The sequence below is a fragment of the Peromyscus eremicus genome, chromosome 7 (assembly GCF_949786415.1).
Source record: "Peromyscus eremicus chromosome 7, PerEre_H2_v1, whole genome shotgun sequence".
Taxonomy (NCBI): Eukaryota; Metazoa; Chordata; class Mammalia; order Rodentia; family Cricetidae; genus Peromyscus; species Peromyscus eremicus.
In genome coordinates this window covers 32370604-32440673 of record NC_081422.1, presented here as the reverse complement: position 1 = coordinate 32440673, position 70070 = coordinate 32370604, and the positions used below count along the sequence as shown (strand labels likewise).

Genomic DNA, 70070 nt, shown 5'->3' with positions numbered 1-70070 from the left:
TGATGTCAATGTCTTGTTAACTAATTGAAAGGATTGGTCTGGAGACCAAAGGCTCAGCAGCTACAAGCACTTGCTCTTGCAGGAGACTGGAGTTCAAATCCCCAGTACTCTCATGATGGCTCACAGCTGTCCATAACTCCAGTTCCAGGGGATCTAATGCCCTCTTCTGACCTCCTCCGGCACCAGGCATGCATGTGGCAGCCAGACACGCATGCAAGAGTAACAAACACATAAAATAAATAAACAATCAAAAGAAGATGCAGCCAACTGAATATATGCATATGCTAACAAGAGTTGAAATTTTCAGTGGAAAAAAAATAAACTTATGACATCTCCTTACATTTATAAATCAAATTCAAAGGCCATCTGTTGGCTTGAATGAGTCTGTTTTTACATCGGTCAAGAAAAGCAGACTTTTTTCAAGCCTAGTTTTCTGGCATGAAGGCATGAAGGTATGACATTCCATGACTGTTATAGATGTGAACAGCTTTATTTACTGGGGTCATTAATAGCTTCTAACCTTCTGGGTAAACATTTAACTTTGAAGCATTAGCATGTGATGATTCACTGGCTTGAAATCCGTCTTTCCTTATATGTACATGTTAGAACCATTAGGGCTTCATCCTGTAAGTCCATACGCCTAGACACAGGAACAAAGTCACATGTATTATCTGCAGTGTGCCATGGTTTATGTAAGACCTGCCTATAGTTCACATGAGATTGTTAGTTTTATATCCCAAATTAGTTCCTGCCAACCCAGCAACTAAGAAAATTCCTTTGCAAAACAAAACTTCCCAAGCATGACCTGGTAATTGTTTTAATGGATTTTCAATGAAGGGTGAAGTGTTATGTAGCCTGCAGGCATTCCATAAATATATTTAGACAGACTCTTTCAGCAGCCTGCATAGAAAAAAAAAATCCAAATAGGTACAGTTTCAGTCTTCTTATATTGTTTCTTCTGGGCCCTGGTAGCATGTCTTTAAGATTCACAAGGACCTGCTGCGGTGAGTGTGGACCACCCACAGCACAGCGACACTTTGTACTGGAGCCACTGTTGGGCAGAGAGCAATGGGCTGCTTTAAAAGAAAGAGAGAGGAGGGGCACGCTACAGAGTGAGTTCAAGGCCAGCCTGGGAAACTAGTGAGACCCTGCCTCAAAATAAAAAGTGACAACAGCAAAAGAGGTCCAGAAATAACTGGGCGGTGGTGGCGCATGCCTTTAAACCTAGCACTCGGGAGGCAGAGGCAGGCAGATCTTTGTGAGTTCAAGGCTAGCCTGGTCTACAAAGCGAGTTCCAGGACAGCCGGGGCTACACAGGGAGACCCTGTCTCAAACAAACAAACAAACAAATTTAACACAGCTATTAGTCTTGAGAAGTCTGTACCCACCTTGCCTTGGGTGTGTGCAACTATCCTTGTCTTAAACCCACCAAACTCTCCTGCTCCCTCCTCCCGTTCCTAAATCCATATTAAATCTTTTTCTTAGTAAACTGCAATTCTGCTTCACACTGGTATTTGTCCTGAAGTTCTTTTCTGGAGCACAAGAGTCCCAGCCTCACCTGAGCAGAGGTCGCTGAAGGGGGTCCCTCAAACTGCACAGCTATAGAGAGGCTGGCAACAGTAGAAAGGCTCCATAGGGAGCTCCGGAGCTAGATGAAAGCTCTGCTTCTCGGTCGGAAGCTAGGCAACAGAACATGTAAGAAATAAGAGAGTGACTGGCAGACCAGGACTGGAAGCAAGAGAAGCCAAGCTCTGTGCTCACTGAGTTGTGCAGAGATACCACATTTGTGTGGCTCCCGGGTCTGCTAATTTGAAACTAGATTCTTTGCATTGTTCTTAGTGAAGAAGCTCCTTTTCTTAGGCATTTACAAGAGAGTTTGTCCCTTTCCAGAAGGAAAATCTAGCAAGTGTATGTCATCCCACTCTCACAGATGAGGAATCACAGGATGCCTTAGGTACCTTGGCAGCAGATACAACAGCATTTTCAACTACCCACTCTCCATGCCTCAGTTGCCAACTAAGTACAGAAACAGCCCTTTTTGCCCTGGCTCTGAGTTGAGTTTAGGCTAGGGTTTAGCTCTGGGGGAATGATTCTCATTCATGAGGCAAGGTCTGCCACCTGGTGGCAAGAAATAAAACACCACTTGCTTTCTCATCCAATGCTTCTTTTGAATAATTTTTTAAATTTAGTTTTTAATTTACTTTTGTTAATTCTCGAGTTACTTGCCACAAGCCAAATATCCTTACTGGTGATAATAATGCTGACGCCTTAGGGGAAATTTTCAGCAGAGAGCTGAAACTCAATCTCTTAAGTCACCTTCGAAGTGTTTCAGGACTGCCAGAAGCAGCAGATGGCATGTAAGTGTCAGGGTTGTCCGACGTTCATTCATACACTGAGTTGCTCTTATGTACTGTAACCTGTATTAGTCAATTTACAAGCAAAAATGTGACGGCCACATTCCTTTCCCCTGCTTCACTAACAAAATGGTTAGATGACCGAGCTCACAAAAGAAATCGGGTAGTTCATGCTTCCTTTTGTCCCTTTGAAAGGCTGTGGTTCTTTTGTTTGTTGTTTGGGGTTATGTTTTTGTGTTTGTGTTTTGAGATAGGGTATCTCTATGTAGTCCTGCTGACTGGGACCAGGCTGCCTCAAAGTTACAGAGATATTCCCGTCTCTGCCTCCTGAGCGCAGTGATTAAAGTCGTACACCACCATGGCCAGCTTTGAAAGGCTATGGACAACAGAGAATCATGAGTCCATTAAAAGGAGTGCTGACTCTCCAAATACAGACATACACAGAGACACAGACACACAGTCACACACACAGACACACACAGACACACACAGACACACACACACAGACACACACACACAGACACACACACACAGACACACACACACACACACACACACACACATCTTCCAGGCCTTAGCCTGTGGATTCTTCCTGAGAGTGGGGATACCCCAGCTTCTCCAGGACTGAGTAAGTACTTCAGATCCCATCTATTTCAGCAGCCAGGTTCTTCCCTTTTAGCTACATTAAGCTCCTACAGTGAGGATGCTATTACCACAGCATTACCATAGCAGTCACTGGGCAGCTTTTAGAAATGCAAATCGCCTGGCCCCATCCCAGATGAAAAGAATCGGGAACTGTGGGTGTGCAGACCTCCAAGTGATTTTGATGCAAACTAAATTTTGACCCCTGCTGGCAGAAACCCGCAGACCTGGAGACCGATGGGAAGTAGGAGGCAAGGACTGAGCCAATGAGCCCACTAGCCAACCTAGAGTGGTAGATGGAACAAAACAGCCCCAAACAGAAAAACACAGGATCATCACAGAGGGTTTTTTGTCAACTCCACCATTGCCGTGAACATAACCTCCAAATTAGCCTAGGTGAGAACGTTATGGTACCAAGAGCTTTATGCAAGAAGCCATAGCCTCAGACTTCATTTCACACTGCTTTATAGAGAGGCTCCTACAGTGTCCAGAACAAGCAACTAAGACTGTTTCCACCCCAGTGTCCTTAGCTCCAACACTCCCCATCCCTTCAAGACCCATGAAGACTCACTTCACTTCCCTAGTAGTGTGGAAGGAAGGCTGGAAAGTGTGCCGACTCCCAGAGGCAACCCCTTTGCTTTGTTAGATGGAGACAATGCTATGTTATTTAAATACACGGTATCACAGTACATTAATATGATGCAGCAAGTATTATTCCTTGGTACTTTTCCTCGGCCCTCCTTGCCCACGCTCACCCCATCCTGTTTGTTCTGTGCCTCCCCACTTGGCGTTTCTGGCTTAAAATGGGCGTTACACATCGAAACGTGCGTCTTCTATTTTCCCTAGCCCTCTCCAGCTGCTGCCAAAAAGTGACAGCCCAGGACCAGGGTGGCAGACTTTCTCACACTCTCATCTGAAGAAATCACTCCTTTTGAGAAAGAAAGAAGCGAATGTAGGCATCTCCCCTCCCTCCATTCCTTCTCCCAGCAGTCAGGACACAAAAAAAGCTCAGGACAGATGCGGGGGAGTGGGGGACAGGCTCCATATGTCCTAGGTCCCCGGTCACCTAGGTGTGGAGTCCGCGGGACTCAGCTGCTGAGTAGAAGAGGGGCGTGGGCGCGGAGCGGAGCCCTCCCCCGCAGCCCAGAGCTGGGTGACTGACTGTCTGTCAGGCCGCATCTGCTCCAAATTTACGGCGCCTCCTCCGGCCGCGGGCGTCCTCTCCACGGCCTCTTTACCAAGTGCCGCCCCAGCTGGGGCCCCTCCCGCGGGGAGGGGGAGGCCACGCCCGCGCCCGCCGGCCGGGGGCGGGGAGCAGGTGTGAAGCGAGGGTCGCAGCGGCGCGCGCGGTCACCCTCCACCGCACCGCGGAGACCCGGCCTCGCCCCGGCGCGCACACAATGGCGTGGGGCCAGTCGCGGGGCGGCTCATTACCCCGGCCCGCCGGGGAGTAGCTGATGGAGAAGGTGGGAGCCTGGAGCGCCGCCACCCGATCGCTGGAGAGACGTCGAGGTCCAAGGCGCGCGCGGGGTGGAGGGACAGGTCCGCCGCACCGGGGTGCAAACCCGAGGCCAACCCGAGGAACCGGTCCGGGGCACCGCGCAGGACGGCGGGGCTGGGGAGGGACCGACGGACGCGTGCCCCTCGCGGTGCCCTGCATCCGCAGTGGCCCATTGTGTGTCGCCACGCCACGCGGCGTCAGCCTGCGCCGCGCCACTCCTCGCGCCGCAAGTCATTCTTCCACCAAGTGAGCAACCAGCTCTGCAGATGCGGGGCTGGGCGAAGGGATTCTCCTTTGATGAAGGAGGGATGCCACGAGGAAAGAGACTACGGAAATCTAACGCACCGTGCCCGGGTCTAACTCGGTCTCTCACGCGACTTCCCTTTTCCTCCCCAGCTGCTCTGTCTCCCCAGCTTTACACCCCCTTTCTACCTGCTGGGCGGCGTGTGGGGCGTTTACCTAACCACCCCCACAGTTCCCCAGAGTTTTCTTGAGTGCGAGCAGCAGGAAATATTAGATAGAAGGATTTATTGCGGAGAATATCGCGGAGATAGACAGATAGAAAATAAAGGATAGCCTCGAGAGGGCCTGGAACCTATTCCAACGGGCCCCGACTGCCTCTGCCCCAGGGTTTTTATAGAGACGCCAAGGGGTGGAGCAAAAGACCTCCTCCCCCAGCACAGCCAAGTGCAGACCATCTCAGACACCTGCACTCAGGCCCGTGGTCTAATCATCCTCTATGTGGACCTGCTGGGTAAAGCCACGAGGAACCCGAGAACGGGCTCCCACAGGTCCCCCTTTCTTAATATATAAAAAATAACTATTAATGGCTTACAGCAATCTCCATAGTTGTTACACCTCCTAATATGGGAGTAGAGGATGATAAAGATGGCATTTCTCTTTTGAATTAGGTCCAAGGTGACTACAGCAGTCTTAGCTGCCTCAAACCCTTTCTAAGCCAAAAACTCTTAAGGCGACTACAAACTTAAAGAATCCCTTAGCTTCATCATTACCATTAACAAGTTAACATAAATATTGTTATACATAGTCACAATTCTCTCAATCTTACAACTCAAAGCAAACTCTTAACAGAACCATTTGAATTAGCATATATGGTGCTAAATATAGTTAACAATTTTCTCCGTCTTATAACTTTAACTCAATCATTTGAATTTTCTTGCTAACAGAACATAGGAAAAACTTCGATGTATTCACATCAAACTTAATATTTCCTTAACTCCACAAAACCAGGGTGCATTAATATCAATAGGGTAAATATAATTTCTGCAAACATAATTCAACCTCATAACTCCTCCTTTTCTTTATAATTTTTTAAACAAAATCTAAAACCTAGTTAGAAGAACCCAAACTCATACAATTCCTACAAACCCATATTGAAAAGCAATCTTCTCAATCTAACCATTAACACTTTGAAAACTTAGCAAAACATCCAAAAGCAGTTTCTTAATAAAACTCTTTACACTTTAAAAGTAGTCTCTTAATATACCCCATTTGCATTTCTTACTAACAAAAACATGACATTAATCCCTCAAACAACTTTTGAAATTAGACTAAGGAATATTAACTCTCCCCCTTTTCTTTATAATTTAAGCAAAATCTCAAGCCTAGTTAGAAAACCCAAACTTCTGTTTAAACAGTTCCGTTTGTAACACAAACCAGTTCCATAAGTAATTCCATTTTACATAAACAGTTCCAAAAAACAATTCATGAATCACCAATTAATAAAGCATATATGCATACACAAAACTGCATCTTGACTCTAGGTAGAAATAAATTTCTTCATTTAAACAGTTCCATTTTAACCCAATTCCAGCAAACAGTTCTAGGTCATTACTATGAATAAACTCAAAACTGTCCCATTGCAATGAAATCTCTACTGTTCATTTCATTTCTTAAGTCCCAAAATTCACATGATAAATTCTGGTACGAGCCTTCCAAATATGAAGAAATCCATAACCAAAATCTTTGTAGTTTTATCTCATTTTAAGTTCAAAAAGTTCAAACAAGAAATAAATTCTAGTATCAGGCTTTCACTTCCAAATATGAAGAGATGGTTTTCAACCAAAACTTTTTGCCGTTAACAATTTTACTTCAAACAAGCGTCTCTGCAACTTTTGTTCTCACAGACAGAGACCTTTTTAGGTACAGTAGTAGTCTAAACCGCACCGTTTTTGATGTTAGCTCAGGTTTTTCTGTGTTGCGTTGATTTTCCATGAATCTCAGCTGCGGATGCCTTGTGCTGGTTCTGGCGTCCGCCATTCTTAGCTTCTTAGCAGCTTCTGGAGCTTTTGAAAAACCGCTCAGACTGCCTGCTTTGCAGTCTGCTAGGACACTAACTTCTGTATGTCTCAGGTTCTTTCACCATATACATTAAGAATAGACTCACACTTAACATTTACACTTTACAAACTCACATATAACCTTTTGCCTTGCAAAGCATTTAGACTCACATTCAACATCTACATTTTACAAACTCACATATAACGTATTAACATCTACTTATTTATACTCCTTAAGGAAACTATAGAACTACTTTAGCAAATATATTTCTTATTACTTATATATTTCTTATATTCATTCCATCTTATTCTTATTTAAACTTACATTTACAGCTAACATCTTTACTTCTTACAAGCTTATCACTACATGTCTTAAGACTACCTTAGATACTTCTTGCAAGCTTATATTCTTAAAGGATCTATAGATCTATTTTACAAACTTATATAGGGCTACCATTAGCATATATTTAACTTAGCAAACATCTAAAGATTTCTTAACACAGATCTAACAAGAGAATTTTTATAAACTTACATATCTTATTTTCATCTTTTTCTATTTCTTACTCTTAATTATTATCACTATCTCTATTAGAAAGATTTTCTTAACTAGACAGGAAGTACGTACATCATTTCTAAAGTTTACAGTGTATAGTCAGCTTTGCTATAAAGCACTGGGATTTAGTGAGTGTTGTTATAGAATTGTGATAGTTGTTGCTAGGGGACTGTAACCTTCCCAGGATGATGCCACACTCCAAAGTTGCCAGTTCTCTCAGCCATTCCAGACCGGCAGAGATGCACTGTCAGCGGTAGACAGTTTTTAACTAGAGGCTGTCCCTTCACCCAAATTCATAGTAGTTCCCCTAAGTGCTTCAATTCAGACAAACGTTTCTATTACAGCAGTGCTTTTGGTTTGTTCTACGGAAAAACTTCACTTTACACTGAGGGTGAAATTACCATATTTAGCTGCTGTAAGGTCTTTGCCAAATACTGCACAGCTATTAGGTGATATAAAGTATTTTTCTAAAGGAGCTAGTAAAGCCACAAGTGGCACAGCTCCGAACTGTATTAAGTATTTTCACTTCATTAGCTTTAACTCCTGATGTTATTAGCAGCTGTAATATTTAGCATTGATTTCTTATAAGGAACTTTCAGGTGAAGCAACTCTTTTGTAAGACAGCTTTTCTGAAGTTTGTTTCCCATCTATAAAGCAGTCATTTTTTTGAATGCCTGTTTCTTATCCCCTTAATTAGATTTGCAAAGGAATTACTCATTGCAGGCAGTTTGTTCAAAAGGTAAATAACTTTTAATTTCACATAAGTTTCTTCATATCTAAGACAACGTTCAGTGTATAAACTGCTCTCTCTTGCTGTCTTAAGGATTTTTAAAGTGGCTTGTTTGCTCTTAAAGGTAGCCTTTTGTCATCCAACTACCGTAAAAACTTAGCACAGCTATTAGGGTAAATAAGGCATTTTACCAAGGAGCCCCAAACCGCGAAGCACCTAGTTCCGTATCCTTTCAATTTTTCATTGGAACTGACACTTAAACTCTTAGATGATTTTCCTCCTTATTCTTTTAAAAGCTGTATTTTAAGTTTACCATGAACGTATTTTCGAGCTGACAAAACTATTTCAGGGCAATGTCACCATCTTTAGCGGAAAAACTACCTTTCCCAGAATGCATTTCCCTTATATCAGTCCATAATAATATCAGTCTCTTATATCAGTCTTTTATATCATTCCCTTATATCATTTCCCATCAGTCATTTCCCATAGTTCTTTTCGGGTCCGAGAGTCAACTGGTTCTCTTTTACCAGACTTGCTTACAAATTCTTGCCTGGGAGGCCTGAACAAAGTTTTTTGCTTTTGCAACGGGAGATTTGAACAGGCATTTTACATTTTCAATTATGGGACATTGGGAGGTTTCTGGTCTCTCCTCAGCTGGCTTTAACAGGTGTCTCTCCTTTAATTGACACTGGCCCCCAAATCAGAACTGCACCTGCCTCATTAGCGCGCATTGAGGTGGGCAATTTCTGATAGCAACTTTCCTCGGGGCTTGTGTTTGTCTTAGCCAGTCAGTGAAAAACATTAACAGTTTTTTCATAGCTCTTTCAGATTTTCTCCCACTGATCTATCTCATTTTGCTTGTTCCTTCCTTCCCCAGATGCAGAGCTTCAAGTATCTGCGGCTCTGTACCTCTGCTAGCTGCCCTTGGAAGTAGGGGCTTTTTTCTCTCCTCCCGAATCTGCCTCAAATTCTAGCAGCTTTTTCAGGTCATATTTTTCTGGGGAGGAATCGGTCCCTTCTGTTTCTTTAGAGTCTTTCTCCCAGACAGTTCCCAGTTTGGTCTCAGTTTATCCCCTCTACCCCAGAAACAGTTTCCGACACTACAGTGGCGGCTTTCCCTGCTACTGAAGGTAGGGCTTTTTGTCCATTTGTTTTCTGGGTCTGTGTGGTTTGCGTACAGACTGAAAAATCTAACAAGGGAGGTTTTTGCCATTTCTAAACTCCCATTAGGACAGGTTTTTTGCCTCATTAGGCCTTCACCTGGCCCAGTCCCCCAGTGGGTTGCATTTGCTTATCTGGGTGCTGCTCAAGGACAGAGCTTATACCAGAGGCAATCAATCGTCCCTCAGGGCTACACTCCCTCATCTCGCCAGGAGTTAGTTGAAACGAAGCTTTTCTCAAAGAGATGTTTTCTCTGACAGAAAAGAAAGCTTTACTCCAGGATAGTTCTGTTCTGCCCTGGCTGGGCTCTTTCCCCAGACAGCGTTCTGACTCAGCAGCACGACTGCTTCAGACACAGTTCAGCTTTACTGTTTTCCCAGAAAGGTCCTTACTCTGATAGGAAAGCTTTTACTCAGATTTCTTTTTGCAGCTGTGGACCTATCAACCCAGGACTTGTAGGAAAGTGGACAACTGGGCCATTCCCACTGGCTTTAGTTTTGTTCATTGGCAATCTTCCCCTGGGTCCTGCACCTTCCTGCCTCAGCTCTGTGCCCCAGGAAGTTTACCACTGCAGGAACCCTAGTATCCCCAAAATGCATTCCAACTCAGAGACGCTGGCCAGTCGCCTCTGGGTTTTTGGTCAGAAGCGAGGATACAATGCTAACAGTTTGCATGCTTCAGGGGATCTTTGCATTAGGACAATTAGGAGCACCTTTTCAAAGACGCTCACTCAAACAAAACCCTTGATGCCTCAGTTCGGCTGTAACTGAAAAGCTTGGCTTTTTTGCTTTTCTCAGGTAAAGTTTCCTGCCCTTTTGGGCTCTCCGTAGCTCTTTACCCACACTCTGACCCACTGTCTTTTACTAGCTTGAAGAGACAGAGCTTAGAAGAGGTTTTTAGGAACTTGTCCCTGCCTCCTGCATTGCAGTGAGGATTTTTAAAGCTTGAAAGAACTTAGGTTTTGCTGTCTTCAGAGGTTTGTTGTTTTCCCTTAGAGCTAATCACAGGTGGTCCCCATACTAATATCTTCAGGTGATTCTAATTTTTGCCCTTTTGAGAGAAAGTTAAAGGCTTTAGTTTTTAAGTTTAAGATTAAGGCTTTTTAGAGAGATTTTTTCCCCCCAAATTTTCCAAGAAAAGCTTTATAGTTTAAGATTTTTTTTTCCCCAAGAGAAAGACCAACTTTTCCCAAAACTTCCCAACTTTAAACTTTTTGGCTTTTTACACCCCCATTTTTGCCTCAGGGAGAAATCACTTTCTCCTGCCGCTTGGACTTAGCATTTCAGCTGTCCCCAGGTCAAAAGCTTCCATAGGAAACTTTTTCTTCCCCATAAGCTCAAAGAAGAGCTTTTTTACTACCCAAAAAGCCCAAAGATTTTTTTCCCAGTTTGCGTTTATAGCCCCCAAAGTTAGAAAATTGAAGAGTTTTTCTGTCTAGTTGCCTATTTTTTTCTACACAATCTTACACTTCTAAGTTTTTCCTAAACTATATTACTACCCTATGCCTTATACTTATTTTTCACAGATAGAAATTGAGAAAGGGATAGAAGATAGAAAATTTTGACAGAAGAGAATTTCGCTGCAGCATCGGACATCCTTCCAGTCCGCTTTCCTTTTCTCTCGAGGATAAAACCCCTGCCTCTCAATAATATAAAAAATATATATTTTCCATAACACCGGCATGCCTCATCCACTGGCAGGGCTGAACTCAGCACTTTCGCCAAAAACTCTGTAATAAAACTATTATTTTCCTTTATCTTTAGTCCCTATTACTTTGTCTTTAGTCCCTGTTCTTTTGTCTTTAGTCCCCCCTTTTTTTTAGTCCCCCCTTTTTTCTTTAGTTCCTTTTTTTTTCTTTAGTCCCTGTTCATGGCGCCATTCTGTGGGGCGTTTACCCAACCACCCCCACAGTTCCCCAGAGTTTTCTTGAGTGCGAGCAGCAGGAAATATTAGATAGAAGGATTTATTGCGGAGAATATCGCGGAGATAGACAGATAGAAAATAAAGGATAGCCTCGAGAGGGCCTGGAACCTATTCCAACGGGCCCCGACTGCCTCTGCCCCAGGGTTTTTATAGAGACGCCAAGGGGTGGAGCAAAAGACCTCCTCCCCCAGCACAGCCAAGTGCAGACCATCTCAGACACCTGCACTCAGGCCCGTGGTCTAATCATCCTCTATGTGGACCTGCTGGGTAAAGCCACGAGGAACCCGAGAACGGGCTCCCACAGCGGCGGGGGTGGGGGTGGGGTGTCTAGCCATTCCTTCATTTGTTTATTCTCCTCGGTAGTAGATGCCTTTGGGCTACCTGCACTGTCCACACCTCTAACGCTAGGGTGAGAGGATTGCTTGGAGGGAAATGGGTAAAGAACTTAGGGACAGGTTCTTAAGTGGTGACACCAAGCTCCCAAGGTCCTTATCCTGTGGTATCCCGAGGCCAGGAACTCACACGGTTTTATCTAACTTCTCTTCTCCAGAAAAGCAACTAAAAAATGGACCAGAAAAAGGTTCGTGAGATCGAAGTCTGGTGACCTAGGACTTGAGCTCAGTGGTGGATCGGATGAGAATAAACTTTGATCAGATCCTGAAGTCACAATCTATCACAGTCCATGGGCCAAATCCACAGCACAGACACGTTTTGCCCATAAATGTATTCTGTATACACTTATTAGCCAAACTGTTTTTATGGCTAATACAAATACACACAAGTAAGACCCCCAAGCGTCCAACTTCAGCACTCCTGCACCCAACATCAATCTATTTTCCCAGCGTCTGCTCATGGTTTTGGAGCAAATACCAGAAATCTTACAATTTCCTTTGTAAATATTTCAATGTAGTCCTAAAAGAGACAAGGAATCTTTTAAATAGTATTAATGGGCCAATGAGTGGGTAAAGGCACTTGCTGTCAAACCTAACAGATGGTATGAATTTGATCCCCCAGGCCCCCAGAACCAACTCTCACAAGTTGTCCCCTAGCCTCTACATATGAATTGTGACATATGCTCAACTCCACACATACACAGGCAAATACATAGATTGCAATAAAACCTGTTAAATAAAGATAAAGAGCAGTAGGATTACCATCTCTAAAATAACAATTCTATCATCAAATCCACAGCTGATGACGGATTGCCTTTAGAAAAGACCCCAGCTCATAAATGAAGAGCGAGTCATCGAAACAGAAAGTCTCAATGTATCAGCCTCCAGTGAAATAGTGCATCTACTCCAACCCTGTTCCCAACTGTCTTATTCCCTTCATCGTTCAAATTTGGACTCAAGTGAATCTGTATGGTGTGGTGTCTCTTTTAATCTGCTGTCATTCCCACCCCTTAATTATTTTTTTCTCCTTACAATTCATTTGTTGAGGAAACCAGGTCATTTGTTCTGTGGGGTTTCCAGTCTGGATTTTGTTGAATGTATCCCTGTGGTGTCATTTAACATGTTTTTCTGCCCCTATTATTCCCTGTAAATTGGCTGTTAGATATAGAGGCGTGATCAATTAACGCTTGATTTTTTTTCCCCCAGAATACCTCATAGGCAATGTTTCTTCGTCTATCAGGAGTAATGTCTGCTGGTCTGTTTTGTTGTTATATGAGCATCCAGTGACAATGATTACCTAGGTTCATTATTCATTGGAGACAGCTAATTCATTTCCATTCTATTTCTATGATATCCTCATTCTGAGATAAGGTACTTCTTTAAGATGAACTTGTCTTCAGCTATTTGTTTATCCTGAGGTTAATTTTAAATAAGAAAGGCAAGATAAATGTTTGATTTCTCCTTCTTCTTCTTCTTCTTCTTCTTCTTCTTCTTCTTCTTCTTCTCCTTCTTCTTCTTCTCCTTCTCCTTCTCCTTCTCCTTCTCCTCCTCCTCCTCCTCCTCCTCCTCCTCCTCCTCCTCCTCCTCCTTCTCTCTCTCTCTCTCTCTCTCTCTCTCTCTCTCTCTCTCTCTCTTTATTGTTGTTTTGTTTTTAAAGACAGGGTTTCTCTGTGTCACCCTGGCTGTCCTGGAACTTGATCTTTAGATCAGGCTGACCTTGAATTCAGAGATCCACCTGCCTCTGCCTCCCAAGTCCTGGGATTAAAGATGTGTACCACCATGCCTTGCTTACTTATTGTTTTTCAAATAATCAAGTTGATTCGTTGGCATCCTCTAAAGGTAACTGATGGTTTTAAATCCAAGTCAAATCAAACCAAAACCCACAGTAACAGAGGGCCTGGGTGTAGCTCAGTGGTAGATCATTTGCCTGGTATTTGGTAGACCCTGGGTTTTGTCCCCATCTGTGGAGTCAAGGTATTAGTGTTAGAGCCTGCTCCCTAGAGTAGCTGGGAAGAGTAGATGAGGATTAAACCAAGCGCTTTTTGTCCATTCTGGATAACAGCGAGCCATGTTTAGGTGGCTAGAGAGTGACGCCGCTTTACAGGTACAGAAGCCTCTCACGGGACTAAACCTGCCTGAAGTCGCTGGGTTGAGGACAGCAGAGCTGCTTCTTAGTTCTGGCTGGGAGTGAAATCTGCAGGTGGTCTGAGATCCAGGTTCAAAGTTTCCCTCGTGGAGCAAAGTAAAGCGGGCTCTCCTGAAGTCCTTTGCTGCTAATTTAGGCGCAGGGTCAGATTCTCTCTGGTCAGCGTCCGCAGAGGAGGGACAAAACGACTTGTACATTGTGGCCGGCTGTGGTAAGGCCACCCCCCTTCCCCTGAGTCCAAAGCTGAGAGTAGAGCCAGGGGCACCATGTGGCTGGCGCTACTGCCGCCCTCCACTAAGAAGAGGGCGGGAGATGCCTTCGGAGGGCCCCCTCCAGGGCCGCAGAGAGGCCGTCCGCTGCTCAGCTCCACCGTTTAGCTTTCTCCTCATTAACTCCCCGGCCTCATTAATCAGCCCCGATGAAATGCGCCCCCGGGAACACTGCCCGCCCCGCTCCGCCGTTTGGCGCTTTAATTATCCTCCCAGCGGGAGGAAGGAGGGGTTGGCGGGCGCAGAGCTGCACCGGCACGGAGACACACAGATCCACACACTGAAGGATGGCTGAGCCCAGGTAGGGCCAGGAGTGACCCCGCCACGAGGCAAACTCTGTTGGGCTGGTTCCCGGAGGCCGCATCAGCCATAAGCAATCCTAGCATCTCTTGGGCTGCTGTCCATGAGCCACTGTGGAGTCCCGTCTCCTCTGCGAGAGAAGAACTGGTTCTCCACAAACGCCACCAACCCATTTCTCTCATCTGACTTCATTTAATCGCCAAATCTTCATGGGCCAGCCTATTGTGTGCTCCTGGGACAGGGTCCAGGTATTGGACATACAGACATAGCTCTGGTTAGGAGGAATACATAAATACAGTTTCTTAAGTTGAAGTGTTGAAGTGGGTCTTAACCTATAAACAGGAGTTAGCTGGCAGACTGGATGTGTAAGAAGCAAAGGCCTCATACAAAGGGCAAAACCACACAGAGTCAGTGTGTATAGAGCCCGAACATAAACCAATCTAGCTGGGAGACAGATCATGTCAAGGGGACAGCATAAAGTAGAAGGCAGCCAGGTCTTTTGGACAGTACTAAGTTTGATGTAGATGAACTATAAAGGCCATGACGAGATAATGGTGGGTTGTAAAACCATCAGACTCGTGTTTTGGAAAACCACTGTGCAAAGGAGGAGGATGAGTGGCAGGAGCCTGAAATGAAAGCAGGGAGGCTAATCAGCAAGCCAGGAGACTGACTGGGCGTGGGAGGGAAAAGGGAGGCACTTGGAATACTCCCAAGTTTCTTCTGCAAAGCTTGCTGAGAATCAAGGAGACCTCTTGAGGTGTTCCTAGGCCTCTGGCTCATCTCAAAGAGGAGGTAAGGCACAGACCCCTTGACTACCCCCAGTCTCTGCTTTCTCCTCCTGGTAGGTAGCCAGGACACGTCCTATCCATCTGGGGTGGGAAAATGACTGCACCAGTTTGATCATCTGTAAGAGGAGAACATTGGAATGTGTCTAGCTTACAAACACACAGAAAGGACCAAGGCAAGACTAAGTGCTTACTGGAGGGACGATGCATCTCAGGCAGAGCGTGCTCCAATCTTCTGGGAAAGGGATCCAGAAGAACAGACACCAGAGCTCAGTGTTTTCAATATAAAAATCTTATTTTAAGGTATCAGTCAACACATAAGGAGTTTAAAACACATCAACTATATTTAAGTCTGAATTATAATCATGTTTTTATTTTGATTTGTTTTTGTTTTGCACTGAAACAGGGAACCATGCGTACATAGCCTGTGGTCACTCAACTTAGCTACCTGTCTGCTGTGATCCAGTGTCCCAGCACTTAAGCACTGGAGCTGGGAAATGAGTGTACACGGGCTATGGGCACTAGAGTCTGCATTCTTAGCATCAAGCTGTAGTGCTGTTCTCAAGGTGATTGCTGGAGGTGGAGCCCTCAAACAGAAAGAGAATAGAGTGATGGCTGTTCTAAGCTTCTGTGTCCTTGTGTCCTTGGCCCTTAACCTGTGAGGTAGGGCTGAGCAGGCTTGACCAATCTCTGTCACCTCTTGATACCACCTCTAGACAAACCATAGACACGAATTGTCCCTGCCTCCCATAAATGACTGCAGTTGACCAGGTTTGGAAAGAAGAGAGCGTGGGCAGGGTGAGTTGGGGGCGGGGGCACTGCTTTGTTTACTCTGGGTTCCAATCAAAGTGCCCACAATATTTAGAATAGTGGCTTCTCAGCCAGCCATGGCAATGGAAGCTTCCAGTCTCAGCACGAGGGAGATAGAGGCAAGAAAATCAGGAGCTTAAGATCAGAAGCAGCTACGTGGTGAGTTCAAGGCCAGACTGGGCTCCGTAAGACCTTGTCTCAATGTATTTATATATTCCCATGTGAATCTGCGTGGGATGGTTAGTAATTAAGAGTGTCTGTTGTTCTTGCAGAGGACTGGAATTTGATTTCTAGCATCCACACTGGGCAGTTCATAACCTTACCTGACAATTCCAGGGGATCCAATGAACTCCTCTGGCTTCTGTGGATCCCCCACAGGCACGCACACACACTCACACACAGAATAAATGTCACTTGAGGCCAGAAGCCAATCAGCCTCCAACAAAGGGTGAATGAAGACCGCGTGAGCAGGGATTGGCTGATTTCTTCTGGACAGGTATCCTCTGCCGGGTCAAGGGCACTGAGGCTGCTTGGGTTCACTGAAAACAGACCTGTCTATCTGCCCTCTCTTGTCAGACACTAACACCTTTGCCACTAAGCCAACCCTGAAAAAAAAAAAAAAAAACATCCTTACTAATGCTATGCACTGGCTCCCCCCCACAGTGAGGGCCAGCAGCACCCACAAAAGGGAAAGCATCAATAATTGTCTCTAAAGGAGCTTGAGTCTAGAGAAACCAATATTTAACATCCCCATTTACATTGAAAGCGTGATTCTGATTATGAGATGGTAATGAGGGGATTAGCTAGAGGAGAGAGCACCCCCCCCCCACTCCCGCCTGCTGTCCCCTCCCACTATTCCCAACATCTCTCCCTCGCCAGGCAGGGTAGACTTACTCCTGGAAGAGGGGTGTGGGGGAGGGGTTTGGACACTCCCACCGGGAGAGCATCCAAGATGCCAGAGCAGGGCCAGGGCCCTTCAAGACCCATGTGAGAGCCCCTTATTCATGTCTGGAATCAATTAGCCCAGAAGAGGTGATGCACGGTGAGATGGGAGGCCCCTGAGTCTGGTCCTTCCTATTCACCACCCCTGCTCACACCCCATCTCCCCAAAGGAGCCCTCTCTAGTGGGAGTCTTCCCTGAATTCAGGGTAAAAAGTTCCTTGTGTTATTCCTTGCTAAGTTGAATGGCAGAAGTAAAAAAAAAAAATATGTTAAGAGAAAGCTTGGGATCCCACACAGTGGCGCATGCCCCTAAATCCAGCACTTGGAAGGGAGACAGGGAGATCAAGAGTTCAAGGTCATCCTTGGCTACATAATGAGTTTGAGACCAGCTTGAGCTGCATAAGGCCTTGTCTCAAAGAGCGGAAATCAAAGCCAAAACCGAAGCTGGATGGAAGGAGGGAAAGAAAGGGAGAGGAAGAGGACAGGAGAGGATGGTACCTCAGCCTGGCTATGCTCCCTAAAATCCCTGCCTCGCTGGAATAGTGTCCTTGTTCTCCTCGTCCAGAGCAGACCTTGCCTTTTAACCAGGCAGCAGTTTACCTCTGGTTCATCCTATGAGGCAAGCAGTGGGGATGGAGAACACCCAAGGGGGTCACCCATGCCGGGGCCCCGTTTGTTGGTGGACAATAGTGCTGAGACGGGATAATTCAGTGTGTGATTGTGGTCACGCCCCCCCTTTTGTGCCCCTTTCAGAGCCAATCTCCCAGGCCCAGATGGGTTAATCCATAATGCAGACGAGCAAGTAATTGGCTGTCAGCCCAGCCCCCTGAACCCCCTCCCTACTAGTACTGCTACCCTAATGAAGCCCAGCTTGGAGGGCCCCCTTCTCAATGAGGTGCCGGCCCCAACTCAGCCAGGCACACATGTGTCTCCGCTGCTCTGCCTGAAGCTTGGCTCCCTTTAGGGACCCCCAGCCCAGCCTCCCCGGGGTGACCCAGCTGCCAGGACTGCAGCAGCCTGGGGGGGAGGCTGTGATGGATGGGAGGGAGTTAGTTAATAGAGCCCCAAACACATGGGCCCTGTCTCCACACACATTGCTCCCTCCCTGACACTTTTCCAGCTTCGGCTGGCAGCGTCCCCCGTCTTTTAAAAGTAGCCCCATGGAATAGACCCACACTCATGTCCAACATGAGCTGTGCTGAAATACAGTTTAAACGGGGGTGGTGAAGCTGCTTCCTTGGACTCTGGCCCAACCCATTGCTATGTACCTGTACCCCAACCACAAGTCTTTGCCAACTTAAGTCCCCGTGTGAGTTTTGGATAGAGATGAACTGCAGCAATCCACAGTCTTTCTTAACCAACAGTTTTTCTTTTCTTCACAATCGGGCTGCCCATCTCCATCTCTTGATCATAATTCTGTGGCCACTCACTTCCAAACTAGTTCATCCGTTTTGAGGCAGGACCTGCATCAAAGCCCGGCAGCTGAGGCTGAATCTGCAAACAAGGGCTGCTTTGCATCGCACATCCGGCTTGAGCTCCCTGAATCTGGAAGGAGTGCAGACAACATCTGTTTAGAATGTCACAGAAGAATGTTTTAGAGGATTTTGGAAAGGACCCATCACTGTCTGATTCCCCACACGTATGTCCTAATCTCTCCTCTCTGTTCCCTCCTTTCATCTAAAGCAAAGGTGGACCATCATACCAAACCAAGGGAGGGAAGGAGGTTCTCAGGTGTCCATTGAAGCAGGAGCTCTGTATCCTAAGAGGGTCCTAGGCCCACAAGCTGTCTGTCCTTCTGTCACCGAACCTGTTATAAATGATCTTTTCATATTCTTTTCATTATTAAAGGTGAAAATCAAGTCAGAGCATGAGCACGGCAGCACATGCTTATAAACCCAGCATTAGTAGGCAGAGCGGAGAGGTTTCTGAGTTCAAGGTCAGCCTGAGCTACATATTGAGATCCTGTTTCAAGCAAGAAAAAAAAAAAAAAGCATGGAAAAGAAGGGAAAAAATGTATACATTCTTGTTCATCTGATTCAACAGTTGCTTATGCAGTTGGTTTCTTCTTTTCTGATTTTATATGCATAAATCATTTAATATAACTAAAGTACAAATTTAATGAATGTCTATATACCAGGCATAGCACTTATAATCTTTACACCTGTATTGTAATTCCAGTTTTATTCCTGTCTCCTCCTCCTCTTCCCGTGGCAGGATTATTGTCATGGAATGGGTAAATCTTCTCATCATGGAGTATTTAGAGATATGGGCCTGAGACTATCAATGTTCGACTCCATCAGGGGTTCCAGTCACAGTAAGAAATCCCTTTATGATTAAACCTCACGCTGATAAGTGCAAGTCGAAAAGGACAGAGGCGAAGGACTGGGGAAAGTCTAGCCCCATTTATGATAAGATGGGTGAACAACATGGAGTGGTGAAATAGCATTCAGAGGTTGCTCCTAGGAAATGCTGAATATTTATGAGCTGTGCAATCAGGACTGAGAAGGTAAGGCTTAAAGAATAAATGGGGCTGCAGGGTGGGGGTAGGGAATTTGCAAGGAGAAGAAGGAAAGGGCAGGAGCCCACAAAAGGAGTGAAGAAAAGGAAAAATGTGTTTTCTGCATAGTGACATCTCCTTATAATCCTCTGCTCTCTGTGTGGATGAGGAATGAAGTCACAGCAAGGCCGGGGTGACCAGACTGTGCTCCTCTGCAGGGAGCCCTGAGTGACCCTGGAGTCACCTTTACTCTAAGGAATTGAGCTCCTGGAGAGCCAGTGGAAAGCAACACCTCATGGTGTGAGAAACCAAAGGTCAGTGTGGAGCAAAGGGTCCCTGCTGACTCTGGAGCTAAGTCTGGGATTCAAGGGAAATAGAAACAAAATTCTATGAACACACAGGCAACAAGAAAGCACCCACAACCCTCAGCCATGTGACCTGGAAAACTCACATGTGTATTTAACGCAAAAGCGTTTCCCTCTGAGTGGAACTCATTAGAGACAAGGGAATATTCCTCTTTAATTGAAAAGTGGGACATCCTCTGTAGGACTTAGGGGACTTGAGAATCCTAATTGGTTTCTTCCTTTGTTAATTTCATCCCCACCAAAGGAGAAGGGCCAGGAAAGGGAACGAGAAAGAGAGAGGGAAAAAAATTAAGAAGAAATATAAAAAAGCCCATTTTGGACTTTCCTGAGACTGAAGAAATGCCAGGAATAGAAGATATGAGAAAATTCAGATGATAGCGGCAGGATTAATCCGGATAAGTACATGAGGGCAGAGGATTTCAGACTTAGAATAGCAGAAAAGGAGTCATAGGTCTTGGAAATTTCTCTCAGCGAAGTGACTGTAGATGTCATTCTGCCCCTTGAATTATACATGAGAGTGGGATATGTACGTGTGGGAGGTGGGGCAGGGCAGCTTTTCTTCTGCTAACTCAGATGCAATGCTTTCATGGGGATACTGTATGCCTTTCTGATTAAGCCTATCTGTGTGAAGTCCTGGATCCTCCATTTCCTAATCAAATAGCTCTGGGCAACTTCCTTAACCAGCCTCCCCATCTATAAAATATGAATAATAACTGTACCTAATTTCAGTTATTAGAATTAAATGAGTAAATACATAAAACATACTCAGAACAGCCTTATTAATAGTATATTTATAATAAATATCTTCAGCATTAAATGAGGCCTTTTAGTAATATGCCATATGTATGTTAGGCACTGGAAATGCAATGATAAACTTCCCTGCTCTTTAAGGGAACTTGGAGCTTATGGAGAAGATAGAAGGACATAAAATGCCATCTATGGTAGCCGGACACGTAGCTCAGTTGGTAGAGTACCTGCCTAGTATGCACCATCTGCGCCAGGCCCTGGGTTTGATCCTCAGCATTGCATACACTGGGTGTAATGCCACATGCTCATAATCCCAGCACTTGTGAGGCAGAGTCAGGATGACCAGAAGTTCAGGGTCATGTTATTTGCACAGAGAGTTTGAGGCAACTTCAGAAAGAATACCATCTATGAAGGCATATAGAAGGGGGATTTAAGAAATGGTCTGGAAAAAGGCTCTACAGTAGGAGATTCAGGAAGCTTTGCTAGTCGGGGGACTAAGGCTGGAACAATGAGGTGGAAGGAATTTAGAAGCTGATAAGCGGGAGAGAGACAGGACTCTAGGAAGAAACAGCAGGCACCAAGGCACCGGAGTACAAAGACTGTCACACAGACAAGGATAAAAGGTAGGTTGGTGTTGGGATGGAGATGGCAGGAGGGGCTGGGGTGAGGGTAAAGAGTAATGGCAACGGTCTGGGAAGCTGGATGGACAACAACATTGGAACTACGGTGAAATCTGTTACCTGCATGGAGGTCTAGCCTACAGAAAGGAGGAAGCCCTTGTGATGTGACGTGATCAGAGTGGACAGAGATAGACATGTACCTCGGTGACTGGCACTTAGTAAGTGCCTTCTAAGTGGGAGCTGGACAAATGCATAGCAGCTCTCTGCAGCACTGATGTGGAGGAAGGATTCTCAGTAGAGAGGGAAGCTAGAGAGTTAGGAGGCTTTGCAGTAGTCTGGGTGAAAGGTGGCAGGAATCTAAACTGACCTGTGGCCAATGGAGATGGTGAGATGGTGATGTTACCACTTGGAAGCTCACTAGAGTAGCATGTTCATTTTGAGCTTAGGGCTTAAAATATGAAGAAGTTAGAAAAAGTTCAGAAGAGAAAGACTGTTTATTATTTCAACCCAACAATGATATAACCATTAGAATAAGCTTAACAAAACTGTTCCAGATATAACAGAATAAAGCTTTAAAAATTGGCCGGGCAGTGGTGGTGCACCTTTAATCCCAGCACTCGGGAAGCAGAGGCAGGTGGATCTCTGTGAGCTCAAGGCCAGCCTGGTCTACAGAGTGAGTTCCAGGACAGGCTTCAAAGTTACACAGAGAAACTCTGTCTAGAAAAAGCCAAAACAACAACAACAACTACAAAAACAACAACAATAATGAAGAAAAGTTTTAAATTATTAAAGGTAAATCTGCTAACTAATCTCACAACCCCATATCCCTGGGCTTAGAGGTAGAATAGGCTTTCATAGTTAGATCTGAGTCAGTCTCTTCCTCTTCCCTGAAACCTCATACTTGAGACTAATGTCACAACATTCTGGTACCCACCATCTCGGCACTATCCAGCCCTTACTTCTAGGGCAATTGCATCTCATTTCTTTGAGACTTTAGCTAGCTCCCAGCTCACTACCACTTTCACCTACTCTTTCTTCCTCAGCTCTAACATTTCATGACTTTAACAGGAACTCAAACAACCCATCTGCTGTCTTTTCTGGGTTCTGCCACAACCTTGTCGGTTCAACCTTAGCCATGAGTTCCTGTGATCTCATGCTATTAAACTGTCATGCACAACCAACATAATCAATAATTCCAAACATTTTTATGTTCTATCTCCACATCCTGTCTTTTCCCTAGTACACTTGTTTTTATTGTTTCTTAAAACAATTTTTTTAATTTGTCATTGTTATTAATGTGGGGGGGCATGGATGGAGGTCAGAAGACAACTTAATGGTGTCAATTCTGTCCTTTCACCTTTGTGTGGGTTCCAGGGATTGAACTCAGGATGTCAGACTTGCACCCTTTGGGCCATCTTACCAGCCAGCATCGCTGTTACTTCGATTTCAACAAATCTTAGATCAGAACAGGACAACCTGTTGATCTCAATCCCTTTCCATCGGCCTCAACTTCTTTCCACACAGCTTCTTCACCTTACCAATTCATGGCCCCACTTCCCTCCTTATTATTTCTAACCTGGCATGGCCACTCACCAGGATGTTTCCTGTGTACATCCTCCCTCCCCCGACTCTCGATGAGTGAGCTTGTTTGGCTCACCCACAGCCATGGTCAAAGTCAGCTGATCATATCTCCTGTACCTGTACTCAGACAGCCAAATGAAATGACAAGGCCGTGCAGAAGACTGTTAACTCATGACCACTAACCACGGTTGGCTTCTGCTATGTCCACTCTCACTGATAATTGTGCTTCCTATCTCTTGGAGAATAGGAGAGCAATCAGAAGAGAAGGGGTTCCTATGGGCTGCCAGTACTCCTATGGGCTGCCAGTACTCCTATGGGCTCGCCATCTCCCTCTAGCTCTGTCCCTAAATGCTGGACTTTGCCGTGTTTCTCTGGGTAACCCATCTGGTCCCAGTTAAGTGAATTCATTGACTTGTCCATGAGACCTCAGTTCTCCTGCTTGGGCACATTGCTCCTGACACTCTTCCTTCTCTGTGTTACAATTTCCCCTTTCAATGACGATCTTAGTGGCTCTATTAACATGAGTGGTTCACAACTTAATACCAAAATTTTTTTAATCTCACCTAATTTTCAACTATCTTACAACCACCCTCACCCCATACCCCCGAATTTCAGCAAGTCCCTAGTTTCTTTCTTTCTGTTTTTTCCTGTATCCACTCTAGTCATATTTAGCTTCCTCCAGTCTATCACATCTACTCTTAACAAGGTCAATAACAGTGGCATCCCCATGACTAAATTCAGACCCATCTCAGTCTTTATTTTAGTTATCTTAGTCCATTTGAACTGTTCTCACAGCTCTTGAGGCTGGGAAATCCAAGGAAGGGTGCTGGCAGAGTCAGTAGCGAGGGCTTCCTTCCTGGTTTATAGATAGAATTGCATGCATGACGGAAGAGCTCGGACAGTTCTAGAGGGGTTATTTCATAAGGCCACTAATCTCACTCTTGAGGGTCCCACCCTCGTGACATGGTATGTATGCATCAAAATGTCACCAAGAAGTATATTATTTTTGTATGAATATTAAAAATGAATGACTTATTTTCTAACAATAACTTGCTGATTTTTCATGATTCAGCTTACTATTTAACTTATTTGTTGGCTTATTTGACCAATTTATCTTGTTTATTGTGTATCACCTCCACCAGAAAGTAAGCTAGCTGGAATTGATCTGAAATCCTTCTTTCTAAGGACTGGCTTTCACGGCAAGCTCCCAAGGAAGAGAAGCAACCAACAGTCCTACCCAGCTATGACGCCCATGAACCACAACAGTGACCGGCGTGGCACGACAACTCTAAGAGTGTAGTAATGGTGCACCTACGTTAGTGGTAACCAACAGCTCTCAAATCAAACAGAATTTAACACCCACTCAACAAGAGGGAAATCATATCCGACACTGGAAACAGCTAACTACACAGGGCAAGCGAAGTTGTAGCTCTACAACTGCCGCTTTACTAAACTGGTATAATCCCTAACTATACTCTAAATATTTGTCCTTATACCCACAGATAATTGTAGTCCTCACCTCTCCTCAAAGAGGTGTCTCTCTGCAGCAGACAGAGGTGATTACAGAAAACCACAATCAAAATACAGAGCGGTGGAGCCCAGTCCCAGCAGACAATCTACAATACAACTTCTGTATTGTAGGCCCAAGGCTCATTGAAGAAGACAGGGCAGGAAGAGTTTAAGAGCCAGAGGAATGTAGAGTTTGCTGTGTGAGACTGTCTAATAATGTGAGGAGCTGTACCTGTAAAGTCTCACCAGCACAACCGCCTAATCCTGAGCTGAATACAAACAACAGTAGACATGCTAATGCAGACCGATGTTGCTGGAGAATTTCTCTCCAACTCCCGCCACCAAGTCCGGCCAGTCTCAGAGCCCACTTATAAAATAAACACACAGACTCTTACATTATTTAAACTGCTTGGCCATTAGCTCAGGCCTGTTATTGTCTAGCTCTTACTCTTATATTTAGCCCATTTCTATTAATCTTTACTTTGCCACGTGGCTTGTGGCTTACCGGTACTTTACATCTTCCTTGTCCTGATGGCGGCTGGCAGTGTCTCTCTCTCCGCCTTCCACTTCCCAGAAATCTTTTCCTTGTCCCGCCTATACTTCCTGCCTAGCCAATGGCCAATCAGTGATTTATTTACTGACCAATCAGCAACACACTTGACATACAGACCATCCCACAGCACTTCCCCTTTTCTTTTCTTAAAAAGGAAGGTTTTAACTTTAACATAGTAAAATTACATATAACAAAACAATTATCAAGCAAGAATTACAGTTACAATATTAAAGAAGAGATCCTATCTATCTTATATCTGTAAGTTTAAGGTTTTATATCTAACTTATCTTTTATTATAACTAAGGAAAATTGTAAGTATCTAGTCTTTAACCACATCAAAGACCTCAGAAGGATATATTACTACCTGAGAAATGGAGAAGGATATAAGCAACTTTTAGGAGTCTTGTAGGGTAGACAGAGACAGATGGCAGCCTGGACAGTCATTCAAAGTTCTCTTGTAAAGTTGGGGCATCTGTCTTCAGCCCACAGGCCTAGAGTCTCTTATTTACTTTTTTCTGTGTCCTGTAGAATGTCTGGCAGTTTTTTCTGCAAAGCAGGAACCTGAAGGACCATTTTGTCAAGCAAAGTTCAGTGGTCACCTTTGTATGGGTCCTGTATGTCCAGTTGATCAGACAGTCCAGGCAAGAACAGTTTCTTGCCCAAATGGCTATTTTTGTCAAGGTGAAGATAAACTCCATATGGAGTGTCTTCGATGCCCATCCTCCTCTCTGAAGTAAATCGGTGCTGTCAGGAGCAGACATGTCTCACTGTCCAAAAAGTCTAAATTTTTAAAACATTTTAAATGTCATATTCTGTAGGTCTTTGAAGTGTTTGAAGACTACCTATCTATCTGAAATATAACTATGTATACCTAGAAGACTTAACTAACATGGCTACAAATATGATTATCATAGATGACTAATTATTAATCTATTTTTTAATTATCCATTATAATTTTAAATGAGTTACATAAACATAATACCTCAAACAAGAATAGAAATATATATACAGTATAACAAAATTAAGTTTAAATTTGTATCAATAAACTAAAATCTATAGCAATGTAAAACATTTTAAACAAGTTGTTACTCTTTAAAAGTAGGTTCATTAATCTACCCTTTCATCCTATCATATCTAAACTATCCCCTTTTTTTCTTTAGAAAGAGATTGTATTTATAATCAACCTGATTTAAATAAAAATATTGTTTTTTCTCTGTCCCACACCAGAGGGCTCTTCTGATTTGGAACACAAGAATCTCTTAACCATTTTTTTTTTTTTTTTTGAGCAATATGTCTGGGTTTAGAGGGGGAGTGAGCCAATTCCATCTCTAAAGCCAGCTTGGTATATTTGGGAATTTGGGCGTAGCTTTTCTTACTACTTCCTGCTGGAGGGGGGCGCTGTATCTTATGGGGACACGAAGAAAATTTTAGGATCATGGAGTAGTCCATGAGGCTGTATCGTCTGAGCCAGTTGCCTTGAAACCATTCTGGATGTTGAATCATCTGGGCCATGGTGTCAGTGGAGACCGTTCAGGGGGTCTTGGCTGGTCAAACCTGATGTATCTTAATCTGGAACAAATCCATAGTCTCTGGCTTTCTGTGGAAACAAGAGCAGAGACTCTTTTCCAAAGCAACATATCCTTATATCCAAATTTTGAAGTCAAGGTACCTTTAAAATATACATTTTGGCATAACTCAACAGCTTTTACAATCAAATGTTTTTTTGCAGTTACGAATATCAAAGAGAACATAATCCAGATTCTCTGTGTGGTAGTCATCTTTACGTGGCTTTTTTTTTTATATTAGCTTGAGCCTATTGCTTTAAAGTGCAGCCTTCTAAGCCTGAAACTGCGCAGTGGCTGCTGGCTCCGCCCACTTCAGCTTCCCAACATGGCGGCGGTCCGCTTTCCGCCAGCTCTGGGAGCCATAACTCTCAGAAATAGTGGGTCTACACTTTTACCAAAGTAGCGTGTAGCCCAGAAACCTCTTTTTTTGTTTTGTACTAGCAAAGGCTAAATTCACCACACAGTTTAATGTGCTACTTGCAGAGGCCTCATTCCCGCCATACTGCAGGTCGAGCATGCACGCCAGGAACCCGCCAGTAGCTCAAACCGGCAGCTGCCGCTCATTTGAGAGAGACAATTAGGAACTGTTTTTAGCTCCGTTTTAGAATCTTTTTTCTCAGTTTTTAGGTGGAAACTCTTGCCACCACGTTGGACGCCATTTGTTGCTGGAGAATTTCTCTCCAACTCCCGCCACCAAGTCCGGCCAGTCTCAGAGCCCACTTATAAAATAAACACACAGACTCTTACATTATTTAAACTGCTTGGCCATTAGCTCAGGCCTGTTATTGTCTAGCTCTTACTCTTATATTTAGCCCATTTCTATTAATCTTTACTTTGCCACGTGGCTTGTGGCTTACCGGTACTTTACATCTTCCTTGTCCTGATGGCGGCTGGCAGTGTCTCTCTCTCCGCCTTCCACTTCCCAGAAATCTTTTCCTTGTCCCGCCTATACTTCCTGCCTAGCCAATGGCCAATCAGTGATTTATTTACTGACCAATCAGCAACACACTTGACATACAGACCATCCCACAGCAGACCGAAGACAGCTTCTTTTAACCTTACACGAAGAACTACAGGCAACTCAGGAATGCCAAGAGTGGGAGAAATAGTCTTCCCAAGGAAAGAACACACCAACTGGTTATCCAATACCAAAAAGTCATCCCTGAAAACATGTATATACAAGTAATAGTATATAGACTGAGAAAGTTGTATTCATGTATACGTATACACACACGTATGTAACTCCAATTTCAAGGGATCTGATGCCCTGCCCTTTTCTGAATTCCAAGGGTTATAGGCACACATACTCTACACAGATATCAAACTTGCATGCAGACAAAACGCTCATACACATAAAATAAAATAAATAAGAGCTTGGCATGGTGGTGCACACCTTTAATTCCAGCACCTGGGAGGTGGAGGCAGGTGGATCTCTGTGAGTTTGAGGCCAGTTTGGTCTACAGAGTGAGTTCCAGGATAGCTGGGGCTGTTACACAGAGAAACCTTGTCTCAAAAACCCAAATCAACCAACCAAACAAAAATAAAATAATAAATACGTAAACTAATATTTATTATTTATTTGTGTGTATGTGTGCACTCTTGTATGTGCATGTATGCATACATGCATACACTAGAACATGCATTCGGAGGTCAGAGGACAATTTGAAGGAACTGATTCTCTTGTTCCACCATGTGGGTTCTGCAGTTTGAACTCAGGTCATCCGACTTGGTAGGAAAAGCTTTACTGGATAAACCCTCGCACAGGCCAACAGTAAATTCTTAAAACTGCAGCAGAGGAGACAGCAAGATGGCTCAGTGAGTACAGGCAATCATCACCAAGCCTGACACTCTGAGTTTGATCCCCTGGGGCCTACATGATGTTAGGAGACAACCAGCTCCCACAGGCTACCATCTGACATCCTCAAATATGCCGTGGCGTGGTTCCTGCCACCCTCCAACATAGGAATAAAAATAGTTTTTAAAATGCTTTTAAAAGGGGCTGCAGAGATGGTTCAGTGGTTCAGAGTCTTGTAGCTCTGGCAGAGGACTGGCGTTCGGTTCCCCAGGCCCACATCAGGCAGCACACAACCACCTGTAACTCCACGTATACACATGCAATGAATAATTAATGTTTTTGTTTAAATGCAGTTAGTCAAGATGGTTGGGAAATGAAAGCAGCATCAAGAGTCAGAGCTAGAGAGGTGGCTTAGTAGTTAAGAGCACCAGCTGCTCTTCTAGAAGATCAGGGTTCAATTCCAAGCACCCACATGACAGCTCACAACCATCTTTAACTCAGTCCTAGGGTATCCAATGCCCTCTCTTTTGGCACTGCATGCACATGGCACACAGGTACACATGTAGGCAAAACACCCAAACACATTAAAACAATAATAATAAAATGAAAAAAAAAAGGATCAGATGTTCAAGGCCATCTTTGGCTACATAGCCAAGTCTAAGGCCAGTCCGAGCTACATGTGTTCAAAGAAACCTAATAAGAGAAATTAAAATAAAAAAAGGAATTTATCTTAGCAGGGTGTGGTGGAACACCCTTCCAACTCTAGCAAAAGGAGTAGGAGTTTGAAATTAACCTGTGCGACACAGCAAGACCTGCCACAAAACAAACAGCTGGGCCTGGTGGTGCTCGCTGTAATCCCAGCACCTGGAGAATGAGCAGGAAGATTTCAGTCTAGCCTGATCGACACAGTAAGAGCATGCATCAAAAGTCCAATCGAGACAGACATAGCAGCACACACCTTTAATCCCAGCACTTGGGAAATAGAGGCAGGTTGATCTCTGTGAGTTCGAGGCCAGCCTGGTCTACAGAGTGAGCTCTAGGACAGCCAGGACTATTACTCAGAGAAACCCTGTCTCTAAAAAAAAAAAACCAAACAAACAAATAAACAAACACCCCCTCCTCCAAGCAACAACAACAATCCAAAACAAACAAAATTACAGAATAAGAAAGATTTATCCTGCAGATAAACATATATGCAGAGACATATGTGTATGTGTATGAAGTTTATTTGCAACACTGTCTGCAAAGCAAAAATCCAAAAATAAACTAAATATGCCTAAGTTGGAGACTGATTGTAAGTGCATGGTACATCTAGACTGCATAATACGATGGTATTCAAGTTCCCAAAGGATAATGATAATATGTGTTTAGATGCTTTTTTAAAACTCTGAAAGAAGGATCAACAATGTAGGGAAAGCAGCTCCACTCTCCCCAGCCTTTGTTACATCTGCACTGAGATGTGCACACGTCTGCCCAGGTGCCTTCCGATTTCTAGACTTGGCAGGGTGTATATGGCAGAGTGTGTCCCTGCAGGGCCCTCCATGGGAACCCTGTAGAGAAAGGGATACTCTTGGGCTAGGGGGTAGGGGTGGGGAGGCTGGCTTATTATCTCAGCAGCTACAGGGTCTCAGCCAAGAAACTCTGGCTCCTGCCAAGGGCAGCTCCTGCTGTCTTGCCTGCCAGCGGGGTGCTGCTCTTTGCTCTCTGATCTCCTCCCTCCTGTTAGCTCTCTGGCCCCTGCTGGCTGGGTCATTGGCCCCTAGAATCATCATTCTGAAGTAAGCAATCCTGCTGGGCGTTCTCGGCATAGCCTAGTGGGGGTGGGGCAGATGTTAGGTTCGTGTGTCCCTTCCCCCCACAAACACATGCACCCACACATATGTTCAATGGTTATCAATGTCCTGGGAAGAGGTCCAGGAAGAGAGGGTGATGGGGGGCTGCAGGTTCTCGGGGGATGTAAGCAGACAAGGCCGTGTGTGTGTGTGTGTGTGTGTGTGTGTGTGTGTGTGTGTGTGTGTATCAAGGAGAGGCAGAGGCAATAATCAGTGTGAGATTGGGGGGGTTGTCCTCACACTGCCCTCTTGGGCAATCACATGCCAGCAGCTTCAACCACTACCAGCTGGCATATGGGCTTTGGACCACCAAGAAAGCCTTCCCATATGGCCCCCAGCTTGGTCACTGAAAATTCCCAGCCACATTCTCTGGCCTTTGTGCTGGCACCAGGCCAACACAAGTTAGCCTGGGGTACTATTCTCTTGTCCAATTCTCTCTCTCTCTCTCTCTCTCTCTCTCTCTCTCTCTCTCTCTCTCTTGATTCCCCAAAGACCGCTATACCTAGGATTCCTGTATGTGTGATACAATCACTTCCTTAGCCCAGTCCCCAAAATGAAACCCTGAGGAAGAAATACTTGTCTTCCATATCTACCTCACCAATCCCTGATCCATGCTCTCTCCTGTGGCTCTCCCTGTGAACACACACTTCTTTCCCTGGTGGTCAGAACCCCACCAGGACTCTACAAACGCCACCTTCCCACCCTCCTTGCCCCTTGTCACTTCCCCTCTGCTCTGCTATTTCCCCTTTGAAGTCTCCTTTTCTCTCCCTTACACTTTCTAAAGTTCAACTTACACGCTACTGGCAAAAGAAGTTCCTGGCATTTTATAAAGGAAAGCCCCTCAGCTGGGTATGGTACATGCCTGCAATCCCAGCACTCGGGAAGTGAGGCAAGAGTTCAAGATCATCCTCGAAGGTCTTGGCTACATGGGACCCTGTCTCAACAAACAAACAAACAAACAAACAAACAAACAAACAAACGGAAAAGGAGCTGCTTGAAATTCACCTCTGGCTCTCCCTTCAGACCAAGGTGGAAGCTTATAAATCAAGGCACGCGTGTGCCCCTTCCCAAGGGCAGTACACAGGCAGTGTTTCGGGTGCCTGCAGGGCACCACAGATTAGGACGTGGAGGTGGGAATATTGCTGCCCACCTCAGCTAAGCAAGAGACAAAAGCTAGAGTTGTGATCATTTGGTTTGCAGGCTGGTGTGAGGAGGCAAACAGGAATCACACCCTTTGCACACCCGCCTTTGGGAGAAGCCCACAGAGTAGCTGGACTTGAGAAGGTAAAGGGGCCGGGCGGTGGTGGTGCATGCCTTTAATCCCAGCACTCAGGAGGCAGAGGCCGGCGGATTTCCGTGAGTTCGAAGCCAGCCTGGTCTACAGAGTGAGTTCCAGGACAGGCTCCAAAGCTACACAGAGAAACCCTGTCTCGAAAAACTGGAAGAAAGGAAGAAAGGAAGAAAGAAAGAAAGAAAGAAAGAAAGAAAGAAAGAAAAGGTAAAGGGCTAATTTCCTGGCTGCCCTGGGACCAGAGTATCAAGAGAGGGAAATGGAGGAGGTCTGCGGAATTGCTGGACGTGTGACCTCTATTTGGGCCATCTTTTCTCATTCTGAGTTCCATCTCTGCCAGAGGAGAATCTCTGGGGACCCTGGTGGATGGGGAGGTGGAGGAAGGAGATGGAAGCAACTTGTGATATGGATGAGGTAACTTCATCTTCTTCCTCTAACCCTCGTTTGTCTTTAGATCCGGGCTGGTTTTCAGAGAAGAAATAATGATCTAGAGATACTAACAAACACAGAGAAGGGAAGAGTGGAGAAAGACAAGCAGGAAAATAGAGAGGTTTTTAAAAGTTAGTTTAAAAAATGAGAGAGAGAGAGAGAGAGAGAGAGAGAGAGAGAGAGAGAGAGAGAGAGAATGAATGGAGAGAGGCGAGGCGAGATTCACACAAGACAGACCAGAGAGAGACGGGCCAAGAATCCTAGGAGGACGCCGGCCGGCTCTCCCCCGTTTGTTCAGCCTCCAAACCCAGATGACAGGGATTAGGAAGCAGCGGAGCCATGGGCTGCGCTGCCGCCCCCGCTTAGGGAACCCAGAGCAAATACGCCCTGATCCCCACATAAAGGGCCAATTAACTGTGCGGTCTCCGGAAACAAATCCGCTAACTGGGTGACAAGCCCCTAGACGCCGCCGGGCGGTGTGTTTGCCCAGAGGCCGGCCAGGAGCAAATCAGGGGATTAGGATGGGACAACATCTGCATGGTGAGGGGGTTTGCAGCCTTCCCAGCTCCAAAGCAAGGCCTTGTGCCACAAAGTTAAATTTCTGTCCTGCTTGGCCTTCTGATGTGATGGAACCTGTGTGACCCGCCAGCGGGGGGCCAAGCAAAAGGTCCCTAGGACCCAGAACCTGAGAATCAGACCAGATTAAGTAGCCCGATTCATCCTCGGCCCACGAGGGAAATGGTCTAGAATGGTGACGTCTTGTAATTGGCAAATATAGGACTCCAGCACACATCTGGTGCACCCCTTACCTCTCCTGCTGAATGTCTATCCCTTTAGTACCCCAGTCTCAAGATCTACTCAGATTTGTCTTCGGTGGATGCACCAGGGACCCAGTTCAGCACCCACAGATGACACACTGACTTATCAGCTCCCAGGACTCTGACTCGCGTGGGCTTATTGAGCGCCATCAACCCCCACCACTTAGTTTGTCCCTCCTGGAGCTCTGGTTCTGGACAGAGATGAGGGCTCAGAGACACTCAGCATGCCAGAGTCTGGGCTCCATCGGGAGTAGAGTGGACTGTAGGAGCCTTGGGACACACTTGCCAGTGGAACCACGCTTCTCTGCTCTTTGGCCTGCTTCCGGTTTGAAATCCCCCACAACTTCACCTTTGACCCTGGGGACCTTCGACTGAGTAGCTCACACTCCCGTGCACTCTCTCCCAGCGCAGACGCCCTCCCTCGATGTTGTCACACAGCTCAAGAGCAATCCAAAACTCATCACTACCCCAAGATGGGAAACCTAGGATCTTTCTCCGCATCCAACATCATTTCCAGTTTAGGAAAAGTGTGTGCAGGAAGGATCGTGAGCAAGGATGGTTGACTGGAACATCTCCGAGGTAAAAAACAAAAACAAAAACAAAAAAACAAACAAACAAAAAAACAACCAACTAGAAAAGTCAGAACCAGATCCTTGGTTTTCTTGGTCCCCCCACCCCCAACCCCAACCCCCGAGAATGACCCTCTGTTGTCTGGTTCCAACAATTTCGCATCCACCCAGTTTATTACACTTTGCTTCCTTTGCCCTAGACTTCTTGGTTCCACTTTTGGTCTCTTCAATTTTTTAAAAACTACTTCCCAAAACGTATCAGAGCAGAGCAACGCACCATGCTAATAAGTGCGACCTGCCTGGCTTTGGGAGTCTCCTCCGGTTTTACACAGTTCTGAGCACCCGGCAGGAATTCTTGACTGGGGAGTCTGGAGTAAGACTCCAGGTCAAGTTGAGTCACCGTATTCCCTGGGCTCCTGGCGCCAAACCAGAGGGTTAGGGGAAAGCCTGGCGCGCGCGCTGAGGCAAGGGGGTGATCCAGCGGTGGAATTCTCTTTCTCCCACTCCCAAGAATCCCAGCATCCTGCGCCCAGGTCTCCAAGCCCCAGGATTTGGAAGGGACTGGAAGCTGGGACATTGAGAGCTCAACAGCGTCTGCTTTTCCAATGCCTCAGTTTCCCCGACGTCCAAGAAAGGAGACAACTCCTGTTATAAATTTAGAGGGAAGAGCAGAGTCTGACAGAGCCTCAGTCCTCCTCTTGGGTGCTTGGAGAAAGAGGAAAACTCTCCCGCCAGGTTCAGAGCAACATCAGAGCGAGGAGCGTGGGGCGGGGACTCTAACTCGCGCGCTGCCCTGCTAGTGGCCGTTCTGGTGGAAGTGGGGGTATAGAGGGAGGCGGATTAAGCCCTTAATTACGGCATGATCCGAGTGGCACCTGCTTTCCGCCCGCCCAGCTCCCGGGGGACTCGGGCACTGGGGGGTGGAGAGGAGAACCAGCGGAGGAGGACAGCGCGCGCGGAGGCACGGCCGGTACCCAGGCACGCCTGCAGGACAGCGGCACCGTGGCTGCGGCAGCGCGCAGAGGTTGTGGAGGGGCTTACGGCTCCCGGCCCGTGGGTCCTCGACCCAGGGGCTGGGGTCCGAGCCCCCCGCCCGGGACTCAGGCGGGCCGCGCCATGCTGCGCTACCTGCTTAAAACACTCCTGCAGATGAACTTGTTCGCCGACTCCCTGGCGGGGGACATCTCCAACTCGAGCGAGCTGCTCTTCGGCTTCAACTCCTCGCTGGCAGCGCTCAGCCCTAGCCTGCTGCCTCCTGGAGACCCCTCTCTCAACGGTGAGACTGTCCGATGGGCACCTGGCATTTGGGGATGGGGAGAGAGGGCTGCGCGGAGGGGAGGGCTGAAGCGCTCCTTCCCTTAAGTCCAGGACCCAGGGGCGCCTATCAGGGCCCTCCTGGGAAGTGGGGTCCCGAAGGAGCACCTGAGTGGGGGTATATGCCTGTAGTGGGGGGCTTCTGAGTCCCTTCCCCCCCCCATCTCTCCTACTACCCACCCACCACACCCACCCCAGGTGAGAGAACCGTGGTTGGTGACCGGCAAATTCCAAACTAAGAAAGTAGGGCAGAAGCCGGGGACACAGTCGCTAGCCCGTCAGAGCTAAACCGGCCACTAGGTGACCCACCCAAATAGCAGATGTCGTTTCTAGGACTTGAAGTTTTCAAACAACTCAGAGAGCAAAGGGGGAGAAAGCCCCAAGTTTGTAGGTGTTTTGCTGCTGAGGGGACGGAGTCAGCGATCTTTTCAAGGAAACTTAGAGCTAAGTTTGCATCCCCTGTGAGACTCACAGCTGACCCATCCTGGCAGAGCGGCGGCGGGGTCGTTACCGCTAATTACGGTGATTAATAAATAACTTGAGACAGAGCTGCCTCCCTGAGCGCCGCAGGCAGGCCCGATCGCGCCCCCTGCTGGCCACGTCAGGAACTCTCCCTCTGGGAAGCCTCTGTCGAAGTTAGGTTAGGGGGATCGGACTCCCTCTAGCCACCTCCACCTCTGTTGGGAACTTAAAGATGGAAAAAAGCTCGCTCTCTCTCTCTCTCTCTCTCTCTCTCTCTCTCTCTCTCTCTCTCTCTCTCTCTCTCTCTCTCTCTCTCTCTCTCTCTCTCTCTCTCTCTCCCCCTCCCCCCGCCCTTTATCCCGCCCCCCCCCCCCGTACTCAGGTGCGGGGGAGGAGCCCCAGAGCCCTATTTGCATGGTCATTAGCTATTCATTAGGCTGCTGTCGAAGCCTCTCTGGAGACCAGGAATGACAAGGAAGAAATTCCAGGGAAAGGGAGTCGGCAGCTGTGTCTGCAGGAATTAGGGGGAAAGGGTGGACCAGAAGGGTGTGGTATGTATGGAAGGAGTTTGAAGAGGGTAGGGAATAGGCTAGGATTCCCCAGGCTTGCCACCTTTGAGGAGTCCCACGAGGTTAGGCAGAGCTATTTTCACTGATGTCCCAGAGTCAAGTTCCACTCACCTAGGAGCTTTACATCAGACATCTCACTCAAGCGTGAAAAGCCAGTGAGAAATGTAGGTAAGATGTTGATAGCCACACACAGCCACTAGGAAAACACTGTCATGGAGGGTGAAGAATGTCTGAGTGATTGCAAAACCAGCAGAGAGCAAAATCTTGGCAGCCGGGGACCTAAATGTACTTTCATTGAACGTGAGAGGTTTGTGAAGTGGGGGTGAGGTGGGATTGGAATACTAGGGCCTGGGGTCTCGTTCAGATAGAGACTGTAGGAGCCATATTAAATTGCTGGGGAGGAACAGATATTCAATAACAGCAATAACAGTTTTTCTTACTGATGCGCGGTAAATTTGTCATACTTTCCAATGCTCTTTGCATCCTTCGTGGGTTTTGGACTCCCACATTACATACAGATAAAGAAGTGAAATCCGGACGCTTGAGCGTTTTCCGTTTTTTTGAGACCCAGACTAGCTATGTAACCCAGCCATCAGCCGTTGAACTCCTGATGTCTCCACATCCCACGCATGGGTCATCCCTGAGTTGAAGTTAAATAATTTGTCCAACTTATTACCTCTGGAAAGTGTCAAAATCTGAGATTCCAGCTCAGAGGATTTCAAAGCCAAAACCCAGGGGCCTCTCTCGATGGAGTGTTTCCAAATCAAGACTGGGATGGGAGGGGACTGGATCTGCCTGGACTGAATCTACCAGGTTGAGCTGAATCCCCAGGGGAGTCTTTGCCCTGGAGGAGATGGGAATTGGGGGTGGGGGTGGGGGGAAGGTGGGGGGATGGAAGTGGGGAGGACAAGGGAATCCATAGCTGATATGTAAAATAAAATTATTTTACATTATAAAAAAAAAGAATAAAAAAAGAGACTGGGATGGGATGGAGAGGAGAGAAGCGTGAGCAGCAGATTCCATCGGGAAGGCAGAGGACTGAGACGATTATTCTCTTCCGTGCGTGGGGAGAGAAACTGATCTTATCCTCAAGCGGTCAAATCAACTCTACCGGGACAGAGCCTGCACCCGCCACGGCCCAGCTTGCTCTACACCAGAACTCTTAAAAGGAAGGGCAGGAAACGAAAGCTAATCCCCCACTAGGCTAAGAACCAAGAGGTCCCTGAGGATCTTGGAACAGGGTAGGCGGGGTGGAGGCGAGAGAGAGGCGCAGAACAGATGCGCCCAATAGTCCCTGGTTATTTAAGGACACTAGATTGTGCAAGGCTGCAGCGCCCCCTACCGGCAGAAGCGGGTTAGAAATCATTTCCAAAGGTCAGACTGAGAGCTCAGGGTTGGTATTTAACAATCCTGTATAGGCGGAAGTGAGGGTAGGGATACAAATGGGGGCGTGGCATGGGAGCATTTGGGGGTGGGGATGACACCTAGATCCCACACTTGAGGCAGAAGATGAACTAGGTTCAGGACCGAGGTCTGGAGGCCAAGAGAGAGGCAGGGGCAGAATCTCCAGATAAACTGACCCAAGAGAGCTAGGAGGGAGAGGCATTTCTTTTCTGTTTTTTAGACTGTGCCTTTCAGAAAAACCCACTCACATTTCTACTTCCACCACGTTTAATTTCTGTGACGTCACAGGATCCCCATAAATAAAATGAGATTACCTAGGGCCTCGTGGCGTTCAAATTAAGAACGCTTTGTAGTCTTAGGCCCAGCCCTTAACATCTTCTCTTTAATGAAGGACCCAGGACAATTCACCTTGTCCATTTCACCTATGGGGACCAGGGATCACTCAGAGGTTAATTCAGTGTCTGCTGTATTACAACGTGCATGGTTGCTCACTGAGCAAGGATTATATGTGAACCAGTGTGTGATTGAAAACCAGACTGCCAAGGCACAGGTTCCTCACCAAGCCAAGGTTCAGCCATCCCTCACTTAACACTTGTCAGGAAAGGAGGCCGGGATCTCAAGGAGGCCCAGAAAGCCTTCCTAGAAGTTTGTGCCCGGATCCCCCTATAGATCTGCCTATCTGAGGGCACTTCAGTTCCAGGCTAAGATGGTAACAGAGCCTACGTGGGCGGATACGGATGGCACTCTAGCAGAGGAGCATGGGAGATGGGCAAGGCAGAGAGAGGGCTCTATTACCCTCCAGAACCTCGGTCTTCCCCCCCCCCACCCCCCAGTTGCCTTGCCTGGGCATCTTGAGCCACCTCCTTCTCCAGGGTCAAGAGTTGGGCCGGAAGATGCCATGCCGCGCATCGTGGAGCAGCCGCCAGATCTGCTGGTTTCCAGGGGCGAGCCGGCCACGCTGCCCTGTCGCGCTGAAGGCCGGCCTCGACCCAACATCGAGTGGTACAAGAACGGGGCGCGCGTGGCCACTGCCCGGGAGGATCCGCGCGCTCACCGCCTGCTGCTGCCCAGCGGCGCCCTCTTCTTTCCCCGCATCGTGCACGGGCGCCGCTCCCGGCCGGACGAGGGTGTCTACACCTGTGTGGCTCGCAACTACCTGGGAGCAGCCGCTAGCAGAAATGCCTCTCTGGAAGTAGCTGGTGAGAGAGTCCGGCAGCTAATGCTTCTAGAGTCTGGGGCAGGCCGGAAGGCCGCCAGAGAGTCGGCCTCGGGGGCCTTCAAACCACTCAACATCTTTTTTAAAACAGAGACCTTTGGTCTCTAACGCCAAATGCTGACCATGGAGGAGGAAGTGGGGTTGACTTGGTATTTCAGAACTCCAGGTCGACTGTGACCCACTCTCCTCCGAGACAGTTGTATCACACCACCCTGTTTATTCTTCTGACCTTTCTCCACATGGCCCCTTCCCTTTTCTCAGTCCTCCGTGATGATTTCCGGCAATCGCCTGGGAACGTGGTGGTGGCAGTGGGGGAGCCCGCAGTAATGGAATGTGTGCCCCCTAAGGGCCACCCAGAGCCTTTGGTGACCTGGAAGAAGGGTAATGCAAAGCTTAAAGAAGAGGAGGGCAGGATCACGGTGAGTGTGTGTGTGTGTGTGTGTGTGTGTGTGTGTGTGTGTACGTGTGTGTGTGTGTGTGTACATGCATATGCATGCAGGCAATGAGTCTGGGACATGTCTTAAAGGAGGAAGTCTTGAATTTAAGGGTTTTGAGACCTGGGGAGAATGTCTTGGTCTTGTCCAGTGGAAGATAGGGTGGAACTGAGGTAAGAAAAGCCGAAAGGGCTGGATGTGGTGACGCAGGCCTCTAATCCCAGCACTTGGGAGGCAGAGGCAGGCGGATCCTTGAGTTCGAGACCAGTTGGTCTCCAAAGGGAGTTCCAGGACAGCCAGAACTACACAGAGAAACCCTGTCTCAACCCTCTCTCACCCCCCTAAAACAAGTGGAGAGGGAACACCATAAGGCCCCAGAGGCTCCATATCTGACATGTGAGCCAACCTCACTGGCTTATTATGAGAACCAAATAAATTATATATGCACATGCATGCCTGTGCACACACACATTCTGATGACTGTAAAGGACCAATGTTACCATTGTATTCTCCAGATACGTGGAGGAAAGCTGATGATGTCACACACATTCAAGAGTGATGCTGGGATGTATATGTGTGTGGCCTCCAACATGGCTGGAGAGCGAGAAAGTGGGGCAGCTGAACTCGTGGTACTGGGTAGGCACCCGGCACTTGGGAGTTATAGGCGTGGGAGTAGCCCAGGAAGCAAGTAGCTATGCAGAACCCCTGACAGTTCAATGGCTCCCACTCTGTAGAGCGTCCCTCATTTCTGCGTAGACCAATAAACCAGGTCGTCCTGGCTGACGCCCCTGTGAATTTCCTGTGTGAGGTGCGGGGAGATCCCCAGCCCAGTTTACGCTGGCGCAAGGATGACAGTGAACTGCCCACTGGCAGGTGAGAAGCCCCTTCCTTCTGACAGCAGGAGGACCCAAGGAGCCCCAGACCCTACCTGGCCCTAGCACAGAGAACTCTATTTCCCAGAGCTAGCGGTCCCTGCCCGAACTTATTTCACACAGTGGGTACCATCTTGTGTACCCTTTGAGTCCTGCCTTGCCTATCTTGACACTGGTGTTTGTCCTGGGGGAGAGAAAAGGCGTTTGTAGCTGTGGCCAACCCAGCTTGGGGTGGGGAGTGGAGCAGGTATGAGATTCGGAGTGACCACAGCCTTTGGATCGGCCGAGTGAGTCCTGAAGACGAGGGGACTTACACCTGTGTGGCAGAGAACAGTGTGGGCCGTGTGGAGGCATCTGGCTCCCTCAGTGTTCACGGTGAGGGCTCCTCCTGGGACAGCTTGCAGGGGTGATATGGGGGGGTGTTGGAGGAGAAAGAGGAGGAAGGGCAGAACAGGAGGTGTGGGTAGATCACTTGAGATTTCGGGAGGGAGGGAGAAGATGAAGCCAAAGAGATCTGAGCAAGGGATGGCTCTGTTAAGCCAGCTGTGGACTGAGTCCCTGCTCCTTTATCTTTCTCTCCTTCCCAGTCCCACCCCAGTTTGTGACTCAGCCCCAGGACCAGATAGCAGCTCCTGGACAAAATGTGTCTTTCCAGTGTGAGACCAAAGGAAACCCCCCACCTGCCATCTTCTGGCAGAAGGAAGGCAGCCAAGTAAGTAACTCTTTCCAAAACTCTAAGCAATTTTTTTTCTTTCTGGATCTTTCTCTCCCACAACTTTCTGCAAACTTCTCTCTCAGCTTCTTCTCCCAGAAACTCTTGTAGGTTACTTGGAGGAGTAAAAAAATAAATAAAAATAAATAGATAGATAGATAGATAGATAGATAGATAGATAGATAGATGATAGATAGATAGAGATAGATAGATAGATAGATAGATAGATAGATAGATAGATAGATAGATAGATAGATAGATAGATAGATAGATAGATAAAGATAAAAGGCCCAGGGCATTTGGACACTTGGAAAATTCAATAATACCGTAGCGATATGTTAGAAGGTGCAGAACAGTCCTGAGTGGCAATTTCTGAGAGAATCTTTATGTGTTGATCAATGCTGTCTTGAGAATAAAGAAATCTAGCTAGGTTTCTCCTCCCGCTTCTGGACCTTGGCTTTTGGACATGAAAATTGCCCTGGAAACCAAGTATTGAAGGAATTAAAGCTGCTTAGGGTAGATTATGTGCTCTATTTACTGCTCCTTCCAGCAGGGGGAGCTCACAGCCATCTCCTTTCTACCTAGTGAACAAATCCAGATCACACTTCCCAAAAGAATGGAAGTTACAGACTAAGTGACTTTCTCTAAGGGAAGAGTGGGACTGTGCCGCTAGGACACAGGGTCAGGATAGTAAATCTGATTATCCCACGCTACAGGAAAACTACAGGATTGTTGTCCCAAATCCATGGCCACAGTTGTCCAACATCTCCAGTTCTTGTGTCTGCTGCATTTTAATTAGGTCCTCGTGGGGATGAGAATGGTGATGGGAGGAGGTTAGTCAGAGCCTCGGCCTAGTCTGTTTGTCCTTTCCACGTGTCTATCTGAAGTAAAATATTAAGCCAGAAAATATTTAACATTTATCACAGTGTCTTATAAAACTTTCATATGATTCCTTCATTTCTACCTACTGAGTATGACCCCTAAGCCTTAAGAGTCAAATTTGGGGAAACTGGGCCTCATAAAGATGTAATGACCCAGAGATTTTATTTTAGTTGTGGTAGATTAGTTGGTTCATTTTGTTTTTTTAATTTTCTTTTTTCAAGATTTATTTTATGCACATTGGTGTGTTGCCTGCATGTACGTCTGTGTGAGGGTGCCGTATCTCGCATGTAACATATCCCCTAGAACTGGAGTTACAGACAGTTGTGAGCTACCATGCAGATGCTGGGAACTGAACCAGAGTCCTCTGGAAGAGCAGCCAGTGCTCTTAACTGCTGAGCCATCTCCCCAGACCCCAGTTGGTTCATTTTCTGAGCTAAGGCTGGTCTCTAACTTGTGATTAAGACTCCTGCCTTATCTCAGGGCTTAGATCCTTTGGGACACGGACCCCAAGATCTTGTAATGAGTGTCCACCATTTTTGTGAGTTGGCCTAACTAATTTGGCCAGGGTCATGTCAATGGCTGGAAGTAGAGAGCAAACTAGAATCTTAGAGCTTTTCTCAGCTGGTGCAGGGATCTCCACCTGCAGCCCATTCCTTATCTTACTTCCTTGCTCTATCCCAGGTCCTGCTTTTCCCTAGTCAGTCACTCCAGCCGCTGGGACGCCTCTCAGTCTCTCCAAGAGGCCAGCTCAACATCTCTGAAGTACAGATCGGGGATGCTGGCTACTACGTGTGCCAGGCTGTCAGTGTGGCTGGTAGCATCCTGACCAAGGCCCTGTTAGAGATAAAAGGAGGTATGTATCCATGGAGAGAGGGATGGACCCATGGTCTGCAAAGACATTGTTTAAAGAGACATGTTTCTCTTGGATGCTGCTCAATGTGTCTAAAGGGGAGTGGAGCATGCTCCTGAGGGATGTCCTTGATATTTGGAAACTAGCAGTGGAATAGTCCCAGGCAGAGACTAGAAATGATTTTCAAAGCCCTCTTGAGTAGCAAGGAGAGAGGGATGAGACGATGAAATAAATAAGGCAGAAGGACAAAGGGCTGGTTTCCTGACCCAGGTTCTTCCTCTCTCAGCTTCTGTGGACGGGCTGCCTCCCATAATCCTCCAGGGACCCGCCAACCAGACGCTGGTACTTGGCTCTTCTGTGTGGCTGCCGTGCAGAGTGACTGGAGACCCTCAGCCCAGTGTCCAGTGGAAGAAGGACGAGAGGTGGCTGCAGGAGGATGACTCCCAGTTCAACTTAATGGACAATGGCACTCTATACATCGCCAGGGTACAGGTGAGTGTTACCCCTAGGGCCCTCATAACCGAGAACAGCTAGCTGGTCCACATTCCAACTCTAGTAAGTACCAACTAGGCATCTAATCCATTTCTACCTCTCTGCTCTCTCAGACTTCCTAAAGTATCCAGCATCTTCCTCATCCTTCTGTATCCTGCCTCTCCACCCCTTCACCCTACCCTGCTCCACTCCCAGTGGGCCAGCACTCTACCTTCCCCTACAGGAGATGGACATGGGTTTCTACAGCTGTGTGGCCAAGAATTCCATCGGGGAGGCCGCATGGAATAGCTGGCTTAGGAAGCGAGGTAAGTTGATCCATCACTCTCCAGTCTCACCAGCAGCTTTCTCCAAATCTGCTTAAAAAATAGTCAATATCTCCTAAGCCCCAGGGCTGACTTTATCTTCCAAATGCCATGACCACGTTGGTGGGGATGAGGATGGACTGATGCACTTGGGAGGCAGATGTGAGTCTGGGTCAGTATACTGTGTTACCTCATAACCGTCACCACAGCCAGAGCGTCACGGCTTCGCTAGGAAGGAGGCAGGTCACACTCCCTTCCCTCCTCTGTCTAGCTAATGATACTTTATCACTGCAGAAGATTGGGGAACATCACCAGGTCCTGCAACTGAACCCAGCAACCCTCCAGGGCCTCCCTTGCAGCCAGTAGTCACAGAGGTAACCAAGAACAGCGTCACCTTGACCTGGAAGCCCAATCCACAGTCTGGGGCCACAACTACCTCTTATGTGATAGAGGCCTTCAGGTATGGAGACAATTGTGCGTGTGTGTGTGTGTGTGTGTGTGTGTGTGTGTGTGTGTGTGTGTATGCTTGCAAGTGTGCACGCACATATGTCCATGTGCACACAGAGGCTACAGCATAGTGTCAAGTGACCACCCCTAGAGTCTGTGAGACAAAGTGTTTCTCTGAACTCGGGTCCCACCACTTGGTTAGACAGGTTGAGCAGTCATCTCCAAGGATCTGCCTGTCTCTACCCTGCTCTCCCAACAAATGCTAAGATCACAGACGCATGCTATCACACCTGGTTTTTAGGTGGGTGCATGGGATCCGAACTCAGGTCTTCATGCCTACTGAGCAGGCACTTTATCAACTGAGCCATCTCCTCAGGCCCGTGGAGACAATTTTGAATATAAACCTGGAGACTTAAAAAGAGGGGATCTCATGTCCTTAGGGCCTTTGCTATTTGGGGAGACTGATTCCCTAGTGCCCTCTCCCAAGGTAAGGAGGTAGTAGGATTCCACAGAGAATGGGTGAGGTTAAGTAGACAAGCTGGGGACTCTTGGCTCAGACAGTCCCGTCATCTTGTTCCCGTTGTAGCCAAGCAGCTGGCAACACATGGCGGACCGTGGCAGATGGGGTGCAGCTGGAAACACACACCGTCAGTGGCCTGCAGCCCAACACCATCTACCTGTTTCTAGTGCGAGCTGTCGGAGCCTGGGGCCTCAGTGAACCCAGCCCTGTCTCTGAGCCTGTTCAAACCCAGGGTAAGGCCAGCGGCCTTATGGGTGTGGGTAGGACATGAGTTAACAACAAAGAGTGCCCTCCCATCCAAACCACGGAACGGTGGCAGTTCACAAGGTTTTCTTTTGATGGGCCAAGTCTATACTGATGGGCCAGACGGCAACAGGAAGTCATGGTTCTCTCTCATAGAGAGGTCCCAAGAGGGAAAGGGGGGAAAAATGATAGAGGGTGATAGTCATTATCTCAGGAGCTCTCTCACCGTGTAGTCAGCCATATGTAGTACAGACGGTTAAGACTAAAAAGGACTTGGGAGAATCAAGTGCATATTAGAGGCCTTTAAAGAATGCGCACACACACACACACACACACTCTTCACATTAGCTGCTTCCCCAGGTCACCTCTGTGAAAGAGTCCCTAACCTAGCTGTACTCTGCTGCATTGCATTGAGTGGTACAGCCTGTGAGCCAGGCGGAGATAGAATAAAAACACGGCCGTAGTATAAACTTCTTGCTTCTGGTGTCTCCTGCCGACTGGGCTCTTTGGTCAGCAGACAGCAGCCTATCCAGGCCGGTGGAGGACCCATGGAGAGGCCAGCGAGGGCTAGCTGAAGTGGCTGTGCGCATGCAGGAGCCCATAGTCCTTGGGTCCGGAACTCTGCAGGTGTCCTGGACTGTGAGTATGGCATCGAGATGTGGTTAAAGACGGGGATGATGATGATGGGGGACATGAGGGCATCTGAGAGGGAATGTGGGAGGGTAGGAGCGTAGTTGCTGGGGAAGGAGGAAGGAGTGGAGTAGGAGCTGGGCCTGGAAGGCCTGTGTGGCTCCAGCCTCCCCTGGCCCTGGTACACACTTTGACCCATCTCCTATAGGTGGATGGCCCAGTGGAGCTGGTGCAAGGTTTCCGTGTGTCTTGGAGAGTTGCAGGCCTTGACCAGGGAAGCTGGACAGTGCTGGACCTACAGACTCCACAAAAGCAAAGTACTGTGCTAAGAGGACTCCCCCCAGGGACCCAAATCCAGATTAAGGTGCAAGTCCAAGGCCAGGAGGGGCTGGGGGCTGAAAGCCCTATTGTGACCAGGAGCATTCCTGAGGAGGGTAAGGAAGGCTTCAGAGTGATGTATAGACTGGAGAGGAGGGGGCGGGGGTTTGAACATCAAGGTGTCTGGGTGGGAAGGGAGGATGCCTTTCTGTTTCCTCGTGTAAGATCAGGGAGGGTGAAACTTGGGGGCAGCTTGCAATGACGGACTGTGTCCTTCTTCCTACCATGCTCCACCCTGGGCTAGCCCCCAGTGGCCCCCCTCAGGGAGTGGCTGTGGCCTTGGGGGGTAATGGCAACAGCAGTATCACTGTGTCCTGGGAGCCTCCACTTCCCTCCCAGCAAAATGGGGTCATCATTGAATACCAGGTACAGGGTTTGGGTGGAGGTTGGGTGAGATGGCGGGGGACTGAGGATGTGGGTGTGGGAAGGGAGACGTAGGGACTAAAGTTGTGATGGAGGGAACCCAGAGCTGGCTTTGGGTTTGGGAAGAGTTTGGGAGAAAGGGAAGGGGTTCAAAGCATTGTGTCCAGGGCTGAGTTCCCCATAACTGGAACCTCAAGTTTCTCCATGGGGCCTAAATCCAGCTCCTGACCACACTCATATCCGGGTCTCCCTAGATCTGGTGCCTGGGTAACGAAAGTCGCTTCCACCTCAATCGATCTGCAGCAGGCTGGGCACGCTCCGTGATGTTCCAGGGACTGCTACCGGGCCTGCTCTATCGAACCCTGGTAGCAGCAGCTACCAGCGCTGGCGTGGGCGTGGCCAGTGCCCCAGTGCTGGTGCAGCTGCGTGAGTCCAGTGGTGGGCATGGGAGAGCAGGGGTAGAGAACTTGCGGGGGAGCCGAGAGTGGCAGGGCTTTTCTTTAAAGCCAGACAGAGGCAGGTGGAGGATCTCTGTGAGTTCGAGGCCAGCCTGGTCGACATAGCGAGCTCTAGGCCAGCCAAGGAGACATAGTGAGATCCTGTCTCTAAATACATAAGCAAAATTAAACAATGAAAAATTTAAAGTAACAGAAAATAATTTGGGGCAATACTGGGGTAGTTGGGCTTACGGGTCCAGAATGGCGCCTTCCGAGCCCCTGGGTTTCGGGCTCGTCTCCTTTCATCTCTCTGACCCCCACAGCGTCCCCTCCGGCAGCGGAGCCCGGGCCCGAGGTCAGCGAGGGGCTGGCAGAACGGCTGGCTAGGGTGCTGCGGGAGCCCGCCTTCCTGGCTGGCAGCAGCGCGGCCTGCGGGGCGCTGCTGCTCGGGTTCTGCACTGCCATCTACCGGCGCCAGAAGCAACGCAAAGAGCTCAGTCACTACACCGGTGAGAGCCACGCCTCCGGGCACCGGGAGCCTTGTGGGAGGGGCTTCACGGAGGGCGGGGCCTCCACTGAGCTGGTGGGCGGGGCCTGAGGCGGGGCCACAGGGAGCACCCTCCCCATTCCCCAGGGTTGGGAGCGCAAAAAGTCGGGGAGAGCCAGGCTTGGAAAGGAAAGCGCCCCGATTTGAGCAGGTGGGGTTAGATTTAGACGCAGGTTTCGCAGCTCAACCTTAGTAAACAAAGCACGTTGGAGTCGGAGGAGGGGCGGGGCCTGACCAGGGGGGTGTGACCCCTTAATGTCTAGACTGGCTGGCTCAAAGATCTACTCCTTAATAAAAGCAGAGGGATGACAAAAATCTCCGAGGTCAGGGATTTTCAGTGTTGGCTACATGTAGGAATCACTTGGGAAAACTTTAGAAAAAAAAAAATGTGAGAATGAAGCCGGATGTGGCACCCTGGGACAGGGGCTGGCAGAGGCAGGAGGATCAGGAGTGCAAGGCCATCTTTGGCTACATAGTGTTCAAGGCCAGTCTGGGCTACCTGAGACCTTTTCTCAAAAGGAAAAAGAGAGAGACTCGAGTCCCGTCCCAAGAAATTAGTATTAAATTGGTTCAGTGTGTAGCGTGAATAGTCTTGGGACCAGGACCAAGGAGTGGACAAACCCCGGGGGCTCCCAACCACTCACCCCATTTCCCTCTTCTTTTTCCTACGGGTTCCTTCTCGGAAGCCTCCTTTGCCTACACGCCTGCAGGTGAGCATCTCTCCTCTCCGGGGTTCCGAACCCCAGGAACCAGCTCTTCTCTTACCACTGCCCCCCTTCATCTTTCCCAGTGTCCTTTCCACACTCAGAGGGCCTTTCTGGAGCCAGTTCCAGGTAATTCTTGTGACCGACCGTTCTAACGAGAATTGTTTCTACAGAGAGAGTGCCCCCTCCTCTCCAGGCCTGACCATCTCTCCATGTTCAGCCTCTCCCGGTTCCCACCCCTAACCATCATTTCTGTCCTGTGACTCTTGATTCCTGACACCTTCCTCCCTTTGCTGGCCTCTTTTGGCTCCCCATTCCCAATATTCACCTGCTCCCCCCTCAGGCCACCCATGGGCCTCGGCCCTGCTGCCTACCCATGGCTGGCAGACTCCTGGCCCCATCCATCTCGAAGTCCCTCAGCTCAGGAACCCCGGGGAAGCTGCTGCCCCAGCAATCCTGACCCGGATGATAGATACTACAACGGTGAGGAACACTATTCCCTTAAGGGCACACTTACCCCATCCCCCATCCCCCATCCCCAGCCCTCCCCCTTCTTACTCTGTCGGTCTCCTGGGGCAAACTGAAGGATCTGAAGGAGCCTGGTCTTCCTGAGGCTGCTTAGTCCTTGGAGGACTGGGGAAGGAATCTTGGGCTGGAGTCACAGAACAGCTGTCAAACCTAACCTTTGCCTTGGTTTGACGTGTCAGATTTGGGGGTGGGGGAGGCGGGGTAGGGGGAGGAAGTTGATCCCATGGAATCTTCTTCTGCCTTCCATTTTGTTTTGTCCCCTACGTATGTGTGTCTGTCTCCTCCCCTGGGCCTCCCTCTTTCTCCTCCTCAGAAGCAGGAATCTCACTGTACTTGGCTCAGACTGCCCGGGGTGCCAATGCCCCTGGTGAGGGTCCTGTCTACAGCACCATTGACCCAGTAGGGGAAGAGCTGCAGACCTTCCATGGAGGGTTCCCTCAACATTCTTCTGGGGACCCAAGCACCTGGAGCCAGTATGCTCCTCCTGAGTGGAGTGAGGGGGACAGTGGTATGGACCCCAGTTCTTCACCTCCCCATTTTAACCCTGTCCACAATCTCCTCCATCCTCTGGCGCCTGACCTATCACTTCCTCTGACCTGATGCCTCATCTCTGGCTCTTTCCTGCATGCCTCTGGTGTGCCCCTATCTCCTTTCCTCAGGAGCCAGGGGGGGCAAGGTGAAGATTCTGGGCAAACCTGTGCAGATGCCCTCTTTGAGCTGGCCAGAAGCCCTGCCACCACCTCCCCCTTCCTGCGAACTAAGCTGTCCAGAGGGGCCCGAGACAGAGCTAAAGGGCAGGTAATGATACCGCCAGCTGCAGCTGCAGGTGTACCTCACATATAGATCAGCCCAGAACTTCCGAGAGCAGGGGGTGGGCAGAGATGCTATCGGTGTGTGTGTGTGTGTGTGTGTGTGTGTGTGTGTGTGTGTGTATACACGTGTGTGCGTGTGTATGTATGTGTGTGTATGTATGTGTGTGTATACGTATGTGCGTGTGTATGTATGTGTGTGTGTGTATACGTGTGTGCGTGTGTATGTGTGTGTGTGTATACGTGTGTGCGTGTGCATGTGTGTGTGTGTGTGTGTGTGTGTGTGTTTGTGTGTGTGTGTGTGTGTGTATACACGTGTGTGCGTGTGTATGTATGTGTGTGTATGTATGTGTGTGTATACGTATGTGCGTGTGTATGTATGTGTGTGTGTGTATACGTGTGTGCGTGTGCATGTGTGTGTGTATACGTGTGTGCGTGTGTGCGTGTGCATGTGTGTGTGTGTGTGTGTGTGTGTGTACGTGTGTGTGTGTGTGTGTGTGTGGCTACTCAGCCCTTCACTTCTCATCTGCCTTTTCCACTCCAGTTCAGACCCGGAAGAGTGGTGCCCACCAGTGCCTGAGAAAACCCACTTGACTGAGTCGAACTCCAGTGGAGCATGCCTGGTGGCTCCACCCCCAGGGGAAACTCCTTCCCCTTCCTCTTCTTATGGACAGCAGTCCACGGCCACTCTTACCCCTTCACCTCCTGATCCTCCCCAGCCCCCTACTGATATCCCCCATCTCCATCAGATGCCCAGGTAAGGAGGTGTAGAATTCCCCGCACATTATAGATCCTCAGTATGTATTTATTCAGTGGGTGGGTGGGTGGGTGGGTGGATAGGTGAAGAGGGTTCGTGGTCTCAAGTGAAAGCGTGATATGGAGAGGAAGGTGAATTCTGACGGAACTCCCACGCATCTTTCAGGCTGCCTCTCTTTGGAGCGGGTCTGCATGCAAACATGGATGTCCTCATGCTTCCCTAGTTTGAGGCCTTGTGGTGGACAGTAATCATATCTTGACTCTCTGAGCAGTAGGCTAGAGCACACAGTGCAATGCCTGGCACAGAGTAGGCTCTGGGTTTTCCAGAGTGAGCAAGTGCTGAGCCCTTATGTCATTGCAGGAGGGCGCCCCTTGGGCCAAGTTCTCCTCTCAGTGTATCCCAGCCCGCTCTGAGTAGCCACGAGGGGAGGCCTGCTGGCCTGGGTGCTGGCCCCACAGTCTCCTATCACCTCAGCGGCAGCCCTGTCCCTAGCACGCCCAGCAGTGGCCCAGGTGAGTGTGCTGACACTGGATCCCACATCACTGTACCCCCTCAAACCTTGTTGACCCTTTTTACCTTCAACCCCCTTTCTCAGTGCCTTCCCATACCTGCACCCCCCTTCGTCTCCTGATCCTACAGGGAGAACCCGCCAGGTGACTGGAGAGATGACACCCCCCCTCCATGGACACCGTGCCCGAATCCGGAAGAAACCCAAGGCTCTTCCTTACAGAAGGGAGCACAGTCCTGGGGGTGAGGGGAGCCCTGGGCCTGGGGGATGGTGTGACAGTCAGTAGAGGAAATGGGCAGGAAACCAAGAAGAATGGAGTAGGTGACACCAAACCTCGGGTCATTTACTTGCCTCCCAGGGTCAGGGGTGGGGTAGGAGGTGTATTCGGGTCAGGAGAAGCAGGCGGGGCTCTGCTGAAAACAGGTTTCTCCCCAGACTTGCCCCCACCACCCTTGCCCCCACCAGAGGAGGAAACAAGCTGGCCCTTGGGGCTGAGAGCGGCGGGCAGCACGTCTTCCCTAGAGCGAGAGCGCAGCAGCGGGGAGAGGAGAGTGGTACAGGCCGTGCCCTACCACGCTGGACCCCACCCAGACGGTAAGCAGAGCCAGGGCAGTGGGAGGGACTGGACGCTCGCTCACCGAAGTCCCGAGGGTCCCCAGCTCACCGGCTACCGTCAGCTGGATTAACGCATCTGGTCAACATCTGATGTTGACCCTTGTATCTCACACTGTCTAAGCCAACGTCCTCGGAGTCCCCAAGATTATTCCCCGCTCCCCGGGACTGAAGCTGAGGATGAGGAAAAAGTCGGGTTTGGGTGGTGTCCTCGCTTCCCTAAATTCTCTGTGCTCCAGTTCCTCATATGTTTCTGAATCCCTGTCGTGTCAAGGTCATGGGTTAGGCCACCTGCTTCTCTTTAACCCTCAGCCCGTCCCTCAGTCATTCCCCAGAGCTGGGGGAGAGCACAGGGTGGCCCGTGGACAAGCAGTGACAGTCTGCTTCTCTCCACGGACCCAGCTGCCCGTCTGGGGTGTGCTGTAGAAGAGGCCTGGCTCCCATACGGCAGACCGAGCTTCCTGAGCCACGGCCAGGGCACCAGTACCTGCTCCACCGCTGGCAGCAATTCTTCCCGGGGTTCCAGCAGCTCTCGAGGTTCTCGGGGCTCTCGGGGCCCTGGACGCAGCCGAAGCCGGAGCCGGAGCCAGAGCCAGAGGCCAGGACAGAAACGGCGAGAGGTGGGGACCGGACGTCATAACGGGACAGAGCAGAGGGCTGGGAGTGTAGGCCGAAGGGAAAGGGGCAATAGTGAAGGGATTGCAGAGGAGATCAAACAGAGAGGGCCCAAAGGCGGTTGGCAGGGAGGAATCCTTGAGAAGAAAAGACAAGGGTAAGGACAGAAGGACACACAAGAGTAGAGCCTGGGTATGCCATAGAAGTGGCTCAGAGGAAAGACTGATCCCTGACGTGTGGCCTGTCATAAAACAGCACTGCTCCCTGCACCATACCCTTTCTCCGTAGGAACCAAGATGACCCTTCATGAAGCAGGAGCTTATTGAAAGTTCCACAGGGAAAGGGTGGGAACCCCTTCCCTGGCCAACAGGTGCGAGCCAAGAGGAGCAAGGAGCAAGGAGGAAAGCTGGCGGCCTTTCCTCCCAGCAATGATGCTTGCGACTCACTGAAGCCCACTGTCCTGGACAGCTTTAGTTGTCTTTCGAGCCAGAGAATGAGCTCTTTCTTTTCCACCGTTTTCTGGCTGAGATATGTTTGTATAAAAGGAAAAAAAAGTGTCCGATCTGAGCCCCGGGCCCTGCTTGTCTGTTTTGTGCAGTATTGTGAGCAGAGCGGGCCATGAAGGTCTGTAGATCAACACACACTGATAGCTGATGTATCCTTTTGAACTTGTGTCAAAATTCACAAGATGAGGACAGATGACAAGTGACACCGGCCTGGTCTGCTTCCCAGAGGAACTGAAGCCACCGTCCACCAGTGTGTTAGTTCACTATCCATTGACATATGAACAGCTTAAGGGAAGAGAGGTATATTTGGGCTTGTTTTTCAGGACTGAGCCCATGGTTGGCTGGATTCTGTTTTTGTGGCTGTGGTGAGGCAGAGCATCATGGTGGAGCAGAGCTGCTTACCTCATGAACAGCCAGGAAGCAGAAAGAAGCATACAAGAAGCAGTCTCAAAGACATGATCCCAGTGACTTCCTCCAGCCATATCATACCTCCTAGCAGCCCATAGATCGGTGGTTCTCAACCTTCCTAGTGCTGTAACCCTTTAATACAGCTCTTCATGTTGTGGTGACCCACCCCCAACCATAAAGTTATTTTCGTTATTTCACAACTGTAATTTTACTATGTTATGAATCATGATGTAAATATCTGATATGTAGGACGATCTTGGGTGGCCCCAAAGGGATCTCCACCCACAGGTTGAGAACCGCTGCCATAGATGAAGTTAGTGCCTTCATGATCCAGTCACCTCTCGTAGTGACAGCAGCTGAAGTACAGTCCTTCTCCATACAGGCCCATCGGAGAGACGTTTTTGTGTCTAAACAATAATACCCTCTCACAACTATAGGGATATTCGAAGAGCCAACACATAGATCATTGTCACACCTTCAGAGAACTAGGCCAAGTTCTTTGGTGCCCTCTTCCAGGGCCTGTCTGCTCTTCTGTAAGTGAACACTAACCTCACAATAAATATAAGTTAAATTAAAAAAAAAAAAAAAAAAGCCCAAAGAGAGCCAGTATGGTGGGATTTGCCTGTAATCCTAGTACTCAATAGGTGAAGGCAGGAAGATTAGGAGTTCAAGGCCAGTCTCAGCTCTATAGCAAGTTTGAGGTTGGCCTGGACTATATGAAACCTTGTCTCCAACAAAACAAAATAGTGTGTGAATGAAATCCCAGTCAAGAAGGAAGTGCGTACTTCTGCATGGCCCCAGGCTCCTTCACAGATGATGTCTGCGAAGGGAACCTCTTGACTCTACTGGATCTAGAGCTGGTCATAGACTATGTCACAACTGCTGTCCCTCTCACCCCGCAGCTGGCGCACGTGGTCACTGCTTGAAGTCCCCCTTGCTTCTTGCCTGCTCCATCCTCAGTGCTCTAGATAGCTTGGACCTTCAGAGCCACGGCCTTGCCCTCCACCTTGACCTGAATATTTACGTGTGCAAATCCCCTTTCCCTTCAGCCTGGACAACAGAGTTGGGGTGGTTTCAAGAGGAATTTTGCCAGAAAGCTAAGGGAAAAAAAAAATCTAAAACAGCGAAACTCGAATGGATGTGTATCGGGAATACTCATTGCTCTTTTCAAGATCCTGCCAACCAGTCGGGCTGGTTCGCTGAGCCTAGCTCAGGAATCAGTCGCCCTGGTCACACCTGCTTGGCTTCCTAACTGAGTGGTCTCCAGGCAGAGTTGCTGGGGTCAGGGAACTAGCAGCACTGAGCCTGCTTCTGAATCACGCCCTCCCTCCACACACACAGAGGTATCTTCTTCGGCCCTGATGATGCTCTACAGCACAGCCCCAACACCTGAGTTCTGACCTAGACCTCTCCCACCATGTGTGGGAGATGCAGGTAGCCTGCCCTCCCGTGGCTTTCAATGGTTCAGGACTCAGAAGTCGTCCGATGGCCATATCTGTCCTGTTGTTTTGTCTGAACGGTGTTCACTAGCCAAGTATCCCAGGTGATAAATTCTACCTTTTGTGGAAGTTAGCTGGTTGTCTATTTTTAAGACACCATCTGGAACCAGACTTTAGGGAGCAGGGCTGGGACTGCGGGAAACAGGAGTTGGCTCCCCGAGATCCACAGACCCTTAGACACCCCACTCTTCTCTAACTACGTTCTGCTTAAACTTGTTGGATATAACTCATTCTCCTTCGATTGAAGATCAGAAATGAGAACACTCTCTGAGTAGCAATGAATACTTCATCCTCTCTCTAGCCAGGTAACTCTTACATCTCTGCAGGTGCCCTTCCCAAAATAGCGCCCAAGGAATGACATCATAGAACTCAAGTCTTGATAGTTTTATAGGATCAAGTTCCTGAAGCTCACAGTGACCATGGCATGAGGAGAGTGTTTTGGTTCCCAGTTCTCCTACTTCTTTTCTTCAGCCTCCTCCATTAACCCAACTTTGAAGTGCTGACCGTGACAGCAGATAAGACCCACCACATCCATGACCTTCCTCCTTCATTTTCCTTGCATGGTGTGGCTGGGGAGAGGGCTGAACTGGCTTCTAAGGAGGAGTCCAGCTAGAGATGAGAGGGCTGCTCTAAGTGTCTCCACCACAGCCCTCTCCAATACCCACTTCTGTCCTCCATGAAGACACTGTTAGCTTCCCTTCTTCCCGTAATCCACTTGGGTGGGAGATGAGGAGCTAGGCTTGCTTAGGCCAAAAGCCCTGCTTGTGAGGAGAGAGTTTGATGTCATGAAGATGCTGCTTTGCTTTCAGTGGGAATCCAAGTCTCCCTAGATCATAGGGAATAAACCTAGTTTGGTTTACTTCCTTTTGTTTTAACAATCCCAGCGACAGAACTCTCCAGAAGCCCAGTGATAATGGACCTCTGCTACAGAGAAGCATAGGCCCAGATCTACATCTGTGGGAAGGCCTGGGGACAGACAGGAGAGTGGTCTGGATGCTCTTCTGGCCATCTCAGGGACAATTCAGGAGGAATCTGAAAGTTGAAGGGGAACAGAATTATGACTAGATCTCAGGCTCCCTTTGGGCTCTTCTCCGGAGCTTGTTGATCAAGGTCACATGTCAGGCAGCCAGCCAGATACTTACCACCAGCCTTGGGCACAGCACCACTGAGCTGACTTCGATGGGAAGAGACCCTAAAGTCCGGAGGCCAGGGAGGCAGCCCCCTCCCCAGCCTCTGGGTGTGGCTAACCTCAGCATCCTCCAGCCAGTCTGGCCTCCACTCCCACAGAGGCAGAGAGAAACTTCGGGTCAGGGAGAGATCGTCCCGAGGGGAGGGAGGGGAGGAAGCATCTGCGGGGGAAGGCAGATGGTCAGCTCCCAGGGACCCAGGCTAAGGCAGAAAGCTTAGGACTGGTTTAGGGTACACATACATCACCACCCCTAAATGTAACCTGGCCTCTCAGTCTATCAGTTCCAGTGGCTGCAGCCCCTGGGCCTGACGTATGTGTTTCTCTACAGAGCAGTTTGCCATGTTTTCTCCCACACCAGCTCTGGCTCTCTGCACTCTTCCTTTACTAGCCTTGAGTAGCCTCTTCCCTGTGTGATGGGCACTTCTGATCTGGATAAGTTTTGTCCTGACATGTCCTATAAGCCTCACTGTTTTTCTTGAGGCCCAAAGGTACAGTAAGGGTGAGATAGGCATGCAGGATCTCGCGCGCGCGCGCGCGCGCGCGCGCGCGCGTGTGTGTGTGTGTGTGTGTGTGTGTGTGTGTGTGTGTGTGTGTGTATGTATGTAATCACCTCCTGCTGACACGGAGAGAAGCTGAGCCCAGGTGTTCCTCAACCTCAGCCACAAACAGGCAATCATGAGGCTTGGAAGCACAGCAGGAGCGAGGAGGCATATGAAATGCCAGCTGAGAGAAGCTGGCTGAAGCAGCTCTTCCTGAGACCCACATCCGGGGAATAGCATGGTCCTGGAGGTGGGGGTTAGGCTGGATTCCTCCAGGCTTCAGAATTGGACCATTTGTCCTTGATCTATGAGGGATCTTAGGCAAGTTAAAACATCTGTTTGACCTAGTGTTTCCTGATTTGGAAAAGAGAGGTAAAGAATATTCCTCCTGGACTTCTTAATAATGCATATGAAGCACTTCTTCCAGTACCTAGGACTTATCAATCGTTCAGTAAAAACTACCTTCCCTCCTTTTTGAGATAAAATTTTACTATGCAGCTCAGGCTGGCCTGGAATTCATAATTTTCCTGTTTCGGCTTCCCAAATGCTGAGATTTCAGGCATGTGCTGCCACACCTCAATAACACTGATTGTTTAAAAGACAGTGAGGGTAATGATGACCAGGAAGCCTTGACTCTTCGTTAGGGAGAAAGGGAACTGTTTCCACTCTAAGGGAGGCAGGTGGCCCCACATACCAGTGAAGACGCAGTCAGCTTCCCTGGGCTCCAGACCAAAACCAAAGCTATCCACGGCCACTGCCAGGGCACGGGCAAAGTGAGCATCTGCGAGGAAGGAGCCATCGGAGGAGCTGACCAGGCTGGCCCTGGCACTGGGGGCATTGTCCTCAGATGCTGAGCCCCAACCGTTGGCCAGGGAGCCCTCGCTGGGAGTAGGGGTGGGGCAGGGCCGAGGTGGGCACAGTAAGTTCCCCACCTCGGACCCGACACCCCCACCAGCTCTGCCCATGTCTGCCAGTCCTGAGGATGTTGGGATACTGATATAGCCATAGGTGGTTGGGGGTGAAGGAGCTCTTGGCATAGGAGATACACTGTTCCTAAAAGGCAAAAATGGGAGACAGTACACTGGTTAGGCCACAGTGGCAGGGGCATGGCAATTGAGGCAGGTTTGTGTGCTCCCCCGCATGCTTAGCGGGACGGTTCCAGCTCTCCCAGGATACTCACCTGGGTGTCTCCTCCCCTTCACTGAGCTCCAGGCACAGGGCCACCTCCTCGGGGGTGAGTACACTGTCCTGATCCTCCTCTAAGGATGACAGCGACGAGCTGGACAGGTTGCTGGAAGCCGGGCTAGGACAGGAGAGGAAAGAGGCCTGGGGGCTGGCAGGCCTGGAAGAGCTTAGGATGGAGAGAGGGGCTGCTGTCCGTGGGTCCGAGGCGGGAGCTTGGGGCTTCTCCACACACCTGGTTAGGGGACCAGAGAGATGGCAGATTAGTTAAGGTCATCCTTCGGGCCCACATCTCATAGCTCTGGTCTCATCCCAGCCACACTCCCCACACCCTCAGTGTCCCAACTCTATTTCCTGGCCCGCGCCCTCTTACTGGGTCTGTGGATCACGACTGGGGGTTCCACAAAGAGAGAGGGGTGTTGGAGGGAGTGGACGAGTTGCTAGCTCATTCGAGTTGCGTTGATGCTGTGGTCCCAGGGCATGCCAGGCTACCACACCTCGGGGGGCTTCTCCTGGGGAACAAGACTTGGGGCCTGAGAACAAAAGAATTTCTAAAATCTCATGAATTCCAAATCCCAACCTGCTCAGACCCCAATTTATTCCCCCTTAGGGAACCTCTCTCACCTGGGCTCTGGGAAAGGTTCTTGGAGGCTCTGCTTCCCAACTCCCAGGCCCAGATTTCCATGGGGTGGCTGCCGCGGAGCAGTGGGGAGCTGTTGGCTTGATGCAGCTCTACAAAGGAAAGAAGCTGTTAGGGACGATGGGAGTAGGCTTTTCAGGCCCCATGCACAGGCCCTGCCTTTAGGCTTCGTATTCACCCAGACCTTCGGACCTTGGATCTAGATAACAGAGGGAGACAACTACTCCTCTCTGCCCCCATCTTTCTCCAGCCCGATAAACTGGAAAGGGCACTGAGTGGTTTAGCTGTGTGACCTCAGGGAAACGCATCAAGCTTTCTGAATATCAAGTTCATTTGTAAACAACCACTTCAAAGGATGATGTTGAGAATTCAATAAAAACAGATTGTAAAGCTCCTGCTCCAGACAGATGCTTCCAGAACCAACTTTCTTTTCTTGGACTGTGTGCATGCCAGTTTTCCTGGTCTCTATTCCCCCACATTGCTCCTTTCCTCATCAATTTCTGCTCTGTGGAGACAAATAGTCCTCTTCTTAGAGAGAATCTGCTAACAATTTCCATTTCTCACATCGTCTCGTCCTGAGATGCTTCACTGTTGCTTTACTGGGGAGCGGGGAAGACAGGATTGGGGGCGAGGTGAAACAGAGCCAAGTGAAAACCTCAGCCTCAGGCTAGGAAGCCCCATGGCAGAAAGGAAAGCTTCGTAAGTAGAAATGAGGGTGTGGCTCCATTGTAGGGCACATGCTTGGAAAGCTCTGGGTTCAAGCTTCAGCATCAAAGAGGAGGAAGGAAGGAAGTGGGGGGGGGGAAGGAAGGAAGTGGGGGGGAGGAAGGAAAGAAGTTGGGGAGAGGAAGGAAGGAAGTGGGGGGAGGAAGGAAGGAAATGGGGGAAGGAGGAAGAAAGGAAGTGGGGGTGGGAAGAGGAAGGGAAGAAGAAATAAATGGCTGTAGAAAATAACTCATCTTTTTCTAAAACTGTTAATGTTCCAGGAGAGATCATACATTCCACTAAAGTCATTGTGCCTCTCTGCACAAACACAGTTTTGTTTGTTTGGTTGGTTGTTTGGTTGGTTGCTTGGTTGGTTTTGAGGATTGAATCCAGGGCCCAGTGCATGCCGATTGACAGCTTTACCACTGAGTTTATGACTCCTAAATGAGACCTATTCCAATTCTTTTTAGCTGGCATTTCATTATCACTCAAGATTGATAATACAATAGCCCCGAGCAAAATGGGAAAGAATGCCAGCTTATTAATATTTACAGTCACATAAAATTGTCCATATTGAACAAGCTCTTAATTACTCTTAATCCACCCTGTCTTTTTACTAAAGTTGGATTTTATCTGTTCAAAAACAACTGACTGTAAAAACATCTGCCAGGTCTCTCTAAGCAGTTCAGAGAGTCCATAGCGATGGCCGGCAGAGTTCAGTGCCAGGCTCTGCAGGGCGGCGGCTGGGAACACAGTTCCCAGAGCCTGGACCTTCCCAAATGATTCCCAGGGAACTCAGCAGCCTTTGGAGACAGATCATCCTGGCTTCAAAGCTGAGCTCCCCAGCTTATTTGGGAATGTTGAGCAAGTCACCCAATCATTCCGTCAATCTTTTCCTCTCTGTAAATTTAGAGAAACACTGTCCTCCTCAAAGATCAAACATGATAATAAATATAAGTAATCAGCTATTTCATAGTAGTCGTTTGAGAAATGGCGATCATAATTGTCTCCTTCTAGAACGTCGAAACAGGCAGCTAGCTGGAAGTAAAGAGATAAATCTGTCCCAAAAGTATTATAGGCATCCCTCATATTACAGGGGACTGGGTCCAGCATCCCTAGGAGGAACAGTTTTCATCCTTGGATGGTTGAGTTTGTGAGTACAGAATCTTTGGTATACATACTTCTCTCTAAAAAGCAAAGTGAGAGGCAGGGTCCAAGCAAACCAGTGTATGACGTGTGGGGCACGAGTTGCGGGAAACCTGAGGTTTTTTCAGCACTGGTTGCCTGAGGCCAGACTCCAGATGTACTTGTTTGTTGGTCAACACAGACGGGATTCATAAGAGGGAAAAAGGTGTGCCCAATGTTCCTTGTATCCACCATGCCTAGTACGCAGTTAAATTGCATGCAGTTGGCATGTTTGTTAAATGATCTCTAAGTCACCTTGACTGCAGAGCCAAGGCTCACTACTGTAGAGAAAAAGCTATGGTGAGCAAACACCCAGCTGAGTGTTCTGCGGACCGAGATAGAGGTCTGCGTCCACTAGGAGATAATGGGAGGTTGGGAGTGGTGCTCAGCCCACACTCAACTTGTTTAAGGTCAGCGGACCGCATTACCACTTCTAGTCCCACCCCTACCTGCCCCAGAACATGGCTTTTCTCTCCACCCTTACCTTGCTTCTTTTTGGCTTTCCAAACCTCTGCAGGGGCCAGAGACATGCGTGGGGAATAGAGTCCCCTGCGGCTGCAGAGACTATCTGAGCTGGCCCAGGGGCTGGAGGTTCCGGCCAACTTGGATGGAAGGCGCCTAGCAGCTGGTGTCCGGGGGCTCGGCCGGACTGGAGGGCTGGAAGGCTGCTCCGCGATGAGGGAGCCATAAAAAGTGCTGGTGTCTGGAAGCAGGGGCACACCAGGGCTCCGAGGGTCCCAGGAGATCACTGTCATAAAAACGACAAGAGGAGTTATGGTGAGCACATTGCACTCCATCTCCGCTTTCCATCCCCGCGGTCCCTTCGCAAGAGGCATAGTCACAGGAGCGCCTGCCGTCTAGTGGGTCCCGAGGGTCCACTCCCAGCCGACTACTGAGGCTGCTGCTGCTGCTCAGGTCTCGAGAGCCAGAGGTGGAACGCCAGGTGTCTGCCAGCCATGGGGAGTCACTGTGGTCCATCCTGGGTTAGTGGTGGGGGTGCAGAGCAAGGCAGGGAAGAACAGGAACCAAATTAGTTAAGACGTCCAGCTCAGAGGACAGCAGCAGGAGTAGAAATGTTTGCTTCACCCTTACAGCTGTTTTTCTACATTTTGTAGTTCCTAGAGGACCCCTGACCTGGTACCCCTGAACTCAGCATATCTTTCTATCTTGGGATCAGGGAAGGCTAAACTGTCCAGACCTGGGGAGGGGGTATTAGGGGAAAAACAGTTATGGATACAGAGATGAAAAGAACAAAATGGAGCTTGAAACATGGCTTGAAAATCTCTACCTGTCATAGTTCAGCTGTGCAACCCAAGAACTAAATCTATTGGTCTCTCTGAGCCACACTGTTTCCTCAGCTGTTAAATGGTGACAAAGAGAGCCTGCCTATAGGACTGATGCTGCATACTGAGCTGAGGAAATCCTGAATTACTCTGCTCGCAGAATAGAAGCTTGCTGTGGTCAGTGTTGGCCTCCAGCTGTCTGAATTATCCTTCAAGAGCAGCGATTTGATAACACTACTTCTCCGCTAGAGGCTTCAGCCGCTCCCTATTTACCAAGATAGAGTTCAGATGCCTCCCAGGGCATCTTCCGTGGTCTGGCTTCCAGATTTCAAACCTTATCCTTTGTTCTGATACCAGGTATCCCAGCCAGAACAACGGTTTGCATTTCCCTGTGAATATAGCCAGCGATTTCTCCCACTCCATACTCTTCTCCACAGGGTACATGTGGGCTCCTCTTCCTCCTGTTTCTCTATTCCCCTCCCTGCATCTGGGTCATACTGCATATCCAGCTCCAGGTTGTTCCCCTGCCTGTCCCTGCCTGTCCCTGCCTGTCTGCAAGTTCCTGGTGAGTGGAGACTATTCAAAAATAAATAAATAAATAAAATAAATGGATGAACTGATCTCAATAGAATTCCCCTTGAGGACAAAGGAAGGGGTCCCAGGGAAGCCGAGCAGACAAAGTTCAGGAGGCAGGAGGTAGCTGGAAGAGAGAAGCCAGAGAGCAAGGAAAAACTCAGGACATGATGCCATGCAGCCTGGAACCTTGCTGAAAGGAAACGAGCAGCCCGTGGGCCTGGTATATCCAGTACACAGAAGGTACTCAATAAACGCTTCTCAAATAATTCAGACCCAGAGCGTAAAGACTAATGAAGTTGACAAAGAGAAGAAACGTTTTTCTAGTGTAAAACTCAGCCACTGGTGTGGGGAAGGGGGAGGGGGGAGGGAGAATTGTTTTTTGTTTTGTTTTGTTTTCTTGGAATTTTGTCTCATGACTACAGGCTAGCTCTGGTAGTTAAGCAGTTGCAGCAGAGGTGCCTATTGTTTGGCCCTGGTTTGGCACAGTGAGTAAGAATCTATGACCTGAGGGCTGATCGCCCCCTGCTGGAAGTGTGCCGCATGTGCAAGACAAGTGGATGGCTCAAGAGGCGGGCAACACACAGCATGCTATCAGGTAAATATTGGGAACACAGGGGAATCAAGACACTAGTGCTGGTCTCCTGCCAGCTACTAGTCACTTAACAACGGGAGTAGAGAGAGAAGGTGACAAGAACAACAGACAGGTGGCAAAAACATTCAGGTTTTATGATTCAAGTTGCTCGGCTGTCAGGGGGCTACAGTGGAAGAGACTCATTGCTGCACAGAGTCCAGGAGGGCTTCAGGTACTAGGATCCTAAACTGTCTGGCAGAAGGGTAGACTAAAACTCCACTCAGTTCTCTGCGGAGACTCCACTCACCCTGACCTCTCTGCCCTTCCTAAGGACTTCTCTTTGGCTCTCACCTGTGTTTTAAAATGGCATCCTCACTGGTGTATCTGTACAGACCTGGAAGAAAATGGGGGAACAGAGAAGTGAAGAGCCCACCATCTTCCTAGAGATCGAAGCCCCTCCCTCTGGTATTCTGGCAGGACCCAGGGAGACTTATACACGCGGGCTCTCCTCTTACCTGGGCCCAGGTGCACCCCAGCTTTGCGTCGTCTGTAGATACACACAGCAATGCCCAGTAGCAGCAGCCAGAGCAGGACAGCACCACTGGCAATGACTTCTGGCCGTCTCAAGGTGGCCCTCAGCTGATCCAGGGTCCAGGAAGCATGTTTACTGGGATCTTGGGCCGACTGCTCCATGGCCTGCTCTGTATGGGACGTGGAGCTCAGAGAGAGGGCAAGTAGGACAATGGGGGACCGACAGACAAGAGGGACAGGAGGATGACATGGCAGCTGAAGGATATGGATAGGACCTTTCTCTCACCTAAAAGGAGGCAGACAGGGCTACTGGGCTCTCCTGCCCCAGCACCAGTGACCGCAGCCACTTGTACACAGTAGGAGCCTGGCACTCGTGTGGAGATCTCCAGCTGAGTCTGTTCACCCACGACAGTCCAGTTGGCAGCGGGGAATGAGGTATTATTGCCCAGGTTCCATACCTGGGGCACAAGCAAAGGTGAGCAGCTGCCCCTAGTACGTCCCAGCAGCAGAGCCCTTCATCTGCAGATGGCCATGCGGTCCTCCTAAGCCTGACATCTTCCTGGGGGCTGCTCAACAAAACAACACCACAATCCCTGTGCCCCCTCCTCTACCGAGTGAGAGACTTCTCTCTAGACGATAAAGGAGCAAAGGTAATCTGCTAAAACACACCCAGGACCAGTGGTTCAGAGTGCTTTCGGGTCACCTAGAGGCTTGCTAAAATCGAGGTACCAAGCTCAGTTTTCACTTTCTGATTCAGGAGACCTGGGAAAGGACCTGAGAGTCTGCTTTCCTAACGAGTTCCCAGGTGATTCGCCTCTTGCCAGTCCAGCACCCACATTTTGAGCAATCCTGTCTTAAAGACTTAAGTCTGACCCAGCCTAAGTTTTGATTTGATCAAATCAACCTAACGTTTGATTTCTGTTCTGTTTCTTCCATCTGTGACCATAATCTGGCTTTCCATGTATAAATTGGAGATGATAACCTAAAACTGTTGGTGGGATGAAATGAACAGCAGCTTGTACAATGCGTGGCGAGATCTGGCCGACTGAGTAGGCCCTAGCACGTGAGCTCAACAAAAGCAAAATCCCTCCACTTTTTGGCTCAGATGATGTTTTGTAGTATCATTTTTGTAGGGACTACCTGGTAGCCACGGATGACACCATTATGGTTTTCAGTGGGTGGTGGAGCCCAGCTCACAAGGACACTGCTGTTGCCAGGTTTTAGGGTCACTTCTTGAGGTGGGGCGCTGGGCACTGGAGAAAAGGAAGAGACTGTTAGAAACGCTCAAGAAGAGGACTCTGAGAGGGTCGAGAGGCACCCGAGGATGGAGAGTCAGAGTCTCACAAGGAAAGATACTTCTTACAGCTGTTTACTTCACCATGCAGAAGAAGAGTCCCCCTCTTCTCCCCCAGCATGTCCAGACTGGACTAGGATAAATAAGGAACACCCCCCGCCTCCCCATACACACACATCAATCAGGACCCTTCACTGACCTTGTTCTGGCAGCCTCAGGAGCAACACATTGCTGTCCGGGCCTCGAGCCCGGCCGGAGGACGGTCTGACTTTGAATTCGTAGTCCTGGCCCCAGTGGAGGCCCCCAAGCTTTGCACTCTGCAAGCCACCCAGCAGCACCTCTGTCCATGGAGATCCCTGGTCCCTGGGGTCCCTCTGGGCCCTGAACAAGGCCGTGTATGACTCAGCAGGTGCAGCAGGGCCGCTCACCTGGGAAGAAGTTGGAGTAAGGATAAGGGCTTGGGGAGTTCATGACATCCCTCATCTGAACTCTGAATAGGCTCTCACATCCTGGGTCCTCCGCCTCACCTTCCAGCTGAGCCACACAGTTGGTCCAGGCTTGGGGCCTTTCAAGGGTTCTGGGTTCAGCAGGGTCACGTTTTCCAGCTGAATACGAACAGCCAGAAGTTCCAGATATTCCTTGTGGTCCCGTGACTCTGTGGGGGAACACAGGGGTGGGATGGGGGAGGGAAACATAGCTTCATCATGGACAAACTTGTCTGCCAGAGTTTTCAGGCCTTGAGTACTCCTGTGTCCATTCTAGCCTCACACAGGGAAGCCTCACCAATCCCAGACTGAGCCCTGCATACCCGAACCCCATACCTGGCCACCATACTAACTGGAGTCCTGTACCTTACTTTAGACACTGTGTGTGGGTTTAAGCTCATATGTGTGCATGTGGGTTTTAGTATGCATATGGAAGTCAAAAGTTGACAATAAAGTCCTTATTATTGCTTTCTACCTTGATTGATTGATGATTGATTTTTGAGACAAGTTCTCTCACTGAACCTGGAGCTCACTGTGTAGACCAGACTGGCTGGCTGGCTCCTGGACCCCACCTGTTTCCACTCCACCCCAGTACTGGGATTATAGACACGCGCTGCCATGCTCCGCTTTTCTGTGGGTGCTGGAGATCTGGACTCAAGTCCCCACGTATGTGAAACGAGCAGCCTCAGGAGCAATACATTGCTGTTATCTTCTGAGACCTTACGTTGGACTTTAGCTGACTCCCGTTCTTACCCCGGACAGACACCCTGGCTGCTCGGCTCTCCCGTTGCCCCGCGTTGTTGGTGGCCATACACATATAGGTCCCTGTATCATTCTTCTCTGCTCTTGCCACCATCAGGGAATCCCCGGACACCTGCCAGTACAGACACTCCATGACGTCTTCAAGAGGAGAAGAAGCGTAGAGGCTGGAGGGCAACTTGGGGTCTCACTGCCCTCTCGTCCTCAGACCTGCCAGGGGACATGCCAACTGGAGGGCAGGTCAGTTGCTTGGTGTGCCCAGGACATGATGAAGTTCCGGGGAAAGGGGCTCCACTTACTGTGTGCCTCCTTGGCTGGAGGACCAGTGGTTTCCCGTCTTTCCACCATGAGACTGAAGGCTTTGGGTAGCCCCAGGGTGGCCCACACTCAAGAACCAACTTCTCACCCACCACGACCACTGTGTCCCGAGGCTGAATCTGGAAGTCCTCCTGAAGGACTGTTAGGAGGACATCAGGTCAACAGGAAGCATGTCTACTCCCCCGCCCCGCCCCCCTAGTCCTTCACTGGTATCTCCTAGCATGCTTACCCCATTCCCCATTCTGCTATACCCACTTCCTTGGCCTTCTATGTCTAACTTAACCTAGCTCTCCTTCCCAAGAACCCCCCCCCCCCCGCCCAGGCCTCCCTTTACAGATAGCCCCTCATATTTCCTGGACACAAGCATCTCGACCTAGCTTTACTTCACCCTGGGTCTACCCTCCCAAGCCTTACCAGCCACAGACAGCCTAGCACCCCGGCTCACTGCTGTGCCCAGCCGGTTGCTGGCCTCACATGTGTAGATGCCCAGGACTGCTGAGAGGATGTTTTGGTCATCTTGGGGCCGTCCCTGGACAGGGGGCCGACGTAGCAAGAGGGTCCCATCAGGCAGAAGGTAATGTAGGTCTGGGGTCGCCATGCTGAGGGGCTGCCCATTCAGCAGCCAGCGGATAGTGGGAGGCGGTTGGCCTGACGCTTTGCAGCTCATCCTGGCTGGGCCGGAGCCCTGAAGTAGCTGGTCCTCGGGATGAACTAGGATCTGGGGGGGAGAATCCAGAGCCTTGCCTCCTAGGAGGGAAAGAGAGATTCTCTGCACCCCTTCGTGTCTTGTGTAGGAGTTTGCCAGTTGGCTTATATTAGCAAATATCTATTTCCAAATAGCTAGCTAGAAGAGGAGAGGGTCAGTGTGCACAGGCCAGGGTCTGCATAGCCCTTTCTGTCTCTCTGACACACAGCCATACCCCACCACCACCACCATCATAGTCTCTGGTACTCCCACTGCTAATGAGAAATAAAGACACCAGAGATCCTCTTTTGTCCTGCTGACCGTGGATCCAGCTATGAATCCAGAAGCATGGGCTAGAAAAGAGAGGGCCCCACTCACCCATGATGAGTAGAAGCAGTAGAGGCAGAGGCCACCTAGTCCCCAGGAGGCCCACTCCTCCAGAGCCCATGGCTTCTCTCAGCTGCTTTCCCTGTCCCACACACTTTGTCCCGGTTGCTCTGAGCTCACAGCGGTAAGGGAAGGAGGGGAGGGGTGGGGTGGTGGTAGTTGTTTGTGACTGAGACTCTGTCCCAGTAGGGAAGCAGCTTTGAGGAAACGGATGCTTCCTGACCGGCCCTGGCCCTTGGTGCCTTAGAGAACTGGGAGGAGACCAGAGGTGAGAAACTCTCTAATCTCTACACTTGAGCTGTAACCCTGGACACTTAACTTCAGCCCTAAGGGTTACCTAATGTCTAAGTTAGGGTTTCTTAAATGAAATCCTCACACTGACCATAATTGTATTCACATCCTTAATTCTCCAACCTTACAGCTCTATTTGAAGCTTATGCTTAAATCTTGGTCTCTATCCTTTCCCATTAGACAGACACCTAACAGAGGGAAATAGGGACCAGAGGTGGAGCCTCAGACACAGGAGTGAGGAGCTGAAGATAGAGTCCAAAGGGGTTGCAGGCCAATAAATCAAAGAAGAAGGGGAGCAGTATGTATCCTTGGTCCATTCCCTAGGAACAGATAGACTGAGCCTCAGGAGACTAGAACAGAGGAATGACCCAGAACCTTGGGAACAAGCTGTGAAAATCCCATGGACTGTGTCCACATTTTTTCCCTAAAAGACTTGAAAATTGGGTCTGTGGGGTCTTGGGCAGACTCCTTCATCCTCACAGTGAGTTTCCCTTCTCTGTATAATGGGAATATTAATAATCGAGCCCACCTTGAGATCCAGAGTAAAAATGGAATCAGATGAGACATAAAACTACTTAACACAGACAGTGCTTGACACATGAGTGACATTTTTTTTGGCTCATTTTAATGCACATCCCATCACTGAAGCTATTTGAAGCATCATCAGTGGGGATGAGTTTCAGGCTTTGGGAAGATGGTTGGAATGAAGCCTTCTCAGAGTCTTGCCTGGCCTGACCCCTGTCTCCTATGTCTACATAAGCAAACAAGCTTTGCGGCACCCAGCTGACTACATTGGCCCCTCCCTAAAACCCAGAGAGACTGCTCTCTTCTCAGCCCAGCTCCTGTTTACCAGTCTCTTCCTTCCAAATCTGGAATCTCAGCCATTTCCTAGAGCTGTGCACGGAAGGCCAAGGCCAGGCTCTGGGCCTCAGCGGAAGAGCGTCCAGCCTTTGTTCTCAATTGTTCTGGCCAGCTTCTCTGGAGGCCCCTAAGCCAGCTGACCCTTCTCCCTTCCTCCCCCTCCCTACTGAGCTTCAGGCTTGGTCTCAAGCTCTGATAACTGACAAAGTAGAAGGCGCCTTCTCTGCTTCACTTCTCTCTCCTGAGACAGACCAAGACAGATTAAGACCAAATCAGTAAAAGAAAACACTACCGTCTCAACGAACTGAGTGATTGCATGGTCTACAGAATGGATGGAGAGAAGGTAATAGAGTGACTGAGCTAGATGGATGGGAACTGGGGTCAGAAAGAACAGGAGATTTCAGGAATAGAAGCACAGCGGGTGTGGTGGCACAGGGCTGCAATCCCAGCATACAGAGGGTCATGAATTTGAGTCCAGTCCAGGCTGGACCCTGTCTGAAAACAAAACAAGACAACAACAAAAAACCCCAACAAAGTAAAGCAAAAAATGGAATCATTGAGGGTGTTCACCAAGCCTGACTTCTCTGTGGAGGGTCCATAGGGACAAGGATGTGTGAGGTCAGATTGATGAAAGACATTTATATGGCTGAAGTCAGCCAAAGACAGGACAGGAAAGGGTGTGGCCGGCAGGTTCAATGACCCCATGGCTAACCTGGGATTTCCCAGGTACGCAGGGGCCAAGAGCGGCTGAACTCCACAAGAATGCTGTCGGCAACAGTCCCTTCTCAGTCTCTTTTGCTGCTACTTGAACTAACCAAGTTCTCTGCTCATGTTCCAATGTCAACTTGGTTTTATTTTAGTTTCTATAACCCAGAAAGATGGCATGTATTTTCCTCAAAAGACAAAAAAGGTCAGTGTCAAAGGAGCTCAGATTTGTCCCCAGGCCTGGGCCCAGGTGAGTAGAATGGACAGGGGAGACAGGGAACACAGGGAGAGAACCAGAGTCTACGGCAGTTGAGGAGTGGCCTCTACCTATAGACATATAGTCCTATAGTCCCCCATGCTTAAAGTTGCTTTTGAAATTGTCTCTTCTCTCCTCAATATGCTGAAGAGCCGTCTGTTGAAAACTGAAGGGGGTCAGAGGGAACTGACTGTGAGCCATTCCTGCGGGACATTGAGATTCCGAACGCATCCAGGGGAACTCGGAGATGCACGTTCATTTCCAGCAACCTGGCCCACTAGCACTCCAATTGTCTCATTTCCACAAGCTAAGGAAGAGCCTACCACATGAGTCATGGGATGATGTGGATGCGTGGGAGCCAACTCCTGTTTCTATTTTAGGAAGTTTGCTGCTTTAGGGGTCTGGTGATGTGCAAGCTCAGTGATCAGCTTAAATTGTACCTTCCTTCACCTCTGGTGCTAGTGTTTTGTGAGTGACTTGTTCCTGGCTGTTTGAAAGAGAGAAGAGAGGAAAAGGACCAAGCATCCTTCTGAGTGGCCCTTCAGAGCCAATTCCTCTTTACATCTGTCTTTTGGCTTCTTTGTAGTATTTTATGCATGTGCGACTGGAGACCCCTCTCCAAGCTGTCAGGGTCAAAGGACAAACAGGTGGTGTTTGAAGCCAGATACAGGTGAGTATTCTACTGAACAAGCAACCTAAAATAAGTTGGATAACCTCTCTCAGGCCATTTCCTCACTTATAAAACATCTGGAGGGCTATGTTGTACCCAGGAAACTTAAGTATGTTTTAAAAACCAGAAATGTATTAATTGACCCTTAAATGTCCTGGGTACAAGTACAGCACAGTTCTCTTCCTGAGCAGCACAGCCAACGCTACATACACTGGGGTCTAAAGTCTTCTTTCCTTTTAAAAAAGTATTTATTTCTATATTATGTGTATGGGTATTTCTGGGCTTCACCTGCAGTGCCCTCAGAAGGTACTGGATTCCATGGGACTGGAGTTACAGGTAGTTGTGAGCCAATATTTGGGTGCTGGGAATTGAACCCTGGTCCTCTGAGAGAGCATCCAGTGCTTTTAACTACTGAGTCATCTCTCCAGCCCCTCTTTTCTTTCCTTTTGCTCGAGTCAGGTTGCTCTCAATCTCTGTAAGTTTTTTAATCTTTGTCCCAAGCGGCCAATGGCTGGAGAGAAACTGAGTCAAGCTAGGACACAATGATGACTTCCTCTTTGCTGGCTAGGAATAGTGTGCTGATGTCACTTTGCTGGCTCAACTTATCTCTTAGTTCTTTGTTCTATCCCCGAGGCCTGAAATCACGTCTGTATGTACATACAAACACTCTCTTAAAATCTCCTTACTTGAATGTAGTGTGTGTATGTGTGTCTGTGTGTGTGCGTGTGCGTGTGAGTGTGAGCAACAATGTGGAAGCAGGTGGAGATGAGAGAACACCTTGTAAGAGTTGATTCTCTCTACCATTCAGGTCCTAGGCTGTCAGGCTTGGTGCAAGTTCCCTTTACCCACTCTCTAAGTCATCTTACAGGCTACAACACACCTATTCTCTCAACTCCACATCACCTCTATTTTTTTTTCAAGTAATTATGGGTCACACCTACACCAAACATTGCCTGACTGGAGGTTCAAAGGCTGATGTCTTCTATAGATATAAACTTTATGTTCATTCTGTTATGTGATGTCTCAGTAAGAGGGCTTGGGTCCTAAGAGGGACACTTCTGAAGAGGGCCCAAGGAAACACAGATGCTGAATTGGATGCAATTAGGAATATAGGATGTTCTATAATACTTTCTTTCCAGAAGAGTACCTGGTTATTTCTTCACAATGTGGTGCTTAGCCAAACAGTTCCCTTTTGCCTTTTGTTATGAACAGCACAGTATACTGCCTCAGTCAGGGTCTCTATTGCTGCAATGAAACACCATGACCAACAACAACTTGGGGAGGAAAGAGTTTATTTGGCTTACACTTCCACAGCACTGTTCATCATCTAAAGAAGTCAGGGAAGAAACTCAAACAGGGCAGGAACCTGGAGGCAGGAGCTGACACAGAGGCCATGGAGAGGTGCTGCTTACTGGCTTGCTCCTCATGGCTTGCTCATTCTACTTTCTTATAGAACCAGCCCAGGGGTGGTAGCACCTATAAAGGACAGGGCCTTCCCTCATTAAATACTAATAAGAAACACCCTAAAGACTTGCCTACAGCAACTCTCCCCTCATCCCGAGACAGAGTTTCTCTGTGTAACAGTCGTAGTTGTCCTGGAATTCACTCTGTAGACCAGGCTGACCATGAACTCACAGAGATCCTCCTGCCTCTGCCCTTCAAGTGATGGGATTAAAAGCATACATCACCACCACCTGGTCCTTCAGCAGACATTAAGGAGGTATCTTCTTAATTAAGGTACCCTCTTCCAGGTAACCCTAGCTTGTGTCAAATTTTCACAAAAACTGCCCAGCACAACTACTTCAAATTTTCATTTGAATGAATCCTCCCGAAGCCTGGAATCACACAGAAAGAAGGACTTTAACAATTGTAGGAGCTTTAATCTTGGCTTTTCCAGTCTCCAAAACTGTAAGAAATAAGTCTGTGATGTTTATAAATTACTCAGTCTTAGGTATTTGG

The 70070-nt window shown here is 48.7% G+C and overlaps 2 protein-coding genes across 2 annotated transcripts; one reads left to right on the top strand and one right to left on the bottom strand.

Moving 5' to 3' along the window:
- Positions 1-34095: 34095 nt before the first annotated feature.
- On the top strand, positions 34096-50662 carry Robo3 (roundabout guidance receptor 3). The gene is made up of 28 exons (XM_059267248.1): positions 34096-34255; positions 37601-37927; positions 38206-38363; positions 38894-39014; positions 39113-39251; positions 39498-39625; positions 39838-39962; positions 41526-41697; positions 41981-42186; positions 42410-42491; positions 42783-42948; positions 43522-43688; positions 44216-44337; positions 44537-44762; positions 44951-45072; positions 45324-45495; positions 45830-46015; positions 46740-46763; positions 46844-46886; positions 47101-47240; positions 47599-47793; positions 47945-48083; positions 48639-48851; positions 49212-49363; positions 49491-49601; positions 49795-49953; positions 50374-50591; positions 50648-50662. Exons 1-28 carry the CDS (start codon positions 34096-34098, stop codon positions 50660-50662), a joined length of 4188 nt encoding a protein of 1395 aa, XP_059123231.1.
- A 2721-nt stretch (positions 50663-53383) lies between these two features.
- On the bottom strand, positions 53384-65438 carry Robo4 (roundabout guidance receptor 4). Its single transcript, XM_059266757.1, has 18 exons — positions 65320-65438; positions 64671-65003; positions 64238-64395; positions 63933-64053; positions 63222-63349; positions 62894-63122; positions 62541-62653; positions 61687-61858; positions 61385-61570; positions 61221-61263; positions 59282-59418; positions 58924-59187; positions 56534-56641; positions 56283-56442; positions 55908-56144; positions 55422-55780; positions 54142-54348; positions 53384-54031 (listed from the first exon to the last, which is right to left on the bottom strand). Exons 1-18 carry the CDS (start codon positions 65387-65389, stop codon positions 54021-54023), a joined length of 3036 nt encoding a protein of 1011 aa, XP_059122740.1. The 5' UTR covers positions 65390-65438; the 3' UTR covers positions 53384-54020.
- Between the last annotated feature and the right edge of the window lie 4632 nt (positions 65439-70070).

What these genes read in the sequence shown, in the direction of transcription:
- Robo3 (XM_059267248.1), top strand. Translation starts at nt 34,096, where the DNA reads ATGCTGCGCTACCTGCTTAAAACACTCCTGCAGATGAACTTGTTCGCC. An exon ending in AGTGAACTGCCCACTGGCAG is followed by an intron (nt 39,252 to 39,497) that starts GTGAGAAGCCCC and finishes GGAGTGGAGCAG; the next exon opens with GTATGAGATTCGGAGTGACC. An exon ending in CACGCCCAGCAGTGGCCCAG is followed by an intron (nt 49,364 to 49,490) that starts GTGAGTGTGCTG and finishes CTGATCCTACAG; the next exon opens with GGAGAACCCGCCAGGTGACT.
- Robo4 (XM_059266757.1), bottom strand. Translation starts at nt 65,389, where the DNA reads ATGGGCTCTGGAGGAGTGGGCCTCCTGGGGACTAGGTGGCCTCTGCCT. An exon ending in GTGTCATCCGTGGCTACCAG is followed by an intron (nt 61,859 to 62,540) that starts GTAGTCCCTACA and finishes CTTGTGCCCCAG; the next exon opens with GTATGGAACCTGGGCAATAA. An exon ending in CCCTGTCTGCCTCCTTTTAG is followed by an intron (nt 61,571 to 61,686) that starts GTGAGAGAAAGG and finishes CGTCCCATACAG; the next exon opens with AGCAGGCCATGGAGCAGTCG.